This window comes from Akebia trifoliata, chromosome 14 (assembly GCF_017979445.1).
Source record: "Akebia trifoliata isolate Shusen 1 chromosome 14, ASM1797944v1, whole genome shotgun sequence".
In the NCBI taxonomy this organism is placed as follows: Eukaryota; Viridiplantae; Streptophyta; class Magnoliopsida; order Ranunculales; family Lardizabalaceae; genus Akebia; species Akebia trifoliata.
The window spans coordinates 31824129-31896217 of NC_141388.1; the positions used below are offsets into that span (position 1 = coordinate 31824129).

The 72089-nt window shown below is 34.0% G+C and overlaps 2 protein-coding genes across 2 annotated transcripts in view; both read left to right on the forward strand.

Annotated features, from left to right (window-relative positions):
- The first annotated feature begins 11952 nt into the window (after window positions 1-11952).
- LOC147386780 (uncharacterized) lies at window positions 11953-39550 on the forward strand. Its single transcript, XM_086424613.1, has 3 exons — window positions 11953-11968; window positions 38846-38925; window positions 39071-39550. The coding sequence occupies exons 1-3, from the start codon at window positions 11953-11955 to the stop codon at window positions 39548-39550; spliced, it is 576 nt and encodes a 191-aa protein (XP_086280739.1).
- A 30077-nt stretch (window positions 39551-69627) lies between these two features.
- The window catches only part of LOC147386781 (linoleate 13S-lipoxygenase 2-1, chloroplastic-like), a 14095-nt gene continuing 11633 nt past the window's right edge, over window positions 69628-72089 (forward strand). Inside the window, exon 1 of the mRNA XM_086423410.1 lies at window positions 69628-70068. Within this exon, the coding sequence (XP_086279536.1) occupies window positions 69714-70068 (355 nt within the window). The 5' untranslated portion in view covers window positions 69628-69713. The remainder of the gene's footprint in view (window positions 70069-72089) is intronic.

The window sequence follows — 72089 nt, forward strand, 5'->3', positions numbered from 1 at the left end:
CACGTGGATTGATCATAGGACAGGCGGAAAAGCACAGTCAATGGGAAAGAGGTAATTAAGTCATTTCACCTTCATTTTCCTTATAAATAAGACATGGGGTTGACATCTCAAGAAGGTTTTCATTTTCTCTCTCAAGGAGGTTTTTCCTGTGTCTGTATTTGTGTGAGTGTGAGTGTGTATATGATTCTCATGTATTGTAGATCTTGTACAAACTTCAAGAATAGTGGAATGGATCTTCGAAGCCCGAGGATGTAGTATGTATTTGGATAAATCACGTGAACAAATCTTGTGTATTATCTTCTTTTGATTGTTCATGTACATAAAAATCAATATAAGACCATATCCATGTAATTTGAGGGGTATTTTGCCTCTACATTTGAAGTAGTATAAGTATCTTATGTTTGACCTATTTTATGGACATGGTTTATAATTGTGCCAGGATTCAAAAATAAATAAAAATTAATGAGTCAAAGATTGCAAAATTTCAAGATTTTCATAGGAAATCATTTGATTGATTCTTTGGGGATATTTGATTTGGCCACATACATAATGAAGTCTTGATTTGGTAAATAGAACTCCCAGCCATAAGATGATGATGATGAAGAGACCTGTTCCTAGCATTTTGACCTAAGTTTATTAGTTGACTTTAGATTAGTCAATATATTGTAGTAGCTAGAGATTAATTTTGGATTCGGAAATAACTGATGCCTAACACCTTCTAGATTCAATAAGCAGACCTCTTTTATTGTAAACAAACTCAAATCCAGTCCAATGTTATTTATTTTACTCAGAGAACAAATATACAATCGGACCTGTCACCTATGCTAAATGAGCAATCTTAATATGTAATAAACTCAAAGAGACGAATGTTGAATTAAATCTATAAGGGGGAGGGACTCGAATTCATGGGAAAATATGCAATCGGAATTGGATCTCCTGATTGTTGTTTCTTTTGAGATTTCATGTATGTGATTTTCTCTTTGCTTGTGGCGTTGATGTCATTGTTGGATACGCGAGCATAACCTAATTAATTTGCTAATATTTATTCTCTTGCGCTGTAGGGTGTAGGAAAGAGAAGCTTCTTCTTTTTCTCGGACCAACACGAGATAAAGGATGTAGTTTAATTGTTTGAGAAGGACTAGGGGAGCAATATATGTACTGAATGAGCTGGACGCTGGACTCGGTAGAGCGCAATATCTCAGCTTGTAGGGCAAGCATACACGACGACCTTAGCCCTCTTTGTTTTTATGATTTAGAGGGGTGTTCTTGAGAAATGGATGGCCACTAACTCTCAAATTTAAAATGCATTGATCAATTGTGAAAAAAAAATATTTTAATATTTAGAGTTTTAAAATATTGTTTTTTGAATTCATGTGGCACTTGATTGTATTTTTGGAGAGCTGCTATTGGCACCATAACTTTTACTTATTACTTTCCAATTAAAAACAAAGAAAATAATTGGATGGTTGAGAATAAGTAAAAGTTGGGGGTGCCAAGAGATGCTCTATCTTTTTCTTTTTTTTTTTGGATTTAGGATTTTATAAGAGCCTAGTCATAATTGTAAACAACTACTAAAATTGTTTAAACGTGTTGCAATGTTGAGATTATGATTTCAGCCAAACCTTTATAATGTTTGAAGAGTGTGTTCTAATCTTTAATTGGGGTGTGATAAATACTAAATGAAATTGTTGTGTAATAAATAAAAGTTGGAGTGCCAATAGCAGCTCTCTATTTTTTTCCTTTTTTGGCACCATATTTTAAAGATTTTAGAAAAAAATCTTTGACTAGGAAAAAAATTTCAACCTAATCTAAAGTTCTATACCATGAGCCTAAAGGGCTTAGTTATCATTTGGGCTGATATTCCAAGTGTCCCAAATGAGACCCATGGGCCAAGCTGTATATATGGACTGAGGTAACTTTTTCCAAACAAATGTCCTAGCTAGGGCTGCAACTAGCGAGATCTGTCAACCCAAGCTCAACTCAACCTAACCATCAGGCCTAAACTCACTAACCCAAACTCAACCCAACTTTGATCTTCTAAAATCAGGTTGGGCTCAGGTTAGTATTTTTTGTGAATAAACTAATGACTTTTTATAGATGGATTAGTAGTTGTTGTATGAAATTTTATGTTTGTTATATGTTGTTTTTTCATTAAAAAATATTACTTACAATTTATAGAATATTGGCAATCCATAGAATCAAACTGACTTTAATTTGGTTTGGGTTGGTTTGGTTCCAATGGAATTTGGTTTGGTTCTGGTTCTTATTTAATGGAACCAACCTATGTCAGTTCGATTCCAATTTGACCTCAAACCGAATAAAACAAAACCAAGAGTTGCATCGTTACTTTGTCCTCCCTAAAGAATTCTCTAAAATTTATGCCTAATGACCAACTTATTCCTAAATTATTAGAGATTCTTTCAAGAGAAATGACTAAAGAAGTCAAAAATCTATCATCTACTTACATGCCATTTGGATTGGTTAATTTACATTTGACTCAAGGTCAAGGTCTTAGGACAATTCTAATCTTCATCAAGAATTCTATAGAACTTTTAGATGTTTACCAACATACCCATTGATGATCAAGATTGGTGAGATCCAAATAGAGGATAAAGACCATCAAGTCTAAGGAGAAGAAAGGTAATTTGAATTTTTTCTAAATGTTTTGTTGAAAATATTGGGAACCCTAGGCTTTAGGTCCAGTTTATCCCAAGTGTCTCCCAAAATCCTATAAATAGGACCCTCATCTAACGAAAAAATAAGAAGAGCTCAAGTAATCCAAAATTCTACCCAAACTCTCCCAAACCTTTCTATTATCTCGAAACCTCTCTAAAAATTCTTAGAAGAACAATCAAGAAGAAGAAGAAAGAAGACCAAGGTGGGGCTAAAACCCTCCAACCTCCTTTAAATCTTTCTCTTCTCACTCTCTCATTCCTCTTTTTCAAGCACCTTCTTACTTAGCTTACTTGCTTAGTTCTTAATGTAATTTTTTAAATTTCTAGTTTAGAGGCTTGGGGAGAGAGAGTAATCCTTCTTAGAAGTAATCTCTCCTAATAAGTCCTTAATAAGCTCCTTGAGAGTATTATATTGGGTTTTATTTTCTTTCTTTATTTCCATGCAATTTAAATTCATAGTGTAGATGTTTTACTTTCGTTACTTTACTTGTACTTTAAGTCTCCTAGTCTTTCTTATTTTACCTTCTGTGATGACAATTGAATTAGAGAGTTAACCCTCTTTGGAAGTAATCTTCTCTTGATAAATCCATCATATGCATACACTTTGCACACACTCATTTTTAAAATGACTATAAGCAAGAGTATAGGTCCATATGGACCCATATTCAACCTTTAGAGCCAACAAAAATAGTTCAAAAATGGATAAAATCTCATGCGTGTAGTTTTGATTCCAATATGGCATGGTTCAAATCATGAACTTCGTCAAAGGATCAAACCAATAAACAAAGTTTCCCTAGGAAGCACAACCCTCAAAAAGAGCCTTGAGATCAAAGGAGGTGAAATCCATGGATTCCCACTAAAATCCTAGGTTTATAAAAATTTCTAGTAAACAACATTTTTGTTTTAGTTTGCTCATTAGTTTAATTTCTTAGTTTTCTAAAACTAAATTATAGTTCTTTTGCCTCTTACTTTTTCCTACAATTTCCCTTACTTTCAAAATTAAAAAAAAAAGTTTCTAATCTTCAACTATGATCATTTATTTGTAACCATCTTAGGATAGAAGAGACAAAGTGCCTAACACCTTCTTTGTCCCTAAACTGAACTTTCGTACCTTAGATTTCTAAGAAGACCATTTCCCCTTATCTTTTGGATGTGTAAATCACTGCAAGCTAACAAAACAAAATTTTAGAAAATCTTTTATAGGATACTTTAATTGAATGGTGGCGACTTCTAAACCCATGTAGATGAGTTCAAAGCATCTCAAAAGGTTTTGAAGCTCGCGTATTTACATAGATGACTGTAAGATTTTTCATGCCTTGTTCAGTACGAATGGCTTCAAAGCCCCAAGTCTGGCTTCAATGTTTGTTTCCACCAGAAAGCCAGAGACATCATCAGATTTGACTTGATCAAGGCTATTAGGAGCTTCTTCCGAAGTGGCAATTTGCTACATGAAACAAATGCCACTATTGTATACTTAATTCCTAAAATTGATTTACCTAAAACTCTATATGATTTTAGACATATTTCATGTTTTAATTTGTTATATAAGATTATTTTTAAAATTCTTACCAACAGGATCAACCAAGTGACACATAAGCTGGTTGGCCTGAACCAATCTGTTTTTATAAAAGGGAGGAACATGGTTGACAACATCCTCTTCGCCTGCTGGTTAGGAATTACCATAGAAAGAAGACGATTGTTAGGGGTATTGTTAAGATGGATTTAAAGAGAGTCTATGATACTATTGAGTAATTCGTGGGTTCTTTACAAGCCTATGAGGAAAAGCAAAAAAGGAAAAAAAAAAAAAAAGCAAAAGGAGACTATGGAGCAACTACTGCAACTCAACTTGAAGGAAGAAAATTTTGGAAATAATAGAAATCAAAGAGGAAGAGGACATGGCCAAGGACGTGGACGTGGATGAGGAAGAGAAGGAAGGGGCGGCTTCATCAACAACTTCATCAATTCCAACAACTCTAACAACTTCTACAATGAATAAAGAAATTGAAATTCACAAGCAACAAGAGGGCACGGAAGAGGCAACTCATGGTTAAGGAACGACAAATCTCACATCAAATGCTATAATTGTAAAAAGTTCGATCACTATGCCTCCGAGTGTAGGTCACCAAGTAAGGTCAAAGAGAAAGTCAATTTCGTCGAAGATAAAAGAGGAGAAGAAGGTACGTTGCTGCTAGCTTACAAAGACAAAGATGAAGGCTAAGAAAATAGATGGTATCTTGACACCAGCGCTAGCAATCACATGTGTGGACAAAGAAGAATGTTCGTGGAGCTCAATGAAGCAGTAAGAGGGAATGTCTCATTTGGAGATGAATCAAAAATAATCGTGGAAGGCAAAGGTAAAATTCTCATACGCTTAAAAAATGGAGGCCATCAATTCATCTCAAATGTCTATTTTGTGCCCAACATGAAGAATAATATTTTGAGTTTGGGTCAGTTGCTAGAGAAAGGGTATGATATTTACTTAAAAGAAAATAACCTTTTCTAAAGAGACAATAAAAGTAATTTGATTGCCAAGGTGCCCATGTCAAAGAATAGAATGTTCCTCTTTAATATTCAATATGATGTTCCAATGTGTTCAAAGGCGTGCTATAATGACTCATCATGGCTATAGCATCTACGGTTTGGACACCTCAATTTTGGAAGGCTCAAATTTTGGGAGAAGAAGGAAATGGTGAGAGGTCTACCATGCATCAACCAACCCGCTCAACTTTGTGAAGGATGTTTGCTTGGGAAGCAATCCCGAAAAAGCTTTCTGAAGGAGTCATCATCAAAAGCCACAAAGCCACTCGAGCTCGTACACACCGATGTTTGTGGACCAATTAAACCAAACTCTTTTGGTAAGAGCAAATACTTTCTCCATTTCATTGATGATTTTTCAAGGAAAACGTGGGCTTATTTCCTAAAAGAGAAGTCAGAAGTATTTGAGAATTTCAAGAAGTTCAAAGCCCATGCTGAAAAGGGAAGCGATCTTGCTATTAATGCCATGAGATCTGACAGAAGAGGAGAATCCACATGAATCCACATCAAACGAGTTCCAAAAGTACTGCGAAGATCATGGAATTCATCGTCCCTTAATGGTGCCGAGATCCCCCAACAAAATGGAGTGGCAGAGAGGAAGAATCGAACCATACTCAACATGACTCGCAGCATGCTCAAGAGCAAAAGAATGCCCAAGGAGTTTTGGGCCGAAGTGGTGGTTTGTGCAGTCTACTTGGCAAATTGCTCTCCAACAAAATGTGTGTATGAAAAGACACCACAAGAAGCATGAAGTGGAAGAAAGCCCGGAATCTCTCACCTCAAAGTCTTTGGAAGCGTTGCTTATGTTCATGTGCCTGATGAAAAGAGAACCAAGCTCGACGACAAGAGTGAAAAGTACATATTCATCGGTTATGACTCACGATCCAAAGGCTGCAAGTTGTACAACTTAATTACCGACAAGATTCTCATTAATCGTGATGTAGAATTCGATGAAGAAGATTCTTGGGATTGGAACACACAAGAAGATAAGTATGATTTTCTTCCTTACTTTGAAGAAGAAAAAGAAATTGAGCAACCAAAGATGGAAGAGACAAAACAAGAACCTCGAGAGCCAACTACTCCACTAATCTCACCAACTAGAAACCTGCATGAAGATTCGTCATCAAGTGAAAGTTCGAATGAAAAAACACTACGCTTAAGAAGCTTACAAGAACTTTATGAGGTAACCGAAAATCAAAATAATCACTCTTTTGTGTCTCTTTGGTGATTGTGAACCTTTAAGCTACCAAGAAGTGGCAGAAAATAAGAAATGGAGAGATGTCATGGATGAAGAAATCAATTCAATCACAAAAAACAACACATGGGCACTAGCTACACTTCCACAAGGACACAAGGTGATCGGAGTAGAATGGGTATACAAGACGAAGAATGCTAAAGGAGACATGAAGAGATACAAAGCAAGATTGGTGGCTAAAGGCTATAGTCAACGAGAAGGCATTGACTATGATGAGGTTTTTGCTCCAGTTGCTCGTCTTGAAACTGTTAGATTAATAATTTCTTTGGCAGCCCAAAATAGATGGAAGATCTACCAAATGGATGTAAAGTCCACTTTCTTAAATGGTTTCCTTGAAGAAGAAGTCTACATCGAGCAACCATTGGGCTATGAAGTAAAAAGGCATGAAGATAAATTTTTGAGGTTGAAGAGGGTTTTATATGGCCTAAAGCAAGTGCCGAGAGCTTGAAATACTTGAATTGACAAGTACTTTCAAGATAAGAATTTCACCAAGTGTCCATATGAGCATACACTCTATATCAAAGTTAAAAATGGAGATATTTTGATTGTATGCTTGTATGTGGATGACTTGATCTTCACAGGTAGCAACCCGAGTATGTTTGAGGAGTTTAAGAAAGAAATAGCGAAAGAATTCAAAATGACAGACCTTGTACTCATGTCTTACTACCTCGACATTGAAGTAAAGCAAAATGACAAAGGCATCTTCATTACTCAAGAAGGCTATGCTAAAGAAGTGCTTAAGAAGTTCAAGATAAATGACTCTAATCTAGTTGGCATGCCGATGGAATGTGGAATCAAGTTGTCAAAGCATGATGAAGGAGAAAAGGTAGACCCAACTCTCTACAAAAGCCTTGTTGGAAGTTTGCACTACCTAACTTGTACTAAGTCGGATGTTCTCTATGTCGTTGGAATCGTTAGTCGTTATTTGGAAACTCCAACAACAATCCATTTCAAGACTGCAAAGAGAATACTTCGGTACATCAAAGGTACAACCAACTATGATTTGTTTTATTCATCTTCTAACAATTATGAAATAGTTGGATATAGTAATAGCTATTGGAGTGGAGACTTGGATGATAGAAATAGCATCACCGGATTTGTGTTCTTTATGGGAAACACTAATTTCACTTGGATGTCAAAGAAGCAACCAATCTTCATACTATCAACTTGTGAAGCCGAATATGTTGCTGTAACATCATGTGTTTGTCATGCTATCTGGCTAAGAAACTTGTTAAAAGAATTAAAATTGCCATAAGGAAAGCCTATCAAGATTCGTGTTGACAGCAAATCAGCACTCGCACTAGCAAAGAATCCCGTCTTTCATGAAAGAAGCAAACACATTGATACTCGTTATCATTATATACGAGAATGCATTAAAAGAAAAGAAGTAAGGTTGGAGTTCGTGAAGTCTCAAGACAAAGTAGCAGACATCTTTACCAAGCGACTCAAGAGATAAGTTTTTACCAAGTTACAAAGCATTCTTGGAGTCACAAATCAAGTTTAAGGGGGGGTGTTGAAATAATAAACTTGATTTATTATAGGTTGTCTCTAGAATTTTCTTGTATTTGCTAGAGTTTCTAGAATCTTCATTTATTTATTAGAATCTCTTGAAATACTCTTGTATTTTCTAGAACACTCATTTATTAATTGGTATATAGGAGTTATCTAGAATAATCTAAATCACTTAATGATGTCAACTTTGTAAATTAATTAGGATTCTAAGCAGTCCTAGGGAACCCACAAACCCATTAAGTTAGTTAAAGATTTCATTTCCAATCATCTTTTTTTTTTACTGACAGAAAAGACACTCTCTAACATGGTAGTATGCACAAATCCATTATTATTTTTTTCTTGTATCTTAAGGAAAAAATAATGGTTCTTCGCTCACTTTCACATCAGTGTCTTTTTGTTTTACTCGATTTAGAAGGACTCTTTCCATTGAGTCATTCTAAACTAATTGTGCTCAACACCGCTAACATGTCGGTCTCCCTAGAACCAAGGGCAAAGTAAGGATTTTTGGTCGTTGGGGGCTAAATGCAAACGACAATCCATAATCTTGGTTTCCTTTTATACCAATGTCGGGCTCATCACTACAAACAATAATTGGGTTATAGTCCCCTTAATAAGTGACCATTGTAGGATAAATAATGTTTAACCTATCCAACCTCATCTTTAATTCAATATTTTCAAATTGTTATATTCAGATGACAAGTGTTTGCTCCAGATTGTACTAAATTTTTCATAATATCCCTCTATTTTCACTTTCTTGACATACCCCTTAACCTCAATCTTCACTTACCAACTTAATTTGTCAGTCAAACCCATAATTCAGTAACATAATGTGGCGATAAGACCTACATCATAGTAAGGCAGTCGGATCCATAACTCACAAAATCCAAGTTTTATGAAATTATCCTCATTTGGAAAGTCTACCTAGAACACTTAGTGAATGATTGAAGTTATGATCTTTGAAGAAGATCTTGCTTCTCAAAGAAAGATACATCACTCTTAAAGAAGTCCTCACTTCTCAAATCAAAGTAAACGTTACACTGAGTCCCTGCGACTATAAAATGGAAGAGCCACAGCTCTAAAATCGATGTGATGCCAAGTCACCATGACTATAAACTTGAAGATCTATAGTTCTAAAGTCGACGTGGTGCCAAGTTACTGGATTATGAAAACAAAAACCTTCGTTCTTCAAGAAACTCTCACTTCTCCTCAAAGAGCCCGTGCTCTCCAAGAAGTTCCCTATTCTCCTCAAAGACCTCACACTCTCCAAGAAGTTTCATTTCTCCTCAAGGAACCTTCGTTCTCTAAGAAGCTCCCATTTTTCCTTAAAGAGCCCTCGCTCTCCAAGAAGCCCCTACTTTGTAATAAGAGCTTGGTTTTTTTGGGTTGAACCAAGTAATCACATACATTAATTTTGAAAATGAAAAAAAAAATCAGAAGGGCTCACTCAACACTTAAGGTTTACTAATGGCAATATTGAGTTCTTCAAGTCCTTATGTCCACGAGAACTTTTTGACGGTCTGATGTTCCAATCACGTCTTCAAGTTTTTTAGCTCTTTGTGCTTCACTCATTCCTTCAACATCAGCTCCTTGCTCCAATAGATGTGTCAATGTGTGCAAGGGTTGAGAGAATGTGAACAAGGGATCAAATGAGAGGTTTAGGAAGGTAGAAGGCAGATTCATCTAAGTTAGACTCATGTGAGTAGATAAGGTTTTCTAAGTGTGGAAAAGGAAGAGCTAAACGTCTCTAGGATTTGATACAAGCCACAAATGAACTCAATAGATGAGTTTTATAGACATTTGGGAGGAGGGGAGTTTGAAAGCTACTGGTGGCACAAGGAAACAACAAAGGGCACCAGAGGCTCAACGATAAAAATTATGATCGTTAGGGGGTTCTGTCGACAACGCCGTAAGCCACCATGGTGTTTAACCGGCGGTGTTGGGATCCCATGGGTGGCATCGATAAAAACTAGGTAGTTTGCTATCAACGGCCCTGGTGAATGTCATTTCAGGTCCAGTCACAATTTCGAAAATGCCATTTTGGCTATTTCGAGCTCCCGAAAACTCCGATGAACAAATCATTTGGGGATTTGTAGATTGTACCAACATAAGATCCCCAAAAACATATCAAGGGGTAAATCATGGCCTAAGGGTGGTAAAATAATCAAAATACCCTTTTAGTTATTTCACGTTAGTGTGAGTTCTTAAAAAGTCCAATGATTAAACAATTTAGGGATTTAGTAAATCTTACCTATATATGATCCCCAAAAACCATCAAGGTTAGGAGATGGTAAGGGTGGTAAAGCTACTAAAATTCCCTTTATGACCATTATACCTCCCGATAAGCCCTTTTTGGCTCCTAGAAGTTTTGATGAATGAACAGGTCAAGAAACAAGTTTTTATAACCAATATGGATCGACTAACAATCACATAAGTGTTGGGAAATGGATCAGTGGTCTCATTACCTTTTAGATTTTGTGCACACACATTATGAGTATTTTGTCGATATGCTTGAGGTTGAGCGATTTTAACGGAGTCTTCATATGTTTTGAATTATAAACCAGTCCGACATACAACTTAAGTATCGAGATTGACAAAATATGGAACTAACAATCTCCCATCTTGTCAATTACGAGATAAAACTTAATCTAAATCAAATAGATTGGAAAACATTCCTAGAATAACCAACACACTTACACCCAATAGAATCTTACAAAAAATGTTTAAATATAAAAGCCTAAGATTCTAACTACTTCGCTCCCCCTTAGTTATTGTTCCCTTTGCTCCTCCTAAAAGGTTTACCTATAGGATCTAATTGGGACAATACACACAGGTAGAAACTATATTCTCCTATTTTTTGTCTGTATTTGACAAATGACGCAATCAACCCAATGTCGATATAATATTGTAAACACCCCATTTTTACGTCTGCCTAATTCGATAATTTCTCACCCGACTATTATGAATTCTTAATGATGAGTACAAAGAACTCGATGACTTACGAGCACTGTACCTGATTTCTCCCGTTTTTAGTCATTCCATCTCCTTTACTCGTTATGACTCGACATAAAACCTTACACATGTTTAGGATCGCCACATCTTACATTCGATTTAGCAAGTACGCACGCTTAGGTTCATTAAACATTTTGATAACTTAGAGATCTCACGATGCTAGGAAAATCTGACCTCAAGACTTAGAAATAATCACATTAAGACTGAAAGCAATTTCATGCAAAAATTAGTGAAAATCTACAAAAATCAACAAAATGACGAAAATACCCCTCATGAATCTTGAACCTCCGAAAAATCTTGAAAGTACCTCCGTTAAATTCAGAATATGATTTTCAGTCTAATGGGATCCAAATCAACGAAAATAGAAAAATTTATGAAAAATCACAAAAATGACTGAAACACCCCTCAATGTCCAACTTTGACTATTAGGAAAACGTGATAAAAAATAAATCATCAACAAATTTATGTTCATCATAAATCTAAAGAAATTTCCACATGAAAAGATGAAAAAATAAATTGAAATTTTTAACCTTAATTAAACAACCAAAGTAAAAAAATTAAACAACCAAAATTGAAAATTTTAACTTCAATTAATCAACCAATCAAAATAAATAAAAATCCAATCGACAAAAATTGAAATTAAAATCCAACTAACCAATCAAATTAAAGTTAAAAATCAATCAACCAATTCAAATTCAAATTAAAGATTAATCAATCAATGCAAATTAAAATTCTGCTAAAACCCAAGTAAAATTCAATCAATCAATTGAAATGCAAAATCAAATTTCATCAAAATCCAATTAAAAATTCAAATTAAGAGTTGATCAACAAATAAATCAAATTAAAGTAAAATCAACCAATAAAAATTTTAAATTAAAATTTAAACGAGCCATAAAATTTGAATTAAAATCAAAACAATCATTTAAAAATCGAAAAGATAAAAATTGACCAATCATGAGTTCATCGATGGAGGACCATCAAGGTAAGTAGAGTGGGATCACCACCCCTGTATTCTCTTAATAGAAACGTGCGAGAGAGGAGAAGAAAAAGGAAAGAAAAAAAAAACATGGAAGAAAAAGATAAAAAATAAAAATAAAAAACCTCTTAAAGAGGGCGTCCCCTTATTGAAAGAAATAAAAAAGAAAAGAAGATGAAAATAGAAAGAAAATTCTATAAAGACAACTATATGCCCTCTCTCTCTTCTCTACTATCTACATCTTCTCTCCCATGTTCTCTCTACACTCTCTCCATCTCCCCATGTTTTAGAGGACAAACCAGTTCTCCCTCAAACAGACTCCCCTTCTCTCCACCTCTCAGACATTTCTCTCTTCTATGTCTCCTCGATAATTTCACTTTCCATTCTAGCTGCCATTAATGTCCTACTCCTTCTCTGATTTTCTTTTCTAGATAGCAGAGGCAAGAAGAAGTAAAAAAGAAAAGAAAAATAAAAAGAAGAAGGGAACAGCAGCAACACCTATCTTCGTCATTCTTTTGAACGCCCAAACAACCCCCAGCCATCTCTTTTCACTCTTCTTTTGAATACCCAGCAACAGTCCCCTAGCTATCTCTTTTCTCTCTTCTTTTCAACACCCATAACAGTCTCCAACCATATCTTTTCTCTTTTCTTTTCAACACTCAACAACAGCACCCCCAACAATCTCTTTTTCCTCTTCTTTTGAACACCCAGCAACAGTTTGAACTAGTAGCCTCGTCACATACTCCACATTCTTCTTCTTCATTCTTCTTATAACACCCTTATATACATTAACGTTCCAGTCGTATCATCACTCTCCTCCATCAATAACCTACCAGCAGCACCTTCATCACCGTTTCTTCTCTATTAAAGTCTCCAACAACAATATAGTGATTTCTTTCTACTTTATTTTGCTACCTCTCTCAAGCTATGGTCGAATCGAGCCTGAATGAACGCACATCAACCACCATGCATTCATAGAGGTAAATCAAATTTTATTTTATGTTCATCCTCTTATTTTTTTAATTTTTACTTTTTTTTTCTTTCCTCAATCATCATATAGTTTATGACAAAATGATATTTTTTTTCTTTTCTTTCATTCATTTTTTATACTAATAGGATTTGAAAGCTCATTTTTTATTTTATTTTCTCTTGTTTTGTTCAAGATCATCATGTTTACATCGAGTTTTTAAGGTTGCTTGAAATTTTGATCCAAATCACTTTAGTTACTTTTGTATTTGTAATAAAATCTATTTGATTCGATGAATTTTGGTATGCAATGCGTTGAATGATTCATGCTGTGCGATGAGATGTTTGTTAAATTGATAAATATTCAAAATGTTTCTTTTGAAAATTCAGAAATTGGTATATATCTCTCTTGTTGATTTTGAAATTTCGTTTATGTGCATAATTTATCGATTTAAAGATTTCATAATCATAACTTGATAATTTGAAAATTTATAAATTGCATGTGTTTTGGAACTTTCTCATCATATTTGTAATTTTTTATTTCGAGGAATTTCATAATTTTCTATTTTGGAAAATCCATGTTCATAAATTTCTGTTTTGGAAAGTTCATGGTCAAAAGTTTCTATTTTGGAAAATTCATATTTAAAACTTTCTAATATGAAAATTTCATAATTTTCTATTTTAGGAAAACACAAATTCATACATTTCTAGTTTAGAAATTTCACATTTTAGTACTTTTTTAATTTAGAAGTTTTACATTTTTTTTTAATTTAGAAATTTCATGTTCATGTAAATTAGTGATTTTTCTAATCCGAAAGTTTTGTATTTTTGAATATTTTCTATTTTAGAAAATTCATATTTTGCAAATTTCTAATTTGGGAGCTCATCTTATACTTGTAATTTTCTATTTTGAAAATTTATTTCCAATTTTGGAATTCATCATATATTTATAAATTTCTAATTTAGAAAATTTCAAATTGTTACTTTAGAAACTTCACAAGTTGCCAATTTAGCATTTTTCACATTTATGATTTTCAAATTTGGAAAATTTTCAAAAATTTCCATTGTTATTGATTTAGAAAATATTTGCTTATGTGAATTTTTAATTGACTTTAGATCATGAGATATAATTATGATTTTTTCAAAAAAATTTCCTTTTTGTGTGAAATTCGAGGAATAATTTAAATAATTGAAGAATTTTAGCCATAAGATTCATTTAGCAAATCCAACATAAATTGATGATGATTGTACTATATTTTGACTATAGTTTTTGCGTATTGACCATAAGATAGTTTTGGATCGTATAGAGACCGATCAACTGGATTGGACGGGTTCGGTGACTAGCACTTTGAAAACCTGTAATCTAATCCCTTACCTATTTCTCTTATTCGTAGACTGATTCAGATCCATTTTGAAGTTAATTTTGGTTCCTAGACCTAAATAAGGTGGCGACTCCCATTCTCAAAAAATCCGCAATTTACTAATTGGACCCTTCTTCACTATTTAGTGAAATTAGGGTTGAAGCGATTTCAAATATATACTAATAAGCATAGGGGATTGAATAAGCATGCAAGCAATAAATATAACTATCAGTGCAAAATACATGACAGAAGAAAAATAGAGACATGCCAAAAATAATATAACTATAAAACATAGGCATGACACGATAAACGACACATAAATATATTACTCGATGGATCATGGTCGTATGCCAATAAACACTCGAACGCATACGTGACAATTGTAAAAGATTTTTTTATAGAGAACAACTGTATAAAAAATAAATTACCCAAAATGATTTTATTTTAAAGTTAGGGCATAACATGATAACAAGCTAGTAAAGGTATACAAATAAGACCATAGTAGTTGTAGCATGTTAAACATGTAAGAAGTTATAAAATATACCAATATGAATACTCACACGAGACAGTTTAAAAATATTTTTAAGAATACAAACTATCTTGAGCTACAAAAGTTGAGCCATGTTTATGTGATTCGACAAACTGAGCTTTAAAAGCGGAGGAGCTGATTTTTTAGAGACAATGTTCTAAAAAAACAACACTCTTATAGAGAGGCAAAATCCTCAAATTTTACTATAACAAGAAGAATGAGTCTCATTACTTAAAATTTGCCAATTTTTGGTCAAATTCAGTGGACCAACAGAGTTTCGAGGTGCATACAAGCATCTTGTCAATTAGTGTCCAGGAGCAAAGGGGCTTCAAATTCCTCAAATTTACCAATAGAACCATCTACAGAGGTTTTCACTCAAGTTGTACCAAATTGGTGTGAAAACCAAAAGTCAAGAATTGTCCAACGTGTGTATATTTACTTAGACAATTGTTAACCGGAAGCACTGTTCCATCATCCACAAGTGGACTCATTTTAAGAATAGTATAAGGATACAAGTATCCAAATTTACCAATAAATAACATATTCTTGAAATAAGATGGATTTCTAGATGAAGTGACCACACAAACTCTAACAACGTGAAAATATTTGAAAAGAAAATTCATGAAAATGAAGTCTAAACCTCATATATTGTTATGAAGAACATGGTTAAAGAGGGAAAAACTCTATTTTACTAATTACGATCAACTTGTGAGTTTTCGGACCCAAGAGTGAACGTCACCAATTGCCGTGAATTTTATACACCAGTGTGAGGATCTCTAATGATTTGACTAGGGGGTGATTTTTAACTACTGGTGGGTTTTCCGACATGAGAGACGGGGATGAAAACAATGAAGGGATGGGAAATACTTCCTCCTCAATGTCATCAAATCAATAAAACATATGTTATTTTTTGGTTGATCATCAGCCATGACATTTATAGACTTTTGAATGGAGTAGGTTCTTTGATTGATGATTAGGTAAGGGCAACTATAAATATACCAATTTAGAGTATCGCCACCATTTCTCAAGTAAACATTTCCCGGATTTCCATGGTCTCTAAAGAGTAACATTTGCTGTTGAAGACCTTAAAAAATTAAACACTGGGAGATAAGTTGTTTTATAGTTCAAAGGTGGTTCATCAGTCCTATTCTAAGATATACACAAGAATAAGGTATCAGTCAATGTCAACAACCATGGCTCAAAAATCATAATATGAAGCATAACGAGCTATTTTATACAGAACATAGTTGATCCTCTAAGAAACTCCATAATGCTAAGGGATCTTCAGAGTTGAGAATTTATGTCAGATCCTGTGATTATCACAGAATTCGATGAATTGACTATTCTCAAACTTTCCACCATGGTCACTTTAGATCCCTCCAATGATAGACTCTATTTATGTTTGAAGCTGCTTAAAAATATTCTTGAATTCATCAAATGTATCTAATTTTTCCTTCAAGAAAGCAACCTAACATAATCTAAAGTGATCATCAATCATTATTCGAAAATATTTCTTACCTCTTAGGATTTGAATTGTGGAATCCACAAGTTCCATGTGAAATAATTTGAGGTAGCTAGAGTGTTTGTCTTTTTGTGGGTGCTTCGAACTAGTTTACCAATCTGGAATTTCTCACGAATCTCTCTAGATTTATTGTCCAATTTAGGCAACCCTCTGACTAATACTTTTTGAAACATGTCGAGACAGGTTTTTGTAGTGAACATGGTCAAGATGTTGATGTCCCAACTAGACCTCATCAAATTGAGCCACATTACTCACACACGAAAGGTGGTTTTTCCAATGTCTTCTATAATATAATAGTTATCGGATGTGCGGAGACCTCTCATAATCAATTTCCCCTTAATATCTGAGATCTCACACACCTTACGGTTGAACTCATCATTTTTCCTTTGTTGCACATTTAAGATATGTTAAGGATGTTATATTTCAAACCATCCACACAGAAGGTAATTTCAACCTTGGCAACCCCGATCCATCAATCGTGCTACACCCAACAATCCTAAAGATATTACCATCACCAAAGGTGATAGAGCCTCCATTAAACTTTGAAGAAATCCCTATCCAAGTACCATTATATAAAATTTCTCACCTTAGGGAAGATGTTAATCACGAAGCACTTGTTCTCCTTAGATTTAATTTTTCAATTTAATATGGATTTTTGGGATGGAGGATTGTGATTAGGAGGAGAAGGGATTTTCCTATTGGGTTCAATTTTCTCCTTCACATGTGAGTTTTTAGTGAGGGGGCTACTATTCTTAGGTGATCTTGAAGGTGATATCATCTTTGAATTCTTTTCTACAACTTGATTACTTCCACTTGATTTGCAAGACTCCCAAGTTTTTAGATTTAGGAGAGTAACCTAATTAAATAAATCCCTCACATTACTATCCATTATCTGAGGTGAAGAATTCCTGACTTCCTTGGATATGGAGAGCCTATCTTTCTTCACAGATGGTTCAACTTTCTATAAAAGAGCCTATCCTATCCCATGCAACTTTTTCTCTACCACTAAAAATTTATCAATAAAGATTAGGGTGATTTTAAAGTAAATGATTTTGTGTTTGACAAATTCAAATTTAATATGGCCAATTTCTTCATAGAAGTTGTAGATGATTACTTTCTTGGAGTGCTTCTTTGTGTAAGAAAAGTCTCTAGAAATGGTGATCTTCTTGGAATCCTTCTTGAGATCTGAAGTGTCTCTAGAAGTAATTGCATTCTTGGAGTTCGATGAGTCTCTAAAATAAACACTATGGGAATGGGAGGTGATATAGAATTATACTTATCATAGCTCAAACTTCCCTTATCCTCAAATGATTTTCATATACCAAAGATTTTTTTAAGTTTCTCACTACTCTAAGTATAGTTACACTCAAGTCTAGCATTATATGACTCTAACTCGAAGATGTTCAAATTTTAGAATTCTACTGTCATCTTACAGATGTACCAATTCAGTATTTTGATGAGATATAGTTGAGTTTTCCGTAACTTAGTTGAGTTCTCAAATGTTGAGATTTAGTGATCAACTTACTTCTCTCTCTATCCAACAACTCTTGTGTGCTAAACCACTATGAAGAAATGATTCAAGTTTAACTTTAAATTTTTCTAACTCAATCTCTAAGGAGCGTTTTACTATTACCGCTTGCTCTTGGAGATCAATTAATCTCTCATTTTTTGTCTTTTTCTAGATCATATTTCTTAGTGAGTGCAACATGATTCACAGACACTAATTGAAAGCAGATTGGAACTCCAAGACATCTTGTATGCCTTCCTTGTTCTGATCATCAGAAAACGAGGCTACTTAAAGAGAAGATTGATTAACCAACATCTTTTCATCCTCAACTTCATCCACATCAAGGATAGAGATCGTAGTGGACGCCATATGGATCTTGAAGGTGTTACAATCTTCAAAATTTGAAGAAACTTGTTTCTTACTGTATAACTCATTTGAGTCATCCCACGTGACTTTTACAGCTAGTTTTTCCCTTTCACCTAAATTTTTGAAAATCAGTTGTTCTAGGTTTCGAGGGATAAGCTGTGGAAAATAATCAATACCTCCATAGATAGAGCTTTCAGTATCATTATTTGACACATAAGGAGGTTTACAAATGAATCATCTTTTGTCATCAGGACTACTCATTTTACTGAAGCTATGTGATCCTCTCTTCTTACAAACAAAATTTATCCCCTTCAAAGTCATGTCTTCAACATCTAGGTCACTCTCACTATTTTCCTTAAGAAGTTTACTATGACTTTGGGAAGAGGAATGAGATGACATATGATTTAACTATTTAGAGTTTGACTTAGAAGAAGAAAATCAAAACCATCGTCTACCCCTTTTAGGGAAGACCTTCGAGATGGAGCTCAACCATGGTGAGCAATCCAATGAGTTCTTAAATACTTATGGTATGAACATCTCGGTACTCTTTTATCAAGGTTACTTGTAAAGTGAATCTCTTAAGTATGGATCTAAGGATTTTTATACATATCCTACCTTGTGGGACAAGCTCACCTAGACAATACATGGAATGAAAAATGTCATAAAGTTTTGTAAAGAATTCTCGGACACTTTAATTTTCTTCCATTCTAATAATTAGAAATTGAATCTTGAGAAGTTCAAGTTTTGATTTGTTAACTATGTTTGTGCCTTCATGTGTATTTCTAGGATTTGCCAAGCTTGTTTAGCCAACAAAAAAGTGAAAAGTCTTTAAAGTTCATTTTCGATCATAACCGAGTAAATGATATTAAGTGATATGTGATTATTGCTATTGTCTATCTTTTGATGTTTGGTACAATCATTAGATGACTTTGGAGAAGTGGAGACACCTTCTTTTTCAATGGTCTCCATAAGTAGTTCCCATCCATTCTCAACCATGTCCCAAATGTCACGGCTCAAGAAGTTAATGTATCCCATCATCTTAGTTTTCTAAAATACATATTTTGAGCCATCAAACATTGGGGGTTGGATGGAGGACCACTCAGACTTAGACATGATTCAAAGTCTTGAGATCTACTCTAGGATGTAAAGCCTATCAAGAATAACCCGCTCTGATACCAATTGAAAATTCTGGGCTTCGTAACATATTTAATCTTAAAGAGAGGGGGTGAATAGGATAAATTAAAAAAAAATTCGATTATCCAATTTTTTTTACTGTGTTCTAAGTCATTCACCTAACCTCAATTTTGCACTTATGTCTCTAATTTACATTTAATAAAAATACACTTGAAATAAAAACATTCATTTTGTCATGCCATTCAATGGCCCATTCATATAAGATTTACCTAATCGACATTTATGGCATCTCATGACATTCAAAGCATTCAAGTATAAATTGTGGAATTATGAAACATGCACGTCGCATAAGACTTATAATGGTTCAATAATATGCCTACATCCATTCTCAAGGCTTATCTCTATTTTGCAATGCAATTGAAATTTACTTGGAATCTAAACATTCATAGAATGTTATACATAGCATAATATTCATTAATGACATGCATTCATCTAAGTATAAATTAATAGAGGTATTTTCATAAATACGAGACAACCAATTTATAGTGGTTCAGCAATGCGCCTACATCCACTCCCGAAGTTCTTACCTAGGAACTTGGTGTTCACTGAGTAATGAGGTTTATGGTTCACCTCGAATCATACATAAAATTTTTACACGTAGGCTAAATTCTAAAACCTTAAGATCAAGAGAAACATATCCTTTCGAAATTTTGTGTTTTATTCATCGGAAATCCACAACATTTACTCTTGTTAAGAATCATCGGTTCTAACAAGAGCTTGATTTTTGTGGGCTGAACCAAGTAACTACATACAATGATTTTGAAAATGAAAAACAAAATCACAAGGATATACTCAACAACTACGGTTTGCCAATGGCGATCTTAAGCTTTTCAAGTACTTGTGTCCACAAGAGCTTTTCGACGGTCCGATGATCTAATCACGTCTTCAAGTTCTTTAGCTCTTCATACTTCACTTATTTTTTTAACATCAACCCCTTGCTCTAATAGATGTGTCAATGTGTGCAAGGGTTGAGGGAATGTGAAGAAAGGATAAAATAAGAGGTTTAGGCAGGTAGAAAGGAGATTCACCTAAGATAGATTCTCATGTGAGTACAAAAGGCTCTAAGTGTGGAGAGGGGAGAGCTAAACGTCTCTAAGGTTAGCTCCAACCAACAAATGAACTCAAGAAATGAATTTTATAGACATTTAGGGAGTTTTTCAAAAGTTACCGATGGCACTGGGAAAACAACGAGGCACACTAGAGGCTCAACGGTAAAAAATATAACTATTAGAAGCTCAACTAAGCAGCTTGCTACTGGTAGCCCTGGTAAGTGTCATTTAGGGTACAATCAAAATTATGAAAATGCCATTTTGGATATTTCGAGCTATCAGAAGCTTAGATGAACACTCACCAAGGGATGGGTCATGGCCTAAAGGGTGGTAAAATTATCAAAATACCCTTTTAGCCATTTCAGGCCAATATATCTCTCGGGAACTCCGATGATTAAACGAGTTGGGGATTTAGTAGATGTTGCCTATATAAGATCTACAAACACTCACCAACGTTGGGAGATGGTTTGAGGATGGTAAAATTATCAAAATATCCTTTGTGGCCATTATGCCTCCTCACAATCCATTTTTGGCTGCTAGAAGTTTTTATAAATGAATGGGTCGAAGCATAAGTTTTCTTAGCCAGTATGGGTCGACCTAAGAATCATTTAGGTATTGAGGAATGATTTAGGTGTTCTAATTACCTTTTAGGTTTTGTGCACACATATTATGAGCATTTTATCGATGTGCTTGAGGTTGAGTGGCTTCACCGGAGTCTTCACCTGTCTTCAATTGTAAATGATCCAACACACAACTTATGTCTCGGGATTAACAAAATATGGAACTAATAATGACATGACAAGTTCAGGTAGAGTAAATCAAAACATCTCAAGATACACGATTGCACTTCCCCATAAAAAAGCATATCCCGAGGGAACCATTTATCCAGAGATGTACAGATCTATGGTTCCCAAACTTGTCCTCATCATGAAGTTATTTGAGTATGCCACCTAGCAAGTCATATTATCATGACTCTTCTAAAATATATTTCTTATGTAAAACACGGCTAGAATAAATAACTTTACAATTTTTGAAAGTTTACTTGACTCAAAAATAAAGCCAAGCCATCCAAATCTCATTGATATATCTTCAATGGATCATAATCCATGTACACATATATCTACTCATATATCTACAACGTGTTTTGTCTTATCTAGGCTAAAAGTTTTGGATTGAGCTGATTTTTTGTGAGGATGATCTCTATGATGAGGAGAAAATCCTCACCAAAAATTCGCTCAATCCATAACTTTTAACCTCATCAAAAGTGATTTACAAAAATTGGAAGGTCCACTATTCTTCAACTCATAATTATGCGGTTAGAAGTTTTAGAATTAGCTGATTTTTAATAAGGATGATCTCCTCATCATAGAGATCATTCGCACCAAGAATCAGCTCAATCCAAAAACTTTAGCCTACATAGGACAAAACACATTGTAGATATAAGTGTACACGGATCCTTGAGACTCATCTTCAATATCTCACACCAAATAATTTCGGAAAACTATACAGCTTTTTAGTAATTGAATATGATTTTCTAACTAGAAAGACTTCACTCAATCAATACTCAGCTGATGTGTTATGGACACAAATCATAGATCTAATTCCTTGGGATACACAAATGCGAATCCCCATAAATGATGTCCATTTGTGTGTACCACGGAAACAGTGGTTGTGTGTCTGTAACACGGCAGTCGAGTATTTTTGACAGAGTGAAGACTGTCTAGTTCGATATCAACACTGTCGATAATTTCACCCATGGGAACAAAGATATTGGGATCATGCTGGAGTGACATTGTTTCATACATTGGTGTGCATAGAACCACAAATGCTTCTCACTCGTAATATAATACAAAAGAGTTTTCCTCCCCTCTTAATTCTCAAATCAGAAGCTCATATTTCAATCTCGATCATATTATTTATCTTACAGACACAAGAATTATCCATCGGTTCGTCTGACATATATTTGATAAAAAGTACTCCCTAAGATTGTATGAAATGGGTGGGGAATTTGGGTGATCATTTGATTGATTTATAATTTTAGAAGAAAAAGTTGAAACCTCCATCTTTGGAATTGGTGGATGGGGAGTTGGAGGAACTCGATCAATAGCTAGTTCCCATCCAACACTCTTTACTTCATCAGCCCTTCACATGCCTTGTACACAAAACCCGCTTTATCTCACTCTCGCATCATCACACTCTTCTCAAGGAGAAGCTAAAAACTTAAAATTATAAGGGAGAGAGACGTGAGTTAATGGGGAAGTATGAAATGGGAATTGGGGCTTTCGATGAATTTGGTTTCTTTTGAGATTTCATGGATGAAATTTTCTCTTTCTTTGTTGAATTGGTATCGTTGCTGGAGACGCGAGCAGAGGAGGAGCCAAAGCAATTGAAGATGGAGAACCCCATGAATTTGCTTATGATTTTTTCTTCTTTGTTGGTTTGAAGGGTGGAGGAAAGAAAAGATTCTTCTTGTCAGACCAAGAAGTAATTAATGGAAGTTAATTGGAGTCGATGAGATCTGAATTGGAGAGAGCGAGCAATGTTTGTCTAATATATAGATAGTATTTACTTGGAGAAGAAGGAATGAGGGCAATGTTTTCAACGCGTAGGACTTGAGGAGAGAAAAGATACATCTTAGCTTTGGACGAGGAGAGAAAACTTTATTGACCAAACTTACATGAGAAGCCGCCAGCTTCCTTCAAATTACTTTGTTAACTTTTTAACTATTATTTTATCATTTAATTTAATACATGAAATAATGGAAAGATTTATTTGTTGATAATATAATGAAAAAATCCATTCTAAAAAAATATGGACTTTTTAATACTTAGCTTGTTAAATATTAGTCTAAAAAGGATTTTTGAGGTGAAAATGCCACAATTACCCTTTTAATAATTTTGGAGGTTTAAAGAAAAATGTTTATTTGATAATATTTGAGGTACTATAATGTTTTAAAATTAATGACATGTCCCTTGATTATGATCATCTCTAGTTCAATTAAAAAAATAATCCTTATTTTCTCCTCCCAAAATTAGTTATATTTAATTCACATAGATGATGAAAATAACTACAATGATGATGATGGAGAATAGTATGGTCATCATCATCAAACTGATTTGGTTTATGAATTTCATATCTATTAAAATATATAAATAATTAAAACATTCAACTCAAATGAATCAAATAAGATTATATTGAATTTATAAATGACTTTTAATATATAAAAATATTTTTTATATCTTTCCCATAGATATTAATAACCAAATAACTTAGTCAAGTTTTTATTTGACTCGGTATATTTTTAGACCAAATCACTTTGTAAAGTTGTTAAGATGATATTTCAAGTATTTTCCTTGAAAAAAATCTTTAAAAGATCCTTAATAGACTAATATTTTATTAAGTGGGACTTGAATTGTTTGCATTCTTTTTTACTAAGGAACTATTCGGTACATATTTTCAATAAACAGTCCTTCACAATCATTGTCTCTTTTATCAATTCTTGCCCACTTCTCCCGAAACTTTCTCTAACCGAATAATTCTTGAACCTAGACTTTGTCACCATATTCAAGGAAAATTGATGGTTCTTTGTCGTTTGCATACAACTTGAACCTAGACTTTGTCACCATATTTAAGGAAAATTGATGGTTCTTTGTCGTTTGCATACAACTTGAACCTGGACTTTGTCACCATATTCAAGGAAAATTGATGGTTCTTTGTCGTTTGCATACAAAAAGCTACTTTGAGTCATTGTAGCATTACCTTTTAGATTGATACGTGCCCCTTGATCTCAGTCTTTTCGTATAAACTAATGGATAGCCCCATTGCTCGAGATTGATTTCATATGGACTTGGGGCTACTTGAATATCATGATAGGTTTGATGTTATGTGATAATGGGGTTGTCATGTGGTAATGTTGCATTATTGATATTGTAAATTATAAAAGTTGTTCAAAAAGTACCCATTTTAACATAGAAAAGTAAAAACAGAAAATTATATACATAGGGAAGCAATCGAAGGCCCTTTTCAAAATACGGGTTAGAAGTTTCAGAATGGGGTGATTTTTTTTTTGTTTTTTTTGTTTTTTGTGAGGATGATCTCTATGATGAAGAGATCATCATCATCAAAAATCAGCTCATTCAGAAACTTCTAACCTTAATAAGTTAGAATTGTGGACCATCCACTATTGTAAACCACTTTTAATAAGTTAGAAGTTTTGGAATAAGCTGATTTTTTGTGAGGATGATCTCCCTATCATAGAGATCATATTCACAAAAAATCAGCCTACTCTGAATCTTTTAACCCATACATTCAAAAAATGTTTGGCACAATGTTTGGTTTTCATTAGTGCCTCTAAATGCCACCCATGCATATAGGAGAGCGTTCGGCTGACAATCTTAGGATGACAAAAACCCTAATAAAATTTTTGTTCTATGGGGCTTAAAAGTTTAGGTAAAAAATCGATTGTTTACAATTCTAAAATAATTTTGATATGGTTAGAAATTCTAAATTGACCTGATTTTTTGTGAGGATCTTCTCACCATAGAGATAATCCTCACAAAAAATCAGCTCAATCCGAAATGTTTAAGCCATAAAGGACACAAATTTTGTCTACATTTTATCATCCTAAGATTGTTAGCCAAATGCCCCCCATGAAGGCAACTGCGACCCAACCCATCATCTCATTTACCCTTAATAGAAAAGAGGAAATATCATGTTGCGTCAGGGCTTGGAATCCACGGCGTGCGCCTTTGCCTCCCTCTTGTAGATGATGCATGAGAATTTTGACGGCATCTTTGTTGTGGGTTCCAACCAAGCCTTTCACGATAGAAAGTAACGACTAACCAAGGCAACGGTCCACCGACAGGACGATGTACTTATCATGTCCAGTGATACATACGAACCTGACGGCGTGCTAATTTATTTCGGACAATACCAACCCCTCGTTTTGATCCTTTAATTTGTAACCCCCATTGGAGGCTACGCCATCTTTGATGCTTATAAGCATTTAAGGCAACACGACTCAGGATTTGACTCTTACAACGATCGGTTCGGTCGAACCTTTCATTAAAAAGGGTTTAGGTGACAACGGTTTAAGAAAGATCAGGGTGTGGTGTGCTGTCAATTCCCCCCTCTTTGTTTCTCTTAATCTTGGTCGTAGCTCCTACTCCAAAAGCTTTGGGTACAACATCATTGAGAAGAGTTTCAACGATTGCTTCTTTGATTGAGGCCATATAGTCTTTTACACTATGTGAGAAAAGGCATGTCTTCTCATGTCCACCACCCTCTCCTCGTGCACCCACGCTAGGGAAAATCTCAATGCTTAGACCACGCCATCTCAGCCTATTGTTATTGGCCCTGGTTTAAGGACATGTCAACCTTGACAACCATACACATGTACTAGATAAGATCAAGAAGACCTCAATCCAGTCCAACTACTGTGATCAAACCAAAAGCTTAATATTGGTCATCAACCGCATTATTGAATATTTAGTTGCTCAACTCCAAACTTGTAAAAATGACGGTGTCTCTTCTGGATCTAAGCGACGACACCGAGTTATGGGGTTTCAGGTGATGGCACCAAACACTTACTAACACACCCAGTGTTTCAGTAGTTATAGCTCCTTCAAGTTTGGGATGACGACACCAATAAGTTGGCTCATCGTTTAACACATAAGGAAGATGGCGTCACTTCTTGATCTAGGCAACATTGCCAAATTTTGGAGGTTTGACCGACGATGCCAAATCCTTACTAACCTACTTAGTCATTCAGATCTATTTCTTTTCAAGTGTAGGCAACATACCCATGGTACAAGGTGATGACGACACAGTTACCCCGTTTGATGATGACGTTATTTTGGGGTTTTGATTGATGAAGACAAACTCCAATTTCTTTCCCTTATCACATTATGAATCTCACTTTGAAGTCCTACTCTGGCCAATACAACATACTAAGAGGTTGCAAAAAGACAAATTATACTCATTTGTCATTGTGTCTACAAATAATAAAGAAAAATGCTTCAACTAGCAAAATTTTATCTACAAATGCCCCGAGATCACACGTACTTTGAATGGTCTAGTAACAATACAACACCATCACCATTTCTCATCGTCCACACAACACATCATCACGATGCCCATGCCATCCTTAAGGCTCTCATGACGTCCTCGCAACACCCATGCCATCCTCATGGTGTTCCATTATCCTCTTGACGTCTACATCATCATCACGACTCCAACGTCATGCTTATGACTCTCACATCATCCTCACAACTCCAACGTCATACTTATAGTTCTCACACCATCCTCGTGACTCTGATGATGTGCTTATGACTCTCGTGTGATCTTCATGGTTCCAACACCATTTCCGTGATGCTCAAACCATCATCATGGTGCTGCACCATCCTTGTGATGCCAATATTGTCTTTGCGACACTCAGGTTGTCCTAAAATCGTGATATTTCATGACATTCACGCCATCGTAATGCTAATGTTGTCATCATAATATCCAAACCATCATCTTTTCCCTCATGGGACTTATGCCATCTTTAAAGTATTCATTGTGTCTATGGACGATGATACCTTTGAATGTTCTCCCTGATCGATCATAATTTAGTCTAAGAATTGTCCGTCGCATTGCTCATCACAACCTTTGCACTGTGTAGGGGGCTAAATGTAGATGATGCAAAATAAATGGGGTCCATATGCGTGTCACGTGGATTGATCATAGGACAGGCGGAAAAGCACAGTCAATGGGAAAGAGGTAATTAAGTCATTTCACCTTCATTTTCCTTATAAATAAGACATGGGGTTGACATCTCAAGAAGGTTTTCATTTTCTCTCTCAAGGAGGTTTTTCCTGTGTCTGTGTTTGTGTGAGTGTGAGTGTGTATATGATTCTCATGTATTATAGATCTTGTACAAACTTCAAGAATAGTGGAATGGATCTTCGATGTATTTGGATAAATCACGTGAACAAATCTTGTGTATTATCTTCTTTTGATTGTTCATGTACATAAAAATCAATATAAGACCATATCCATGTAATTTGAGGGGTATTTTGCCTCTACATTTGAAGTAGTATAAGTATCTTATGTTTGACCTATTTTATGGACATGGTTTATAATTGTGCCAGGATTCAAAAATAAATAAAAATTAATGAGTCAAAGATTGCAAAATTTCAAGATTTTCATAGGAAATCATTTGATTGATTCTTTGGGGATATTTGATTTGGCCACATACATAATGAAGTCTTGATTTGGTAAATAGAACTCCCAGCCATAAGATGATGATGATGAAGAGACCTGTTCCTAGCATTTTGACCTAAGTTTATTAGTTGACTTTAGATTAGTCAATATATTGTAGTAGCTAGAGATTAATTTTGGATTCGGAAATAACTGATGCCTAACACCTTCTAGATTCAATAAGCAGACCTCTTTTATTGTAAACAAACTCAAATCCAGTCCAATGTTATTTATTTTACTCAGAGAACAAATATACAATCGGACCTGTCACCTATGCTAAATGAGCAATCTTAATATGTAATAAACTCAAAGAGACGAATGTTGAATTAAATCTATAAGGGGGAGGGACTCGAATTCATGGGAAAATATGCAATCGGAATTGGATCTCCTGATTGTTGTTTCTTTTGAGATTTCATGTATGTGATTTTCTCTTTGCTTGTGGCGTTGATGTCATTGTTGGATACGCGAGCAGAACCTAATTAATTTGCTAATATTTATTCTCTTGCGCTGTAGGGTGTAGGAAAGAGAAGCTTCGTCTTTTTCTCGGACCAACACGAGATAAAGGATGTAGTTTAATTGTTTGAGAAGAAGTACTAGGGGAGCAATATATGTACTGAATGAGCTGGACGCAGGACTCGGTAGAGCGCAATATCTCAGCTTGTGGGGCAAGCATACACGACGACCTTAGCCCTCTATGTTTTTATGATTTAGAGGGGTGTTCTTGAGAAATGGATGGCCACTAACTCTCAAATTTAAAATGCATTGATCAATTGTGAAAAAAAATTATTTTAATATTTAGAGTTTTAAAATATTGTTTTTTGAATTCATCTGGCACTTGATTGTATTTTTGGAGAGCTGCTATTGGCACCATAACTTTTACTTATTACTTTCCAATTAAAAACAAAGAAAATAATTGGATGGTTGAGAATAAGTAAAAGTTGGGGGTGCCAAGAGATGCTCTATCTTTTTCTTCTTTTTTTTTTGGATTTAGGATTTTATAAGAGCCTAGTCATAATTGTAAACAACTACTAAAATTGTTTAAACGTGTTGCAATGTTGAGATTATGATTTCAGCCAAACCTTTATAATGTTTGAAGAGTGTGTTCTAATCTTTAATTGGGGTGTGATAAATACTAAATGAAATTGTTGTGTAATAAATAAAAGTTGGAGTGCCAATAGCAGCTCTCTATTTTTGCCTTTTTTGGCACCATATTTTAAAGATTTTAGAAAAAAACATTGGGTTGATTAATAAATTTTAAATTTGGGAGTTCTTTAACTCGGTAATTTTTGAAACCTTTGACTAGGAAAAAAATTTAAACCTAATCTAAAGTTCTATACCATGAACCTAAAGGGCTTAGTTATCATTTGGGCTGATATTCCAAGTGTCCCAAATGAGACCCATGGGCCAAGCTGTATATATGGACTGAGGTAACTTTTTCCAAACAAATGTCCTAGCTAGGGCTGCAACTAGCGAGATCTGTCAACCCAAGCTCAACTCAACCTAACCATCAGGCCTAAACTCACTAACCCAAACTCAACCCAACTTTGATCTTCTAAAATCAGGTTGGGCTCAGGTTAATCCGAGTTAGCTAGTTTTGGGTGGTTTGGTTGGGATGGACTCATTGAATGACCCTAATTTTCTATTTTAAAAAAGAAATACAATATCAAAAACAAAATCACTAGCAAATAAAATAGTATACAACCTTCAAATCCATTGAGAGAGAATATTTATACAAACCATACTGAACCAAAGCCCACATTGATAATATCCAACTGTCCATGTGCCATAATAATAATATGGAATAAAAAACTAAATAGAAAATCTATAACTCATATAAAAATATTTATATTTTAGTAGATAGCATCGGATTCGGATTGAGTTGCATTGCCTTAACCCTCAATTGTCGTGTATCTGCTTGCACATGTCTCATAATTGCTCGCTAATTGTGCATGTATTGCTCACTAATAGAACATGTGTTACGTAGTTACTCAGCATTAAGTAAGGTTCGTAATGTGGTCGAGATCATTGATTGGCTTCTTTGTAAACGGAATCCTTGGAGTCGAAAGAGATGTTATTTAAGTTTTAGTGAGGCTCGAAGAGAAGGATAATTTTTTCATGTTTTCTTGTCTAAGAGTTTTATTCATAGTGGCCATTCAACTTGGCAGTTCACTTTCAATTAGTAATCGTATTGAAGGTGGATTGGCCATCCACCCTCAATGAGGACTTACCTGAGGGTTAGCAGTCCGATTTGAGGTGGTTGGTTCATTGGTCATGAGTTTTTGAATTTCGATATATGGTAACCTAAGTTTACTTTTCAGAAAAAAAGAAAATACAAATAAAAAGCTTTACAATAAGGGTGTCAATTGATTATGGCAGCGTGGCAAAATAATTTTCAGCCTGTCAAATCCAGGTTACGTTGGGTCTTAATGGTGATCAGCCTGGCTTGGCCTGGCCCAGCCTGCTACTAAAACACATTGTATAATTGCTGTTAATTAACTCTCTTCTGTAACTACTATAGGTTAAATAAGACAATAATTTTAAATTCGATGAAATAATCTTCATAAACAAAACAAAATTTACAATTAGAAAAGCACACCTTTTCAAATTAAAAGCATTGAACTTTTTCATTTTATTGGCCCGAGCCCGTTTGGGCTGGGCTATAACTTAGTCGAATTTGGCCCGATAAGGATGTAGGGCTGATTTAGCAAGAGCCCGTCTCTTTGGGCATGGGTTAGGACTCAACCAAACCGAGCTCGAACCGGCCATAGACAGACCTAATCTACGATGCAAGAGGTTGGAATCCAACCAAACATAGATCGGTATGTCTCAATATAGGGGTGCACATGGTTCGGTTTGGTTCGAGTTGGGGATAAAATCAGAATCGAACCAAACATGATCGATTCTAGAAATTTGGAAGTGGAATCAAACCAATCACACTATAGAACTGAACCAACCCAAACCGACCTTGATTTGGTTTGGTTTGGATTGGGGATAAAATCAGAATCTAATCAAACATAATCGGTTCTACAAATTTAGAATTGGAACTGAACCAACCCAAACCAACCAAAGTTCAGTTCGATTCAATTTGATTCTCGGTTTTCCTTATTTGCATTGGGACTTTGATCTTCACCCACAAATTCATCGATTTGGTCTGTCATTTAGAAAGTTTAACTTCGTATGCCTTTTCTCAACTACCTTCTCTTTATAAGGAAATCTTGAGTAAATTTCCACTTTGTTCTTTTCAGGTTGATTCATCTGATTTAGTAAGTTAACTAGACGATTCTTAAGGTTGACTCAAAAAGTTATTTTTATCAAAGTTTTATGGTCAATTCACCTTCAAATCCAATTAAGTTGAGTTGACTCGTTCGAGTTTTGAGTTGACCCAAATAATTTTAAAACTAACTAAAAAATGAGGGTGGGTTATTAATCATGCAGTCACGAGTCAAGTTAAATTAGGTAATTTGGTAGGAGTTATGTCATCGAGGTGACGTTACTACAAACAACAAAGGCGACAACTCTTTCAGTGTGTACTACTTATTAGGGGTGCATATTGGATTGGGTAAATTCGAGAACCGAACCAATCCAAAGCCTTTTAGATTGGATTGGTTCGGATTGAGCATGGTTTGGTTCAGGTACGGATTGTATATAAAAAAATCCGATTGATTTGGTTCAGTTTCGGATTAGGGGAATAATAGAACCAAACCAATCCAAGAACCGAACTAATCTGAAGTATCTATTATAATACATAATATATATATATGTTACGAAGAGGTAACTTATCAAAGTCTGCAACTTTATCTCCTTTATTTTTTTCTAACAAAAATTCATTAAAAATGTACACAAATCTCTCTCTCAACTCTCAAATGAATCAACCCATTTATGGGAAAACTTTTTCAAAGAGTGTGATTCCTTGGGTTTTTACAAGAACCTTTATGCCGTGTTTGTTAGATGAAATATACTATACGAACCTAGGCTTGGATTCGTTAATCTACCATTTATGGATTAGTTTCCTCACTAATCCATCCAAGATACTAATTAAATTTTTTTTTCTCATTGAACTTCTTCTAATTTTCAATTTATACAGATTTCAGTAAGAATTTAATCATATATTCATTTTCATTTTTAAAATAGGCATTATTTATTATTTGACCCAAAAAGTTCCTCTTTTGAAAAAAAAAAATACTAATTTTTTTATTTTGAAAGTATGAGAACCGAGAACCGATCCGAACCAAGGTTGGTTTGGATTGGTTCGATTTTATAGGGTAATTGGATTGGTTCGGTTACAAATTTGTAAAATTAATTATGTTTGGTTTGATTCCAATTTTGCCAAAATCCGAACCAATCCGAACCATGTGCACCCCTACTACTTATTAAGAAGAGTCGTGTTAGATGACATTGCAATTGACAACGTTTCACACATTGGTGCCCATATGATCATAGATCATTTCCATACGTACCACGATGTATAAATAATGTCAGTTTTAATGTCTCTTCAGCACGAGTCTCTATTAAGAACCCGTGTTGAATTCTACTGTAAGGGCCGTGTTTGTCTTATCTTGGCGGATTTCTTTACGTCTTATCTGACAGGTACAATGTATCAACCATGACACAATTGGAAATATGAATTAGTATAAAAATAATGTATTATGTTGAATTCAGAACATACTCCCTTTTGACTGTATTGTCCCCAATCCCATCCCTCATTCAAATTTTGTCCTCCCCCCACCTCCAAAGATACCCTTATTTTCAATTTTTAACCAAAAAATAATCTTAATTTTTCTTAATAAAATTAATCAACTTTAAGAACTTCAAACTCTAAAGAAATTTAATTTTAATCTGTTTAATTTCATATTCAATCTATCCTTTTTAGCATTGCCTCAATCTCTCGCATAAAACCTTAGAATTTTCTACCAAAATTCAAGTCATCTTTTATTACAAAAGCCTATCTTTTTCTTTAGATTTAAAGGTTAATACCTTAAACTTAAGGTTGAAAATTAGGTTGAATTTTTTTTTACATTTTTCTCTCTAAAATGTTTTAGATTTCAAGTTGAAAATGAGGCTAATGAGATCGTTTTGCATTTTTCTATTACAAAAGAACGAGGTCATCAAGATGGCATGTATGCATTTTGGTGAATATTTATTATACACTGTGTTTTTAAGCATACAATATTCCCCACTTGGCTTAGGTCTTCTCTCACAGAAGAATGAAAAATCACCTAAATGGCATTTTCTTCAACCTCTAACCAAAAACACTTAAATTTTCTCTCCAAAATAGGTGATTTTCAAGTTATTCAACGTTACCATTAACTATGGTTTGCCGCTTAGAAGAAAATCCTGGCTCCTCCCCTAACCTCAACCCACTAGAGTTAATGATATAGATTAATTTTAAATAAATAATAAATTGTTTTTACCAGATTTAAGAATTTGAAAATGAGACCATCACTACCACTTATGCTTTATTTCTACATCTTATCAATAATAACAAGATGCTGGAAGTGGAGCTTTCAAACCCCATGTTCAACATGTTGAATCAGTCAATCAATCATAGAGATGGACAATGTCAACCAGAATTTTTCTATAAACAAGTTTGTAAAGAAATCCGGATATGTAAAGAAGACAAACCAATAATAAAAAAAGAAGGAAACGAGTTTGTGATATCTTGTGGTGCATTCAATGCATCTTAAAGAGTTGGTGTCGACTATTCAAATGGTAAACTTTTTATTAGAGAGACGTATACTTATCTTTCTTCATTGGTTATTTGGAAAGAGAGTTAATTAACCACACTCTTTATATGATCTAGAAAGCTAGGTTAGTTTAAACGGTTTGGGGTTAGTAGTAATGACATGTAATAATATTTTACGTCACAAAAAACTCTTGTTTGACTATGTTAGTTTAACAACTTCTAAGCGCCCCACTTGAAAGGAAAGTCGGCTATAGCCAGTTATCCTATCCCACATCAAGCAACTAGCCATATAAATTTTCCCTTCTTGTGACGCGCTCAGAGCCCTTAGTAAGGTTGGGAGCCTAACTATGTTAATTAGGCTAGTCCTATTTTCATGAAACCAGACCATGAACCTTACTTAATTAGACAAGAAGGGTATCCTTTTTTAGCACATGGTTCCTATAGCAACACTATTTCATAGATCCAACGGATGAGAGAGAGCTATCTTAGGAAAAAAAATTAACATCTCAGTTTCTTGTGATCATGACTTAAATCTGATTTTAATATATATACATATCAAAAATAGTTTTTTCTTCTAAATCCATGTCTTTGAAAATGAGCGGCTATTGAACACCCAATATTTTAAGTGTGGGATCTAATTGTATGGCGGATTTGGTGATTTCCCATCTATTGAATCTGGGCTATAGGGTGCTACAAGTATCGTGTACAACAGTGGATCCACTTCCACTTAAAAATCGGCTTTAATTGAACAAAAAAAATTTCTCACATAATCCCAAATTAACCAATCGTATCAATCCATTGTAATGTGTGTCCACATTTTAAAAAACTACGCTCATTAGTTTTTGTGGGATTAGTCTTCCAAAGTATAGCGAAATGATCTTGGATTAACTTTCTATGAACAAAAATCTCTAGTTAAGTTGGTTACTCTACCCCATACTCATTAACTTGCTATTTTGAGCTTAACTATGTTAGTTAGAGTTGTCCTAATCTTATTAAAATAAACAAATAAATAAATTTGCATAGGTTAGTCAAATACTCAAATTAAATGTCTTACTAGGCATGCAACTTGGAAGAAAAATCGAGCATGGCCAATTAAGATAGATGTAAAGTACTTTAGATAATTCTTCTAACATCCCTCCAAGTCTATAAATTGGGATGGAGTTCTCATATGTAATCAAGTTTCAAGAGTGAGTAAAGCTTTAAAGTTATTCACAAATGTGTATGAAGAATTCTCTTGAGAGTGTGTGTGGGCCTAAGTGATTTGGGGTGACTCCTAAAACACTTGGGAATGGTTGACTTGAGCTAAATCATGACGATTAGCTTGAGTACCACATGGATGCTATATAACAACGGGCTAGGTTAATGATAGTTGGTAACAAAGTGGGGGAGATGATAAAGTACAGTCTGTGGTGGACCTAAACGAGTTCAAGTACGTGGTTAAGTGTGGTACCATGTTGTTAGAGGTCAACAACGCACTACTGGTGGATGAGCTAAACATGGGAGATGTTATGACGCACCCAAATTCTAACCCGAATCCTCATGATTCGATAGTAGAATCCAATGCACTCAAATACATACTCCCAACATATGATATTATAATAAATAACATTAAGGTGATAATTTGTAATAAAGTCGTGCTGGAGTGACCTCAAGCTGGAACCTCATACCACACTTCTTGGCATGAAAATGGATAGGAACCATAGATGTTTTTCACTTGTGTCTGGATGAAAGCATTTTTGGTCCCCATACACTTTCACCTCAAGAAGTGTGATATGAGATTCTAACCTAAGGTCACTTCAACATTATTTGTTGCAATTTCACAATGGAAATGTAATAAAACTGAAATTAATAGTATGAAAGTATTCACAAAATAAATTGAAATGTCAATTAAAACTGAAAATCTGTCTTAAAACAACAAACTGACAACAGCTCACTTTAACATCAAATCTTACGTTCAACAAATAAAAAAGAAGTCATAAAATCTAAACTGAACTAATCTAGTAGAAATAATTTCAGTTCTCATCTAAAAGTTGACTTTGATCATCAATGTGACTAACAAGATGGTAGTCCTCTGTAATATCCTCTAACTGCTCCTCAACGAGGGAATGATCTGCAATTATAAATAACAACGTAAGTAACGAGTAAGTTATCCAGCACAAAATACCTATTCCAAACTTATAGTATTCTCATAGGAAAAAACATTCTAAATCATTGGAAACAGATGTAATTTGAAAAAAAAAAATGTAAATAACAACAAAATCAATGTAAGCATGTTAAAGTATAATTGAATTAAAAATAAACAGTTCTAAAAATATTTTCCAATGTAACAAATAAGCATATTAAGCATAATATATGTGAACAATGGTAATGTATCTATTAAAAGCATTGAGAATCATGATTGGATACCATCCCAGTCAAGATTCGAATTGTTCTAGACTTTACCAATGTGGAACCCTATCGTTAATTCCTGATTTTGTGGTCGCTCGCTGCAACTTACTATGATTTGTTGACCATTTATCCGGTTCAAGTTAACCGTTGACTATGACTATAAGGTGTAGGTCCTTTCACGAAGTAGCAATATGTTCAACTACTCTAGACAATTAATGATCATTGACTCGTCTACTTCATCTAAGTCGATTAGGCAAATATATGGTTATTTAAAACTTATCTATACTTACCACAGACTACCATTATATTACATAATTCACCAGTAAAGATAGAGAGAAAACTCCCGTATCTCAATTGTGATATTAATCCCTTATGGATCGCATACTATATAAGAGTTTAATATCGCAATTATTCATCCTAGGATAATGTGTCACTTCGGTTGTGATATGATAAATTATCCTTTAAGACTTTCACGGGCTCTTTAACGAATCCCAAAATAACTACATATATATAATTTTCTTTTTTATAAATAAAATGAAAAATAAATCATACAAATATCTGATTTCTTACCATACAATAGCTCAACCTGTAAAAATAAAATAGTACACACCACCTCACGATAACATAATTATAAATAAACATGCAACCATCGCCAAGATAGCAAAAAAATAAATTAACGTCCAAATATCAACTCGCCAACACACACATACAATGAGAGTCCATACTCTCGTTCATAAGACATCACACCTATTGTGTGATACCTTCGAATTTAAAAAGGTCCATAAGTTCATTTTCGAAGTTTTCGATGTTTGAAGTCAAAATTATAAAAAGCCTTGAATAATTTAAAAACGAAGTTTTAAACAACTTTAAACATCGAAAATCCCCTTATAGCGGTAATTAGAATAAAATAATTAAAATTAGTCAAAATTCAAAAAATATTTTTTGTAAAATTTTCATTGTTGGTGGCACCGATAGAAACTTTTGTAGCACGCAAAGTTTCTACCAGTTACGATTTTGAAATTCAAAAATCCATTTTTTCTTCAATCAAGATAAAATTAAAATTTTTGAAAACATGATTTATCTAAAAATCATCGCACAACAAGATCGGTCATGAATTTCATGAAAATAACAAAATTTTCCTTCATTTTAACAACATAGATTACATTTGGATTTAAAAATAAAAACTATGATGCATAAAAACTAAAATCATTAGAAAAAATCTAGAGATATCCTACTATTTTAAGTCGAGCAATTCTTGAAAAAGTAGAAATCTGACTTGGATCGACTTCCATCCTCGCCAAAGAGAAATCTATTTTTTGGAGGAACCCCACATGATATCTTCACGTTCTGTTCAATGTTTGCTTGCTTGAAGGAAATAACACCATAAGAAATAGAACTAAGAGTTTCCAAATAAGAGTATTATACATTCTAGTGATGAAAATCTCTGAATTTTTTGGAAAAAAAAAGGGATAAAATCATGATTTTTTTTTTCCAAAAATTGCCTAGTTTTTTAAAAGATTTCTGATTTTTTGTGATTTAATTGACGATTTTTTAAAAATTTCAAAGATTTTTTTTTATTTTTAGCATTTTTAACTATTATTTTATCATTAAATTTAATACATGAAATAATGGAAAGATCTATTTGTTGAAAATATAATGAAAAAACTCCATTCTAAAAAAATATGGACTTTTTAATACTTACCTTGTCAAATATTAGTCTAAAAAGGATTTTTGAGGTGAAAATGTCGTAATTACCATTTCAATGATTTTGGAAGTTTAAAGAAAAATGTTTATTTAATAATATTTGAGATGCTATAATGTTTTAAAATTAATGACATGTCCCTTAATTATGGTCATCTCCAATTCAATGGAAAAAAAAAAGATGTAAATGAAAAAAAAATCTGTGTTTTCTCTTCCCAAAACTAGTAATATTTAATCCACATAGATGATGATAATAACTACAACGATGATGATGGAGAATAGTATGGTCATCATCATCAAACTGATTTGGTTTATAAATATCAAAAAGGGTGGAGGGTTGGAAAGTGAACCCATTATCCTATGCGAGAAGGCTAGAATTAATTAAATCAGTGTTATCTAGTTTTCAAGTCTATTGGTTTGCCTCATTCAATATTCCGGTGAGTGTCTTGAAAAAAATAGAAAATACTATCAATAAATTTCTTTGGAGGGGTCCTTCTCTCTTAAGGTCTATCTATCCTATCAGTTGGGCAAATGTATGTAAACCATATGATAAAGGAGGTCTCGGCATTCGACGCCTAAGAGATATAAATAAAATTGTGATGACAAAGTTGTTCTGGAGAGTGGTGGAAAATAAGTCATTTGGGCAGATTGGATGAGGAAGAGATATGTGGGGGATTCGGATATTTGGGGATGTCAGCAAGCAAATAATGCTTCTTGTGTATGGAGAGACATTTTAAAGGAGAAAGAATTTGTTCGGAAGCATGTTAGATTTTTAATTGGCAATGGGGAAGACACTTTTATTTGGAGAGATCCTTGGCTACAAGAATGGAGCATAATATCCAGATTTGGCAATCGAATTATTAATCAATTCAATAGTCATTTAAATGCAATGACCGAATGCAATTAGTCATTGAGCATATTTCATCAACTCCAATTCCGAAAATGTTGATGAGGGATCGAGTTGTTTGGAGCTTGACCGCAAATGGTTAATTCACATCAAAATTAGCATATGAGATGTTAGTTGAAGGGCAAGGTTCAGTTGGTTGGAAGAAAATTATATGGAATAAGAATCCTATTCCAAGATTTTCCTTTATTGCTTGGTTAGTTGTACAAAAGAAACTTTCAACTGATGAAAATCTAAACAAGAAGGGGTTTAAATGGGTGTCACAGTGCTCCTTGTGTGGTAACCATCAAGAGACGAATGACCATCTATTTTTTAAATGTCCATATACGCAACGGATTTGGATCCAATGTTTAAAGGAGTTTGGCATAAATAGAGTTAGAGCAGAGTCAATAGAAGACAAATTGCAAATGATTAACAGTGTGCGGTTCCAATGTAATCATATTATGTATATGTTATACTTAGCATTTTGTGCAGTTATTTATTATTGCTGGAAGGAACGGAATCAACGTATATTTGCGGAAGTTAAGTCTGCAAAGAACATAGTGTTAAATCAGGTGGGAGAGGCATTGAAAAATGTTTTGATGGGGCAAAAATTGAAGTTGATTCGAGTAATATAACAGTGCAGATCATGAATAAATGGCGATGTAGCTACTCAATTGTCAAACCAGTGCTCAAACATTTTTTTGTGTAACTCTGAAGGAGAATAAGGTGAAGATAAACACAGATGGAGCAAGTTCTCAGCATGGGTCGGGATTTGGATTCATAGGCAGAAACAGCATTGGAGAATTTCTTTTTGTAGGGTGGAGTAACATAGATAATGCAGATATAGTTCAGATTGAGCTCCAAGTTATCTTAGAGGCTATGAGATATGCAAGGATGAAGGGAATTCAGCGAATTATAATCTATTCTGATTCCTTATATTTAGTCAAAAGCATTAAGCATGAAATTGAACCTTCATGGATGTACAATGAACTTACGTTGGAAATTTCAGAACAAATTGAATTTTTTGAGAAGCGTTCAATTGAATTTTATTGGAGAGAAACAAACCGGACAACGGATTACTTAGCAAAATTGGGGTGCTATTCGGATAATTATTTTGTTATGGAAGAGATGAGTAATGTTTCTCAAGATCTAGTGAGAATCATAGAGGAAGATTTAATTTGTATGTACACTCGTTAGCAGTGTTTTTCAAGGTGGGGTCCCTTTAACCCCAACTTGCTTATCAATAATATATATATATATATATATATATATATAGATATAAATAATTAAAACATAATTTTAAAACTCCCACATGAATGTTCATTGAATTGATTGAATTCAAAAATTAGTTAGTTGACTTAAATGAATCAAATAAAATTATATTGAATTTATAAATGACTTTTAATATATAAAAATATGTTTTTTTTCTATTTCAAATATATATTAATAACTGAATAAATTGGTCAAGTTTTTATTTGACTTGGTATATTTTTAGATCAAACCACTTTGTAAAGTTGTTAAGAGGGTACTTCAAGTATTTTCCTTGAAAAAATCTTCAAAAAATCCTTAATAGACTAGTATTTTATTAAGTGGGACTTGAATGGTCTGCACTCTTTACTAAGGGACTATTCGGTACATATTATCAATAAATAGTCCTTCACAGTCCTTGTTCCTTTGATCAATCCTTGTCCACTTTTCCTGAAGCTTTCTTTTACCAAATAATTCATGAACCCTGACTTTGTCACTATATTCAAGGCAAATCGATGGTTCTTTGTAGTTTGCATACAAAAAGCTATTTTGAGTCATTGTAGTGATACCTTTAAGATTGGTACATGCCCCTTGATCTCAGTCTTCTCATATAAACTATTGATAAGCCCCATTGCTTGAGACTGATTTCATATGGACTATGGGCAACTTGAATATGATGATAGGCCTGATGTTATGTGATAATGGGGTTGTCATGTGGTAATGTTGCATTATTGATATTGTAAACTATAAGTCCAAAAAGTACCCATTCTAGCATATAAAAGTAAAAGTAGAAAATTATATATACAGAGAAACGTTTGGAGGCCCTAAAGAGAGCAAAACATTTTTCAAAATAAGTGTTAGAAGTTTTGGAATGAGGTGATTTTTGTGAGGATGATCTCTTCACAAAAAATCAGCCCATTCCAAAACTTCTAACCCATGTTTACAAGTTGAAAAATCGTGGACCGTCCATTTTTTGTAAACTATTTTTGATGGGGTTAGAAGTTTTGGAATGGGCTGATTTTTGGTGATGATGATCTCCTCACCGTAAAGATCATCCTCACCAAAAATCAGCCCATTCCAAAACTTCTAACTCATGTTTTGAAAAATGTTTTGCCAAAAAGTTAGCCATTGAACAGGACCCATATATATATATAGGGTAGCGTTCAAGGGCAAACTTTTTAGCAAACTTTTTGACAAAACATTTTTCAAAACATGGGTTAGAGGTTTTGGAATGGGCTGATTTTTTGTGAGGATGATCTCTACGGTGAGTAGATCATCCTCACCAAAAATCAGCGCATTCCAAAACTTCTAACCCATGTTTACCAGTTGAAAAATTGTGGACCATCAATTTTTTGTAAACTATTTTTGATGGGGTTAGAAGTTTTGGAATGGGCTGATTTTTTGTGATGACGATCTCCTCACCATAGAGATCATCCTCACCAAAAATCAGCCCATTCCAAAACCTCTAACTCATGTTTTGAAAAATGTTTTGCCAAAAAGTTTGCTAAAAAGTTGGCCATTGAACGCCCCCCATATATATATATATATATATATATATATATATATATATATATATATATATATATATATATGAGTCCCGTTCACCACCCTACACTTTACCCTACGCTTTACCCTACGTGTTTTGTCCTACATGAGTTAGAATTTTTGGAATAGGCTGATTTTTTGTGAGGATGATCTCTATGGTGAGGAGATCATCCTCATTAAAAATCAGCTCATTCCAAAACTTCTAACCCCATCAAAAATAGTTTACAAAAAATGGACGGTCCACGAATTTTCAACTTGTAAATATGGGGCTAGAAATTTCGGAATGGGCTCATTTTTTGTGAGGAGGATCTTCTAACTGTAGAGATCATCCTTACCAAAAATCAGCCCATTTTAAAATTTCTAACCCATGTAGGACAAAACATGTTGGGTAAAGTGTAGGGTAAAGCGTAGGGTGTTGAACATTTTCCTATATATATATATATGGGTGCTGAACATTCCCTATATATATATATATATATATATATATATAGGGTCCCGTTCGGCACCCTAAGTTTTACCACACACTTTAACAAACGCGTTTTGTCTTACATGGGTTAGAAGTTTCGGAATGAGCTGATTTTTGGTGGGATTGACAGCTCAAAGGGGATTCCATTTTCTCTCACATGGGGGTTTTCCCTATGTCTGTGTATGTGTGTGTGTGTGTGTGTGTGCGTGCGTGTGTGTGATCCTCATGTATTGTAGATTTTGTACAAATTTCAAAAATAGTGGAATGGATCTTCGGAGCCTAAGGACGTACTATGTATTTGAACGAACTCTGTAAACAAATCTTGTGTATGATCCTCTTTCAATTGTGCGTGTACATAAAAAACTATATAAGACCTTATCCATGTAATTTGAGGGGTATTTTTCCTCTACATTTGCAGTAGTATAAGCATCTTATGTTTGACCTATTTTATGCACATGGTTTGTAATTGTGCCAGGATTAAAAAAAATATTTAATTAGCCAAAGATTGCAAAATTTCAAGATTTTCATAGGAAATCATTAGATTGATTCTTTGGGGATATTTGATTTAGCCACATACATAATGAAGTCTTGATTTTGTAAATAGAACTCCCGACCATAAGATGATGATGATGAAGAGACCTCTTCCTAGCAATATCACCTAAGTTTATTAGTTGACTTTAGAGTAGTCAATTTGTAGTAGCTAGAGATCAATTTTCAAGTCGGAAAGAATTGGTGCCTAACACCTTCCAGATTTCATAAGCAGACCCCTTTTATTGTAAACAAACTCAAATCCAGTCCAATGTTATTTAGTTTACTGAGAGAACAAATATACAATCGGACCTGTCACCTATGCTAAATGAAACAATCTTAATATGTATTTTACACAATACCCTTTAACAAACTCAAAGAGACGAATGTTGAATTAAATCTATAAGGGGGTGAGACACGAATTCCTGGGAAAATATGCAATCGGAATTGGGGCTTGATAGGTCCCGATCAAGCAGCAGAAACAACTCTGAGAAATACTCACTTTCTTTAGGTGAAAGATAAACCACAATTGTTTGTAAGAAAATTATTCTGCTTTATTCATTACTAATGTTCCAATAAATAGAGTAAATATTAATAAATCAGCATTAACTCTAGAAACTAATTTAGCTTAAACTCAAGGAAATGAGTTGTAACAACTTTGACTGAGCAGAAGTACAAAATAACAACAGAAAATAAAATAAAAGACTAGTTAGACTTGGTCTAACTCAAGCTAAAAGAAAACTTGGGATTCTTCTTAGGGACTCGATCAGATCGTCTCGGCCTATCAATACTCCCTCTGCCAATTGGATCCTTATCCTCAAGGTCCAGATAAGGAAATTGATTATGCAGCAGTGTTGTGTCCTCACATGTAGCATCTTCAATAGGTAATTGCTTCCACTTCAAGCTCTCTTCAATAATTTTTCGCCCTATTTAATCCAATGTGTATCTAGGATTTTTTTTTGGTTCTACGGAAGCTACACCTTCATCATTAATAGGTGGGAGCTCTAAGGTAACTTGTGGAGGACCACCAATATATTTCTTCAAGAGAGAGACATGAAAAACAGGGTGGATCTTTGCGCCTACTGGTAATTATAATTGGTAAGCAACATTGCCGATTTTCTTCTCGATTAGATAAGGCCCGTAGAACTTGCTGGCAAGTTTCTAATGAACTCGTTTGAAGGCGGTTTGTTGGCGATAAGGATGTAGCTTTAGGAGGACCATATCACCTACTTGAAACTCCACATTTCGCCTCTTTTTGTCTAGTGTTTGTTTCATTCTATTAATTGCCATGTCCAAATTCTTCTTCAAGTGCTGAAGCAATTCATCCCGATATAAGAGGCTTTGATCGACTTCGTTAACTCGAGATAACCCATCAAAATAAATTGGGATGGAAGAAGGAAGCTGACCATACAAGGCTTGGAAATGTGTCATCCCCATGGAACTGTGGTATGTGATGTTATACCATAATTCTGCCCATGGTAAATAATTATACCATTTTCGTGGCCATTGATGGACGAAACAACGGAGGTATTGTTCAACACAGCGGTTCACAACTTCGGTTTGTCCGTTGGTCTGCAAGTGGTAAGCAGACCTCAATTTCAACTTGGTTCCTGACATGGTGAAGGACTCTTGCCAGAATTTGCTGATAAAGACGGGGTCACGGTCACTAATGATTGATTTCGGCATGCCATGGAGTTTGATGACGTGCTCTACAAAATGTGCAGCTACAATCTTTGTAGAAAACGGATGAGCTAAAGCAACAAAATGAGCATACTTACTGAGTCTTTCTACGACTACCAAAAGACTATCTTTGCCATGGGAGGATGGAAGGCCTTCAATGAAATCCAAACTGATATCATCCCACACTTGACAAGGTATGGGAAGTGGTTGAAGTAATCCTGCTGGGGCTAGAGTTTCAATTTTGGTTTTTCGACAAACTTCACATTGCACAATATATTCTTGGACAAACCGATACATGGATGGCCAATAAAATTATTGAGCTAACCTTTTGAATGTCCTCAATACTCCAGAATGCCCTGCCATTTTGTTGTCATGAAATTCTTTCAGCAGCTGGTTGCGGATAGTTTGTGGAACAACTACTCTTTTTTTGTATAAACATAGATCATTTTGCATTGAGTATGGACCAGTAGGATCCGTAGTTGATTGGTGGCTCACTTGTTGCATATACGGATCATCTTGTGCTACCTTTTGCATATCATCCCAAAGAGTAACTTGTGAGACAAATAAAGGATTAAGGCGAGGGCTGCCAGGACGGCGAGAAAGGGCATCAGCTGCTGAATTTTCACGTCCTGGCCGGTAAAGAATTTTGTAGTCATAACCCAAAAGCTTTGCTACCCACTTTTGTTGCTCGGGAGTTGCCACACGTTGATCCAAAAAGTATTTGAGACTCTTGTGATTAGTTTGAATGAAAAATTTCCTGCCCAAAAGATAAGGCTGCCAGGTCCGAATTGCTTCCACAATCGTGAGCATTTCCTTGGCATAGACGGACCATGCTCGTTTACTAATTCCCAAAGTGCAACTCATAAACGCAATTGGCCGGCCCTACTGAGTAAGGACTGCGCTGATCACGTCACCTGAAACATCAGTTTCAATAATGAAAGAGTCATTAAAATTTGGTATTGCTAAAGTCGGAGTAGTTGTTATGGCTTGCTTGAGCAACTTGAATGCATCTGTTGCTTCTTTAGTCCACTGAAAGCTTCCCTTTTTTAGGAGATTGGTAAGGGGGCAAGCCAAAATTCCATAGTCCTGAACAAATTTTCGGTAATAACCTGTCAAGCTTAAAAATCGGCGTAATTCAATAATATTAGTAGGTTGTCGCCAAGCTACCATGGCTTCAATTTTTTTGTTGTCTACCTTTACCCCTTGATGCGTCACAATATGACCCAAATATTCCAGTTCCTGTTTGCCAAAATCACACTTGCTTGCTTTGATAAAAAGCTGATGTTGTCTTAGGATATCTAATGTTGTTCTGACATGTTCGATATGTAAATCCCAGGTGGGACTATAAACAAGAATATCATCAAAAAATACTAGTATGAATTTGCGAATATGAGGTTGGAATATTGAATTTATAATGGCTTAGAAGGTAGAAGGGGCATTGCATAAACCAAAAGGCATAACTAGATACTCAAAATGACCATTATCGGTTCTAAAGGCAATTTTTGGAATATCAGGAGCATGTACCCCTACCTGATGATATCTAGCTCGCAAGTCTAGTTTGGTGAAATAGGCTGCCCTATACAACTCATCTAGCATATCATCTACCGTAGGGATGGGAAATCAATTTTTGATGGTGGCTGCGTTTAGTGCTTGGTAATCCGTACAAAATCGCCAAGTGTCATCTTTCTTCTTCACCAACAAAACAAGAGATGAGAATGGACTGGTGCTGGGTCGAATGACTCCCATGTTAAGCATCTCTTGGACCTATTTTTCGATATCTGCTTTTTGAAAATATGCATATCTATAAGGTCGAACATTGATGGGTTGAATACCTTCTTTGAAGGGAATGTGATGGTCGATTTCTCTTAAGAGTGGTAGTGTGGTTGGCTCCTTAAACACGTCTGTATAGTCCTTCGATGTTTGCTGCATGTTAGGACTGATTGCTACCCAAGTGGACTTCTCGACAGCTTGTAGGTAGATGGAAAACAACATTTGGCCTCGGCGCATCTCTTTCGCAACCAACGCCAATGATGTTGCTTGAATGGTTTGGTTAATTCCTTGTAGTCTTCATGCTTGATTATCCCATCGGAAGCCCATGGTTAATTGTTTCCAATTGCAGACCACGGAGCCTAGCATCTCCAACCATTGGATGCCTAACACCATATCAAGTCCTGCTAGGGGTAGAGAATAAAGGGTGAATGAAAAAGTAATGCCTTGTAAATTCACTTGTACCTTCTCAAAGCGACCCTGGTAGATTAGTCGTTCTCCATTTGCTATGCATACAACAAATGAGTTCGTTGGTACCACTGGAAGTCGAAGCAATTTGGCTACTTTCTCACTCAGGAAATTGTGTGTGGATCCATTATCAATCAACACCATCACGTGTTGAGACCCGATGGTAGCTGCTACTCGCATGGTTCGTGGAGATGTCCAGCCTGTTAGTGCATGTATTGAGATCTCTGGTTCGACTTGATCTCCCAGATTAACTTCTATCTGCAACTTTTCGTCCTTCACCTCGTATTCTTTGGTTTGGTTGCTAGTTTGGCACTCAAGAAGGAGTAGTTGAGGTCTTTGGCACTTGTGTCCTGAGGTAAATCTGTCATTGCAGTTGAAACAAAGTCCTTGTGCTCTCCGTTTCTGCATTTCATCCCAACTCAACCTTTTGGGTGTCGTTGTTGGGGTAGAACGATTCATGGGAATAATGGTAGTAGGTGCACGGTTCGGCAGTGGAGCTCGTGTGAACCTCTTCGTTCTTGCGATCTGTTCATCCCTCATTCTTGCTAAACTGATGGCATCCTTCAATGTTTTGGGCTTGAACATTCAAATTCCATCGGCAATCTCAGGTTTCAATCCTCCCATGAAAGTGCCAACGTGAGCCTTCTGTGTCCAACCATGAACTCGATTACCTAGCCTCTCAAACTCTTTTTGGTAATCACGAAGGGATCCAACCTGTCAAATTCTGGATAGAGCTTCATCAAAAGCTTCACACTCCGTTGGTCCAAAACGAGCCCACAATTCCTCTTCAAAGAACTCCCAGGTCACCAAGCGGCCTTCCTCTTCGATGCAACCATTACCACCATTGATTAGCTTCTCCTTCAAGGTGGAAAGATGCTAGAGTTACCTTCTGATTGTCCCTTGTGCCTTGAAATTCAAAGAATTGAGCTATTCTGCTAAGCCATTCAGTCGGATCTTCTCCAGAATATTTTGGAAATTCTAACTTCGCCATCTTGGAAGAAAAATATGTCTACCGCCGTCGTTCTCCTCTCGATGCGAACGAAAAAAGCCTTCTCGCCCATTGTTGTTGTTGTTAGAGGCTTCTCTGGTTGAAAGAAAAGCTTTCGATAACTTGTTGATTGTGTCCTCTAATTGTTGCATTCCCTCTTGAACTCCACCGAGCCCAGCCTCCAAAGCTTCGATCCGCTCATTATTGGACGCCATTGTAGCGTGGCTTTGATACCAATGATAGGTCCCGATCAAGCAGTAGAAACAACTCTGAGGAATACTCACTTTTGTTTGGGTGAAAGATAAACCACAATTGTTTGTAAGAAAATTATTCTGCTTTATTCATTGCTAATGTTCCAATAAATAGAGTAAAGCTTAACAAATCAGCATTAACTCTGGAAACTAATTTAGCCTAAACTCAAGGAAATGAGTTGTAACAACTTTGACTGAGCAGAAGTACAAAATAACAACAGAAAATAAAATAAAAGACTAGTTAAACTTGGTCTAACTCAAGCTAAAAGAAAACCTGGGATTCTTCTTAGGGACTCAATCAAATCGTCTCAGCCTATCAGGGCTCCTGATTGTTGTGTCTTTTGAGATTTCATGGATGGAAGTTTCTCTTTGCTTGCGGCATTTGACGTCATTGTTGGATACACAAGCAGACAAGGACCCAAAATAACTGAAGATGGAGAACCCAATTAATTTGTTATATTTATTCTCTTGCATTGGTTTATAGGGTGTATGAAAGAAAAGCTTTTTCTTCTTCTCCGACCAACAAGTGATAAAGGATGTAGTTTAATTGCTTGAGAGGAAGGAAAAAGTTGGACGTCCACTATGTGAAACTTGAAAAATTTTACAAGAAAATTCGACTGGCCAAAGCCCACAAATTTTAGACAGCAAATTTTGATGGTCTATGAGCGTTGAAATTTTTTATGATTCACAATTCGACGGCTTAGAGTCATCAAATATCTCCTATCCTCCATTAATTTAACAGTTTCGATACTTCGAAAAGAAATTTGACAATGAAAATTTTGGTGAGTTAGTCCGTCAAATTTTATGAAATTCAACAGCCTTAGGCCGTCAAATATAAGTTTTTTTCACATTATGGTCAGGGCTCAGTAGAGCATAATATCTCAGCTTGGAGAGCAAGTGCCTCCAGCAAGCCTACATGGACCCAAGTTGGCCCAGATATGACTTTAGCCCTTGGTTTAGAGGGGTGCTCTTTAGAAATTAACGGTCACTAACTCTCAAATTTAAAATACGTTGATCAATGGTTAAATAAACTATTTTAATTTTTAGAGTTTTAAAATATTGTGTTTTGAATTCATGTGGCACTTGATTGTATTTTTAGAGAGCTGTTATTGGCACCCAAACTTTTACTTATTACTTTTCAATTAAAAATAATAATAATAATAATAATAATAATAATAATAATAATAATAATAATAATCAGATGGTTGAGAATAAGTAAAAGTTGGGGTGCCAACAAATGCTCTATTTTTTTTTTTTTTTTATTTAGGATTTTATAAGAGCTTAATCATAATTGTAAATAACTACTAAAATTGTTTGAACGATGTTGAAATGTTTTGTAATGTTGAGATTATAATTTCAGCCAAACCTTTGTAATGTTTGAAGAGTGTGTTCTAATCTTTAATTGGGGTGTGACAAATACTTAATGAAATTGTTGTGTAATAAATAAAAATTGGGGTGCCGATAGCAGCTCTCTATTTTCTCCTTTTTGGGGCCACATCTACGTGCAATGTCCATTCGACCCAATTGGCTATGTGTGCATGCACCATATTTTAAAAAATTTAGAAAAAAAACATTGGTTTGATTAATGAATTTTAAATTTGGGAGTTCATTAACTCGGTAATGTTCGAAACCCTCGATTAGGAAAAAAATTTAAACCTAATCTAAAGTTCTAAACCCTGAACCTAAAGGGCTTAGTTGTCATTTGGGCCAACATTGTATTCCAAGTGGCCAAATTGAGAATCATGGGCCAGGCTCTATATATGGACTGAAGTAACCTTTTCCATACAAATGACCTAGCTAGGGGTGGCAACTAGCGGAACCGTCAACCCAAGCTCAACTCAACCTGACCATTGGGCGTAAGCTCACTAATCCAAACTCAACCCGACTTTGATCTCCTAAAATCAGGTTGGGCTCAGGTTAATCTGAGTTAGGTAGTTTTGGATGGTTTGGTAGGATTTGGCTGATTGAATGACCCTAATTTTCTTGTTTTTTATAAAGAAATACAACATCAAAAACAAAATCATTAGAAAATAAAATAGTATACAACCTTCAAATCCATCGAGATAGAATATTTATAGAAAATCTATAACTCATATAAAAATATTTATATTTTAGTAGATAGCATCGGGTTTGGATTGAGTTTCCTTGCCCTAACCCTCAATTATCATGTATCCCCTTGCACGTGGCTCATAATTGCTCACTAATTGTGCACGTATCACTCACTAATAGAACATGTGCCACGTAGTTACTCAGCATGAAGTGGGGTTCGTAATGTGGCCGAGATCGTTAGTGGTTTCTTTGTAAACTGAATCCTTGGAGTCGAAAGAGATGTTATTTAAGTTTTAGTGAGGCTCAAAGAGGAGGATAATTTTTCATGTTTTCATAATTCATCATGAAATTGTCGGGTGTTAACGATCCAGTCGTCCAGCCTTAAAATGGTTGTCTAAGAGTTTTCTTAATGGTGGCCACTCAACTTGGCAGTCCACTTTAGTAGTCGTATTGAAGGTGGATGACTTGCCTATCCACCCTCGATGAGGACTTACCTGATGGTTAGCGGTGCTATTTGAGGTGGTTGGTTCATTGGTTTTTGAATTTTGATATATGGTAACCTAAGTTTACTTTTCGGGAAAAAAAATACAAATAAAAAACTTTACAATAAGGGTGTCAATTGATCACGGCAGCATGGTTCAATAATTTTCAGCCTGTCAAATCCGGGTTAGGTTGGGTCTTTAATGGTGATCGAACCCGACCCAGCCTGCTACTAAAATCTTATAGATGTATGTATTATATATTTAGTTACATGAACATATTGAAGTAAAATTTAAATAAATGTAAAACACATTGTATAATTGCTATTAATTAGCTATCTTCTATAACTACTATAGGTTAAATAAGACAATAATTTTAAATTCGATTGAATAATAATCTTCATAAACAAAAAAAAATTTACAATTCGAAAAGCACACCTTTTCAAATTAAAGCATTGAATTCTATCATTTTATTAGCTCGAGCCCATTAGGGCCGGACTATAACTTAATTCAATTTGGCCCGATAAGGATGTAGGGCTGATTTAGCTTTAGTCATGAGTTAGACTCAACCAGACTGAGGCCGAACGGACCATAAACAGACCTAATCTGTGATGCAAGAGGTTAGAATGCAAAACGAGTCATGATAATCTGACTACCCCATGTGGCACACTCAATCAACTCTCCTGATGTGACAAGTTCAAGAATCATAGATCAATACATCTCAGTATAGGGGTGCACATAATTCAATTTGATTCGGGTTGGGGGAAAATCAGAATTGAACTAAACATGATCGGTTCTACAAATTTAGGATTAGAACCAAGCCAATCACACCATAGAACCAAACCGACCTTGGTTTGATTTGATTCTTGATTTTCCTTATTTGCATTGGGACTTTGATCTTCCCCCACAAATTCGATTTGGTCTGTCATTTACAAATGTTTAACTTTTTATGCCTTTTCTCAACTAAATTTCAACTGTCTTTTTCAGGTTGATTCATCTGATTTTGTAAGTTAACTCGATGTTTCGTAAAGTTGACTCAAAAAGTAATTTTCATCAAAGTTTTGTCCATTCACCTTGAAATCCAATTAGGCTGAATTGACTCGTCCGAGTTTCGAGTTGACCCAAAGAAGTTTAAAACTAACTAAAAAATGAGGGTGGGTTATTAATCATGATGCAGCAGTCACGAGCCAAGTTAAATTATTTAATTTGGTAGGAGTTATGTCATCGAGGTGACGTTTCTACAAACAACAACGGTGACATCTCTTTCAGTGTGTACTACATGTTAAGAAGAGTCGTGATAAATGACATCGAAATTGACATCGTTTCACACATTGATGCCCACATAACCAAAGATCCTTGTAATACGTATCACGATGAAATGCATCTATGGTTTCGTACATACATCCACGTCAGCAATATGTCAATTTTAATGCCCTTCCAGCACGAGTTCCTATTAAAAACCCGTTTTGAATACCGTAAGGGCCGTCTTTGTCTTATTTTTTTGGAGAAGATATCTTGGCGGAATCTCTGCATCCTAAGAGAAAGCAACACGTTATGCTGAATGTGTTAGATCTTATCTTATAGGTAGTATATATGTATCAACCATGACACAATTGGATGAGAAAATTAGTGAAATATGAATTAGTAAAAAAAAAATAATGTATTTTGTTGAATTCAGAACATACTTCCTTTTGACTGTATTGTCCCCAATCTCATCTATCATTCAAATTTTGTCCTCTCCTCTACCTCCAAAAGATACCCTTATTTTCAAATTTTAACCAAAAAATAATCTTATTTTTTCTTAATAAAATTAACCAACTTTAAGAACTTCAGCCTCTAAAGAAATTTAATTTTAATCTGTTTAATTTCATATTCAATTTATCCTTTTTTTAATATTGCCTCATTCTCTCCCATAAAACCTTAAAATTTTCTATCAAAATTCAAGTCATCTTTTATTTCAAAAGCTTATCTTTTTCTTTAGATTTAGAGGTTAATACGATAAATTTAAGATTAAAAACTAGAGTAAAGTTTTTTTATCCAAGAAGTTAATGATGACTGCTTTTGCAAAGAATTCAAAATGTTTTAAATTTCAGGTTGAAAATGAGGCTAATGAGATCATTTTGCATTTTTTTTATTGCAGAAGAACAGGATTATCGAGATGGCATGTATGCATTTTGGTGAATATTTATTATACGCTGTGTTTTTTAACTTCCGTATTCCTCACTTGGCTTGGTCTTCTCTCGCAACAGAATAAAAAATCACTCAAATGGTATTTTCTTCAACCTCTAACCAAAAGCACTTAAATTCTCTCTCCCAAAAAAGTGATTTTCAAGTTACTCAACCTTATGATTAATTATGGTTTGCCCCTTAAAAGAAATCCTGCCTCTGCCCCTGACTTCGTTCTGCTAGAGTTAATGATCTAGATTAATTTTAAATAAATAATAAATTGTTTTTACCAGATTTAAGAATTTGAAAATGAGACCATCACTACTACGTATGCTTTATTTCTACATCTTATCAATAATAACAAGTTTGTTAATCAATCATAGAGATAGGACGATGTCAACCAGAATTTTTCTATAAACAAGTTTTAAAGATATCCGGAATATATAAAGAAGATAACCAATACAAAAAAGAAAAGGAAACGAGTTAGTGATATCTTGTGGTGCATTCAATGCATCTTAAAGAGTTGGTGTCAACTATTCAAATAGCAAACTTTTTATTAGAAAGGCGTATACTTATCTTCCTTCATTGGTTATTTGCAAAGAGAGTTAATTAACCACACGCTTTATATGATTTAGAAAGCACGGTTAGCTTACAAGTTCGGGGTTTAGTACTAATGACATGTAATAATATTTTACGTCACGAAAAACTCTTGTTTGACTATGTTAGTTTAACAACTTCTAAGCACACCACTTGAAAGGAAAGTCGGCTATAGCCAATTATCCTATCCCACTTCGAGCAACTAAGAGAGTTAATTAACCACACGCTTTATATGATTTAGAAAGCACGGTTAGCTTACAAGTTTGGGGTTTAGTAGTAATGACATGTAATAATATTTTACGTCACGAAAAACTCTTGTTTGACTATGTTAGTTTAACAACTTCTAAGCACACCACTTGAAAGGAAAGTCGGCTATAGCATATTATCCTATCCCACTTCGAGCAACTGGCCATAGAAATTTTCCTTTCATGTGACGCGCTAAGAACCCTTAGTAAGGTTGGGAGCCTGACTATGTTAGTTAGGCTAGTCCTATTTTTCATGAAAACCTAGAGTCTAAGTATGTTGGTCACACCATGAACCTTACTTAGACAAGAAGGGTATCCTTTTTAGCACACATGGTTCTTGTAGCATCTTATTTCACAGATCCAATGGATGAGAGAGAGCTATTTTAGGAAAAAAAAAAAATTAACATCTCAACCTCTTGTGATCATGACTTAGATCTGATTTTAATATATATATATATATCAAAAAACAGCTTTTTCTTCGACATCCATGCTTTAAAAATGAGCGGCTATTAAACATCCAATATTTTAAGTATGAGATCTAATTGTATGGTTGATTTGGCGCTTTCCTATCTATTGAATCTAGGCTATAGGGTGCTACAAGTATCGTGTATTGGAGAGGATCCGCTTCCACTTAAAAATCAGCTTTAATCAAAGAAAAAAAAAAGTTCTCACATGATCCCGAATCAACCAATCACATCAAACCATTGTAATGTGTGTCCACAATTTAAAAAACTACCCTTATTAGTTTTTGTGTGATTGATCTTCCAAAGTATGGTGAAATAATCCTGGATTATAACTTTTCTATGAACAAAAAATCTCTAGTTCAAGTTGGTTACTCTACCATTAACTTGCTATTTTGAGCTTAACTATGTTAATTAGAGTTGTCCTAATCCTATTAAAAAAATTAAAAATAAATAAATAAATTTGCATAAGTTATCCAAACACTCAAATTAAATGTCTTATTAGGCATGCAACTTGGAAGAAAAATCGAGTATAGCCAATTATCGGAGATCAGGTACGTCAACTGCCACCCATAACTAGATTGTCTCATATTAGGGGACTCCACAAAGCTTATCGTATTACCAACCACAAAAAAGTGTGGTGCCATCTCATACGACGTCTTTTGGGATACTTTTTGTGTTTGCATGGTTGTTTCCAAGAATTTTTGGTGGAACTATACAAAAGAAGCTGTCAAATCAAGTATATATCATGCGGGCTGCGCAAGGCTAGGTCTTCAAACTTTATCTTTACTATTATAATGAAGAATGTGGAGTGGAGAAGTCGTTCGACACCAAATTTGACGAGTTGGCCTGATCTTACTAAGGATTTCACCCTTACTTAAGGACCTTTATGTCAAGGATTTACCGCAAAATCAGGATTTTTCCCATTTTTAAATATTATAGTAAAATTAGAGAATTTTAGAAAGATTAAAGAATTCTAAAAAAATGTAAAATAGTCTAGAAGAATCTAGAAATTTATATTAGTGTTCTATGTTATACATAATAGAAACTTCCAGACTGTGTTTAGATGCTTCTTTGGAGAGTTTCAAATTTAGGAAGTGTAGAGATTTTTGGAAGATTGTAGAGATTAGGATAGATGTAAAGTATTTTAGATAATTCTTCTAACATCCTTCCAAGTCTATAAATAAGGAAAGAGTCCTCATATGTAATCAAGTTTCAAGAGTGAATAAAGCTTTAAATTTATTCACAAATACGTATGAAGAATTCTCTTGAGAGTGTGTGTGGGCCTAAGTGATTTGGGGTGACTCCTAGGACAGTTGTGAAAGGCTAACTTGAGCTACATCATGACAATTAGCTTGAGGGCCACATGGGCCCCATATAACAAGGGGTTAGGTTAGTGATAGTGGGTATCAAAGTGAAACTCAACTCCAAGGGGAGATGACGAAGTACGGTTTATGGTGAATATAATTGAATGAGTTCAAGTACGTGGTTAGTATAGTACCATTTCGTTAGAGGTCGACAATGCACTATTAGTGGATGAGCTAAATAGGGGAGATATTGTGGCACCCCCAAATTCTAACACGAATCCCCATGATTCCATATTAGAATCTAATGCACTCAAATACAAACTTCCAACAAATGATAATATAATAAATAATATTTAAGTGATAATTTGTAATAAAGTCATGTTGGAGTGACCTCAAGCTAGAACCTCATATCACACTTCTTGATGTGAAAATGGATAGGAACTATAGATGTTTTTCACTCGTATCTTAATGAAAGAATTTTTGGTCCCCATACACTTTCACCTCAAAAAGTGCGATATGAGGATCTAGCTTAAGGTCACTTCAGCATTATTCTTTGCAATATCACAATGGAAATATAATAAAACTGAAAATAATAGTATGGAAGTATTCACAAAATAAACTAAAATGTAAACTAAAACTGAAAATCTATCGTGAGACAACAAACTAGAAACAGATCACTTTAACATCAAAATCCTATGCTCAACAAATAAAACAGAAGTCCTAAATCTAAATTTAACTAATTTAGTAGAAATAATTCTAGTTCTCGTCTGGAAGTTGACGCTGATCATCAATGTGACTAACAAAACGATACTTCTCTGTAGTATCCTCTAACTACTCCTCAACAGGGGAAGGATCTACAATTGTAAATGACAGGGTAAATAACGGGAAAGTTATCTAACCAAAAAAACTTATTCCAAACTTATAGTATTTTCATAAGAAAAAATATTCTAAATCATTTGAAACAGATGCAAGATTTTTAAAAAAAATGTAGATAACAGCAAAAACAACGTAAACATGTTAAGTATAATTGAATTAAAAGTAAACAATTCTAAAATATTTCCCAACATAACAGATAAGCATGTTAAGCATAATATATGTGAACAATGGTAATGTGTTTGTTAAAAGTGTTGAGAATCATGATTGGATACCATCCCAGTCATGATTCGAATAATTTCAAATTTTATCGATGCGGAACCCAATCATTAGTTCATGATTTTATGGTCGATCGCTGCAACTTATCACAATATTATGATCATTTATCTGATTCAGGTTGAAAGTTAACTATAACCATAAGGTACAGGTCCTTTCACTAAGAGTCAATACATTCAATTACTCTAGACAATTAATGATTATTGACTTGTCATCCTCATTTAAGCTTATTAGGCAAATATATGGTTCTCTAAGACTTCTCTATACTTACCACAGACTACCGTTACATTCCATAGTTCACCAATAAAGATAAAGAGAAAACTCCTGGATCTCAGTTTTGATATTAATCCCTTATGCATCGCATACTACATAAGAATTTAATATTGTGACTGTTCATCCTAGGATAAAGTGTCACTTCAGACTTAATATGATAAATTATCCCTTAAGGCTTTCTCAGGCTCGTTAACAAATCCCAAAATAACTACATATATATAATTTTCTTTTTTGAAAATGAAATGAAAAATAAAGCATACAAATAAAGTCTCTTTTGTTATTCGGATTCCACCTATTTCCATTTCTAAGATATTTGTTCTTGAAAAAATTTATCCATAATTCTTTTTCTATCGTTAGTCTCAAACAAATTTTTATCATAACCATTTTGTGTACATTTGAGATTAATTTAATTCCCAAGTTATCCTCAATTGTAATGCTTTCTTTTTTCCTTCTTGATTACTCCAACATAACCTTGGCAAAAAATATTGCAAAGCCACAAAAACCAATTTAGGGATAGGAAAGGATATAAATTAAATAAAATGGAATTGATGAGAGCCCATGAGAAAGTAACATTAATTGATCCCCCTCAAAAAAGAGTTTGGACTCCCAACCTTTTAATTTTCTTGAGATTTTAGAAGTTAAACCACTGCAAATCTCGTTCATGACCTTCCCATAAAAGAGATGTGTTAGAACCCATGTGACATTTTGGTCTTATTGACCTAGGTCTATTGACCTCTATGGTTTTAATTTCTAAATTACACATGGATTCTATAATATAATAAATATCAATTTTAAATGGAAACTTAATATCATTAGAATTATATTCTTTAAGGAATTACTAGGAGACCTTAATAGATAGGAAACCTACCAAAAGAATTAATCTAGGCCCTCAACCTTCATCTATAAAAGGAATTGGCTAACCCTATATTAGAGTTGTTGAAAGGACACGAAACATTGAGATAAAGGAAGTGATATCCATCGATCACAAAAACTCAATCAGTCTAAAAGGAAGAATGTGAGTCTAAAAGAAAAGACTAATCCGATTGAGATTTCGTAAAGTATGAGGAAGGAGATTAAAGGAAAAAATCTTCAAAAGCATTGGATTAAAGGTTTAACGATGGCACAAGACAAGTAACAATAACTTGAACTAGATTTTTTATTCATAAATGACTGTTTAAGATATGTGTTTGATTGATTCTATTGGGACAAAATAATAGTCATGTTGAGATTTGAATGTATAAAATAATTAATAAGATGAATTTAAGGAGAGATTCTTTAAGAAGCTCTAGAATGGAATTAACCAAATTTGTCCTTCTTTGATCAACATGGCTTACCCAAAGAAGATATTTTTCTTAACACCAACATGTTGGCCTGATGCTTGCTCATAAAAACCCAATAATTTTTCAGAGCTATCAAAGATTTTCTTGAAGCCTTAGTAAAGTAATTAGATCTTCGAAAAATAAGATATGACTAGATGCCAAATCGTTTCCTGACATCGAAAATTTCTTCATATTACTTACTGGGAAGTTTACGCCCACACTTAGTACTTCCTCTACTAGAATAAATAGATTTGGAGATAGAGGGTCCCCTTGCTTAAGACCTCAAAAGCCATTGAAGAAGGCGTGGGATTGATTATTAACCATAACAAAATAAAAAATACTTTGAGGCAACCTCTAATCAGTTTCAGAAAGTCATTTGTAAACCCTAATTTCCTTACTAACTCCAATAAAAGTTATATTCAATTCTACCATGGGCCTTCTTCATATTTATGTTTAGAACGATGTTGTTCCCCTTAGCTTTCAACTTCAAATCATCTATGATTTCATAAGTCAAAACAATATTATCGTATATGTTTTCCCCTTAACAAAAATACCTTGTTTAGGGGAGATTATAGATGGGAGAATCTTAATCAATCTAGAAGCCAAAAGTTTAAATATAATTTTATATAAAAAATCACACAAACTTATAAGTCTAAAATCTAATGACTATTGTATGAATTATTTTTGGGATCTCTTCTTCCTTAAAAAAGTTTAAAATTACCGTATACAAATCTATCTTTATAATCTCCCAACACTTTTAGTAAAATAACCTTTAAAAAGTCATCTGGATGCTATGGCCATTCATTCCTTTGACAACTTGAAAGATTTCCTCCATCGAAAGCAAAATGCAAAGATGTATTCCTTCCAACTCTAACCTTTGTCGATAAGTGAACGAATATACTGTTTATGTTCCTATTTTGAATTTAAGAAATCCTAGAATTTTTTCTCCATAATGTTGGAAATTGAGCACAAAACTTGATTTCTTTGAAATATGCAAATAAAGAATTATAATTCTCGATCAAAATCAACTTGATTAAGAAGTGTAGAAACGCTTCATAAAGATAGTCAGAGACTCTTATTTGTGCAAAAAAATATATAACACTATCTTTGGTGTTCAACCTAGCTGGACTCGATCTCGTTCTTCTATGAGTTTGTACTACTCGATAGGAATTTTTACTTTGTCTCTTTACGATGTCTAAAAGAAAGAGGGAGAAAAAATTCTTGAAAAATAGAGTGAAAATTGATAAATATGAGAAAATTGAATGAGTTGTTAAAAAATTAATGGGATCAGGAGTTTATATAATAAAGAAGATGAACTCAAGAAAGTGTATTACAATAAATTGATACATGTCCCACAAAATCTTCTAACTAAAGTGCATTGTACATGTATTTATTAAATAAATGTCCCATAATACCTACCAACCTTACGTTTATCTCTAAATTCATTTATGTATGATTAATAAATGAACTTTGATCTATGAACCAACATAAATATCATAAATCTTGATCAATGCACCTAGGTCTATTAATTTGGATTTATAAATTTAAATTTGGACTAGATACAATAAATCTCTTTGATTGAACTCTACGCATTATACACCCCCTTTGGAAAAAAAATTAAAACTTAATTAATTATTAAATTTATTTATATTAATCTTAATCCAACAAACCCCCACTTGATTTAAAATAAAGAAATTTAGAAATGTCAAGATGGGCATCTTGAAAAGTCATGTGCATTAATGAAAGTATCTTTAGAACTTGAATTTTCACTTAGTGCAAACTAATCAAGGTTCATCCGAGAATGTAGTAGACATATGCCTTGAACTATCAAACTCAAAAGGACAAATCAAACTTTTTCGTATATACATTCCTTTCAGAGGTATTTATACACTAATGTTCTATACTTTTGAATCTGTGTCAAATCCCGATTTATTGTGCGCTCTAGAGATTGCTTGTATTATCATAGGATATGACTAATTTTCATACACAAAAATGTAAGTCATTAAGAGCGTCTCTTGTAGCACTCCGACCTAAATAGGTATATACACTCATTAAGAGAATTATTTGAATTCTCAACCTTACCACAACACAAAAGATCATTTGTAGGATTAATATCTACAAGAAATCACATTATTATATCATAGAAATGGATTTGCCTCATGTAATTAATAAAATGTAGTATATACAAAAAAAAAGTTAAAACATTTGCTTATTTTTCCCTTTGAATTTAAGAAAATTCATCAAATATGGTTATCACTATGGTTAATGTTATTACAAGCTATTCAATCCCATTCACCTTGATGTTGTTAAGACCAAGTCTCTTCCAAGACCTTTGGATAATAGGTCTGTCAAATTTTCTTTAGACTTCACATATTGAATAGCCACAATGGCATTACTAATAAAATTGCTTACATGATGCTTCAAATGTATCTTTCTAGACTTCCCATTATAATTCTCATTATATGCCTTTAGTATTGTAACTTGATTATCACAATAGATTGTGACTGTAGGCACTAGCTTGCTCCATATTGGTACTTCTACCAATATGTTCCAAAACTACTCAGCATCCTCTCCCGTAAATGAAAGTGCTATAAACTCTGATTCCATGGTAGAAAGTGGTATACATGTTTACTTCTTAGATTTTCATGAAATGACACCTCATCCTAAGATGTAAATCCAAGCAGTCACTAAGGTGGATTCATTTAAACATAAATTTCACGTCTCATCGTTGTATCCTTCGACCATAATTGGAAAACTCCCATAATGCAATCCATAGTGCATAATTTTTTTTTAGACTTCAAAACTCTATTTAGAGCGTCTCAATGTACTTGTGATGGATTACTCGTGTATCTGCTCAACTTTCCTATTACATAGATAGTATCAGGTCTTATTCAATACATGACATACATCAGACTATCGATCACTTAGGAGTACTCTACTTGAGTTACACTTCTACCTCCATTTTTTTTAAATTTAATACTGGAGTCATACAAGGTTAGAATTGGTCTACAATCAAATTGATTGATAGAGAGCAATCCCTTTAGAACTATGAATAATCTTGATTACCAAATAATGTCGACTTCACTCATGTCTTTTATTTCAAACTTGGAGGATAAAAATGCTTTAACATCCATGATGCTACCTAGATTTGTCTCAAAGATGAACATGTCATCTACATAGAAACAAATTATAACACCAGATTTCTCATTAAATTTGCTATAGATGCAAATATCTCCCTTATTAATATGAGTCATTAGCAAGAATGATCTTTCAAAAAATTTCATGCCATTGCTTTGGTGCTCGTTTTAATCCATATAATGACTTTAGCAGTTTGCATATTTTTTCCTCATGTCTTGGAAGTATACATCCTTCTGACTGATCTATGTAGATCTCTTCATCAAGATCTCCATTAAGGAATATCGTTTTGACGTCCATTTGATGAATAATCAAATTACTCACCGCAAGTAGAGTTATTATTATCCTGATGGTGATTATCCTCGTTATCGAAGCATAGGTATCAAACTAATCAAAACTTTTTTCTGCCTGTATTCCTTTGCGATAAGCCTTGCCTTGTATTTGTCAATTGTCCTATCTTACTTAAACTACTTCTTGAAGATTTATTTACATCTAATTGTTTTGCTTCCAAGTGGCAATTCAACCAATGTCTATGTATTATTGGATATGATGGAATGTATCTCATTAGCAATTACTTCTTTCTAGAAAATAAGATCTTCAGATGACATAGCTTCTACAAAAAAAAGGTAGGATCTTGCTTCATTGAACATACCACGAAATCTGGACCAAAATCCTTGAGACTTCTTGCCCTTCACTCTTCGAGGTTTAGATGATTTTGCATCTTCTAGTTTTTTCCTCTTCAAACTAAGTTGAATACGTTCCCCTATTAATTCTAATTTCTTCTTGAACGGATAGAGGATAGATGTGCTAAAAAAGTTAGCACTTATAATTTCGACAATTGAATTAGGAGTCGAAGACTCAAGATTGAGAAATCTATAAGATTTGCTAGTTATAAAATAACCAAAGAAGATTGCATCACTTCCTCTGGGTCCTACCTTCGAATTGTGCAAGTTAGGCAGTCTGGCATGAGCAAAACACCTCCAAACTCTCAAATACTTGAGATTTGGTTATTTTTCCTTCCAAATTTTATACAGTGAATTGTTGAGTTTTCTTTGAGGCACTCGATTGAGTATGTGACATGCGGTTAATAGACTTCTCCTCAAAAATTAATTGGAACTCCTAAGCTGAAGAACGTGGTGTTAACCATTTTTATTAGCGTTTCGTTCATTTTCTTAACTATCCCATTTTGTTGTGGTGTGGTATAAATGGATAATTCATAATGGATTCCATTTTCATCACAAATTTTGATAAATTTTGTGTCGAGGTAATTACTACCTCAATTAGACCGAAGAGTTTTGATCTTGACTTCATAGAAGTTTTTAACTGTCGATTTTTACACCTTAAACATCTCAAATGCTTCATCTTTGGAGCTTATGACGTAAATAAATGCATATCTCAAAGTATCATCTATGAAAGTGATAATATATATCTTCCCACCTCTAGTTTGGACATCTATCATTACACAGATATCACTATGTACGAGATATAGGACTTTGGATGTTCTCTCAATACTCTTGAGTGAGGTTCTCGTAATTTTGCATTTACTGCAAGTTAAACACTTTTTCTTGGTGGTTAAAACTATAATTTGATATTAAGCCTTGATTAGCCATATATTTTATCGTGTTATGATTTATATGGCCTAATCTATCATGCCAAAGATCATAAAACTCTAAAACATAAGCAGAAATAATCATTTATTTATAATATTAAGTTTGTACTTGATACAGCATAACCCTTATCAACAAACACACCATTCTTTATCTAGACAAACTTGTTTGACTCAAAGACCAACTTAAAACCATGCTTGCTTAGAGTAGTACCAGAGACAAGATTCTTCCTGATGTCAATGACATACAAGACTTTCTTGAGAGTCAATGACTTCCCAGATGAGGAAGAATTTCCCATAAATATACTCATCCTATCCCCCACTAGTTTGTAAGAGGTGAACATATGCTTATCACAACAAACGTAATGAGTCACATTGATATCAATGTACCGACCAACATCTCGTCCAATCATGACCATATTATCATCTACATCTTTGTTACTCTTATCTCTTCTCTATTTGGTGTTTTTGTCATCATACTTGTGATGACAGAATTTGATTATGTGTCCAAGCTTTCCGCAAGTAAAACATACTTGTAGTTGTTTGTCCTTACCTCGTTTCTTGTCCTTTCTTTCAATCTACTTCCTAGTTCATTACTATTTGAATATATTCTTCTTGAATGTCTTCGCAGATCTAGCTTCCATGATGTTAGCTGGGACTATGGATTCATCATGTTTCTTGTCTCTAAGGCGAGCTTCTTCCTCAATTCTCATGTGGTACATCAACTTCTCAAGTAATTGATATTTTTTTATGTACATCTACTTGGTACGATATTCTTTCCATAAGGGTGGTAATTTCAGACAATTGCCCTAACATGAAATTTTTCATCAAGGGCCATTCCAATAGTAACAATAGAATCCGCAATCTTTTGAATTTGAAGAAGAATAGGCTCTTCGTCTTCCATCTTAAAGTCTATGTAATTTGCAATAAGAAAATTCTTGGTGCTAGATTCTTTTGCCATATAAACAGTCTTCAGAGAATCCAATACTTCCTTGGTGCTCTTATTCTTCTTAGAAAATTGATTGTAGATTTGATCAGAGAGGGAATTCAAGGTATTGTAACAACATACATATTCATCATCTAACCATTTTTAAGCCTTAGAGTAACATGAGTCTTTTTTTCATTTATTCTTTTGGTAAATATGGTTGGACATGATTCAGATAGAACATTGACAACTTTAAATTGTTTGAGTAAAAATTGTATTTATTCCTCATAACAATTGAAATTTGAATCGTTAAAACACCACCAAAATGGTTATTGTGAACAGGAATCAGATCGAGTGAAGGCACAGTTGACAAAGAGGTAGACATATCTTCAAATTATTGGAAATTGAGCACAAAACTTGATTTCCTTAAAAGATGCAAATAAATAATTATAATTCTCGATCAAATGAACTTGGCTAAAAAGGGCATAAACGTTTCTTGAAGATAGTCGAAGTCTCCTGTTAGTGTAAGGGAACATGACAACACTAACTGCTACATTCAACCTAGCTTAGACTTGATCCCATTCTTCTACGAGTTTGCACTACTCGGTAGGAATTTCTACTTTCCCTCTTTAGGATGTCCAAAAGAAAGATAGAGAAAAAATCTTGAAAAATAGAATAAATATTGAGAAATATGAGAAAGTTGAGTGTATTATTGAAAATCTAATGGTGTTAAGAGTATATATAGTTATGAAAATGAACTTGGGAAAGTGTATCATAATAAATTAATACATGTCCCGTAAAATCTTTTAACTAAGGTGCATTGTACATGTATTTATTAAATACATGTCACATAATACCTTCCAACTTTAGATATATCTCTAAATTCATTCATCAAGAATTAATAAATGAACTTTGATCTATGAACTAATATAAATGTCATAAATCTTAATCAATGTACTTACATCCATTAATTTGGGTTTATAAATTTAAATTTTGACTAGAGATAATGAATCTCTTTGGTTCATCTCTACGTATTACATATCCACGTTGGAAAGAAAATTAAAACTTAATTAACTGTTAAATTTATTTATATAAATCACAATTCAACACATAAAGACTTGTCATTCCTAGCCCAAGTTGAGTACTCATTCTTCATTTTTTGGTTCCACCATTGGGTAACAAGAAGATTTTTGCATTCTTAAAGCTTTTCTTCTATCGATTTTGAGTATTAGATGCATGTTGCTAACTACTTGTTTATTCCAAACTTTGAGATCTTCCTAAATTTTTTTGAGTTTTGAGAAAATCAATAAAGAAGATAACCCTCAGTTGTATGAAGCCAAGCTTTTTTCTATAACTTTGGAGAGGAATTTTCTTTCTATCCAAATTTCAAGACACTTAAATTGTCTCGAGGCGGGTTAGGTTTCAGGAATTGGACATGAAGAGGACATTGGTCAAAAGAAATCTTGGGAGATGAGAAACCAATGGATCGAGCACCCAAAGAACAAATCCAAAAATTGGGAACCATTGTTCTATCCAATTTGCTCCAAATGCATCTTCTCCCTTGACTATTGTTATACCACATGTACCTATTATCGGAGAAGCCAACATCCACCAAACTTAAATCAGTTATGAAGTCACCTAATTCCTCCATTGAATATGAATTTGGGAAGATTCCACCTTCCTTCTCCATTAGGGTGTAAAATCCTTTATTAAAATCAAATTCATCTCTGGTTTAGAAGACTTATCAACTCAGCCCATAGCTCTCAAGACGCTCTTAAATTAAATTATCCAAGATGCTCGAAGAATGCAAATAGTAATAGAGAAGTTATCTACTTCAGCTTCGAATATAATAAATTGGGAAAAGAGATGCAACAATATGATTCTTGAGGGAACAACATGCCAAATGGAACCAAAATTAACTCCTTTCCCATTCGAAAAAGTATCCTTAGAAAATTTGTTACTTTCCTTGACATAGGTTATAACATAGCCATGAATAAAAGTTTTACAGAATGAATCAAATTCTTTAATCTAATATGGGTGGAGGAATTCATAATTCCTCTCAAATTCCATATAAGAGCTGATAGATTATTTGAGTTTCTTTGATTGGGTCCTTTTTTGGCCCATCTCTGATGACAATTGGTTTTACATTCCAATGTTTAATATTTTTGGCATCCATCACTTTAGTATGTTTCTCATTCTTGGTATTAATTACTTCCTCAAAGGACCTACTTCTTATACTCTAGAAGGTTGGTGATCTCCATTTCTTTCTCCAACTCCCACTTGGAACTTATATTTAACGTTTCTTCTAATAAAAGATAAAAATAAATTTGTTTGGCACAATCGACTTAACTTACACTAGTAGGTGGCAGGTGCAAATGCACATGAATTGAAAAAAATATGATTTTAAAAAAATATATAAGAAAATTTGTTCATCTATGGATTGATTGCAGAGTTGATTGTACAACGCGCGATCTATATAACATTAGGAAAAGATAAGTAGCTGAATATCACTGTTGAAGGTTTGAAATTTGAATACTAAACCCACAAAAAGATATGCAACATGGCACATTTTTGACCAAAACAGTAATTAAATGATTAGTTTACGCATCCCCACCTCAATCCACTACAGTCCACTCCACCGTATAATTATGTTAAACGTGCCTCAATACAGTACGACTGTGGATAGGTTCTGAATTTCATTTTCTTAAGAGTAGTTGAATGCACGCAGTTTATTTATTGGGATACGCAGGTAAAAAATGTGCCAATCCTTGCCCTTGCCACGTCTGCCCGCGTATGAAAGTCGTGTAATTTCACCTATATCCTTTTCGTAACGAATGAATAATGATAAACTGACCTCCCCCTCTACCCTACTCTACTCTATTCTCTCGCTCTCTCTTGATGTGGCATGTGCATCGAAATCATACATTTCCTCGAGATACAAACATGCACATCTCAATCTCGGGATACATAACAACGAATATTATGTTTCTCTACAGTTGTATATCCCGAGAAAAATCTATGGATCCATTCACATGCCTTATCAAGAGAGTAGAAGGGGAGTATGTCAGAGGGGAAGTCCGTAAATCACTGCTCACAAAAAAGCATTTCCATCCAAGTAAAGGAATTAAATTTTCAGAATATGTATTCTTAAGAAAAATATGATATGGGAAAATGAATTCCACTGTTTGATTGTGCCTAAGAATTACGTCTAAAAGATAGTTGCATTGTCTTAAGTTTTGGTGGATGTCTAATCAGGAGAAAGCATCGTTACAAGGGAGAAAAATCGTTTTCTATGAAGAGTGACTTTGGGCTCAAAAATGTCCAATCATGCACTTTAAGATTAAATTAAAAATATATATATCATTTTAAGGTCTATTTTTCACGTGCAATTGCCTATTATATATGGGTCTTATTAACATGTGCCCTAAGGGCACATCTTAACAAAATCCAATTATTATATATAAACAAGTTTGACATACAGGTCTAGACGTATGAATACAAGTTTAGAATATTGGCATCTTGCTTTGCATATTTTCGTGGCACATGTCACTCTTTCTTGTTTTGTATCTTGACTGACATAAAACTCACTAATCACATTTGTATCATGTGAGATCATGGTTTTTAAACTTGGTTTCGCGTCTCATCTCGTCTCTTGTCTTGTCCATGCTAGATACCGAGTCGCCTCAGACGAATTTTTCGATATGTTAGAGACATCTTGTTCTAAAAAATGAAAAATAAACATGGGATTTTATATCTTGTCCAAAAAATTAACTTGTCTATTCGTCTCAACCATGCCTGATACCGAAATAATTCAGGCGATGCGTCTCGGTCTCGGACTAGTTTTGAAATCATGTGTGAGACAGATACTTCATCAATGGAGTTTGCTCTACCAATCACTCCAAAACAAAGTTGGGTAATTTTTATTCTCTTATAATTACCCCAACTACTGAGAAACTAGAGATCATCTCTCTCTCTCTCTCTTTTTTTTTTTAAGCTCCCTCAAATTTTCTTTTCGAATTTTTTTTTTAAGAAAAATAGATCCTTTAGAAAATTGTATAATGCAATTGTATTTTCTTTGGAAAAAATATTTGAGTAGGGATTTGTTGTCAAGAAATGGGTTTGTAAAAGTCAGAAAAAGTACACCAAACTGTGTCTCCCGAAAGGTTAAAATCTTGAGATTAGGTTATCTGTCTCTCAACCACGTTTTTCTGCCTTGAGTCACCAATAGCTCACATACTCTTTCAGAACTAAAGGAAAGCAACATCACACCGTCATTTTTAAGGACCACGCAATATTATTGAGAAACGCATTAATAGCTCATGGGCCACTCGTTTAAATTTGTACTATTTCTTGCAAAACTTTATATTAGACGTTTGGAGGTTTCTTGAGATCAATCATTCAAATCCTCCATCTTGACAATTTGAATTCTTGATATCAAAACATCGAGATTGGATGATTGTAAGAAGGTCAATCTCGACAATGGGAATGTTGATCACAATGGGTCATGTTCAAACATCAAGATCAACGATTTATGATCACAATGATTGTAACAAAGGTCTATCTCGACAATTTGAATTACCGATCTCACTAATTGAAAGGGGCTTTAAGAGGCATTAAGAAAGAAGAGATTTACTGAATGGACCATTAGGTTACAATGGAAGAAATTATGGGGAATTTTGAGACTAGTTGCTCCCTCTGGTTGCATTAAATTATTTTCCCCAAAAGAAACATATGGGAAAATTCTTATAAGCATATTATTTAAGTTTGAACTAGTAATTATTTGGTGGGGTTCAAATCTGTGAATTTAGATAAATTCAAGAAAGTTTTCTAAAAATAAAAATAAAAAAAAATTAGGAAATTTTTTAAGAATATACAAATGATGTTTTAGGTTTCTTATCAAAATTAATTCGTGGCATAGTGATTTAATCGATTAATAAAACCTTTATTGAAGAATTTTATGAAATTTTGAAAATTTTTGTGACTATGAAAGACGATGAACACATGTTTTTTGGGGGGTTAATACGTACATGTTTTCCTAAGGATCTTTTGCGTATGAGAAGCCATAAGTAGTAAAAGTATCCCATTTGGTGAAGAGTCTATGAATCAGACTTCATTTTTTTTGTAATTATTTAATTTTTTTTCTTTTTACGAAAGGTGTTATAGACAAATATTTAGATAGTAGAAGGCGACATGTGCAAAGGCACATTGGCACATGTATTTGAAGGGATTATTTGTAATTTAAATTATTAATTAAATAAATTTTAAATATTATATTGTAAAAAATATATTTTTGTAATTTGAAAAACTAATGAACCTAATTATAAGGAGGATTGCAATTTTCTTAGTTTTTGACTAAAATGACCTTAAATATATTACAATAAAATAAAGTAGGTGCAATTGACCTAAATTTTGGTGTGGAATGACTTCTTCTTTGCCTTCTCTCTTAAGAATAGTAAAGATATATTGTAAGGTCACATTACATTCAATTAAAGGGCATAAAGGTAAATTTATAGATATTATAATAAAAAAATGGCTGATTCCGTAATTTTTTTGATAGATGAACGACTGTTTTCACCCTTCAAACTTGACCTACTAGTCAATTACTTTCGATGTAATTTCATAGAGTCATTCGATCTGAATGCTACACGAAAAAAAATAAGCCAAATGACAGATCGGGGAGACCTAGGATACAGAAGATCATAACATGTTTCAGAATATAGACTTGAAAACGGTAGGTTGGGAAACTCAGCCATGCTACATGTTACATCTACGTTGATGATTTTTATTCTTCTCCTTTTCATATTTAATGTGTAATAATATTTAAATCATGGTTTTCTTTTGAATGAACAACAAATAAATATGAAAATATTTTTAAAAAAATAGATAATAATTTATTTTTTTTAAATTAAACCAGATGGACATTTTTGAGTTGGGACCCAGACTTAACTTGGTTTCCTAGTTCAGGTAGGAAGATATTAATTTTAAAACGAGAAAAAGGTGTTTATTGGATTTTGAATGTTGAAGCCTGACAAGACAGAAATCCTTATTCGCCTACTAATTTAAAAATATAAATATTTTTAAATTAACTAATATTTTTAGACATAAAAATATTAAATATTTTAAAATATCTCTTGACAAATGATGAAATGTAAAAAGGACTACATTTTCTACAAGTCATGATGAATGCACGCGATTGAGTACGTGACTGACATGATAAAAACATAAATTATATATATATATATATATATATATATATATATATATCTTTTAATCTTTAAATTATTGATCTCATTAAAAATAGACTTATCTTTGCACGTTGAAAAGATGATACATCGATTGAAACACTGAGAAATGTCAGAGCTAAATTGGAGATACAAAACATGTGATCCCTACAAGTACTTGTCTTCTCTAATATAGATCACGAAATGTTGGATTTATTTTTATTTTCTATTTTAGTATATAATATACCTTTTTTCCTTAAAATTTTCATTAAACTTTTCCATCCAAATAAATAATTTACGTTTGGTCAATAATAAAATTTGATTATAACTCATAATTTTGCATATATTTACGACTTTTTGCCTTGATACTTTTCTCTATATAAGGAGAGGTTAGTCTAAGAAGATATCTCACAAAGACTTCCATTAAGGTAGAATTTCTCTAACAACCATTCCTTCATCTCTGGATACTATTACTACTGTTTTTGAGATGTTGAAACCTCAGGTGCACAGATCTGAGTTCACCCGAGCCCTCTTGAATTTTCAAAACTCCTACTTCTGCCATAATGGAAACACATCAATTATCTCAGTTCAACCAAAGAATATTACAACTTCGTTTAAGAAAACTAACGGCCGTTTGTATGTTAAAGCTGTTTCTCGTGAAGTAGAGGGGAAGGAGGCACCTGATATTGAAAAGTACCTTACCGTTAAAACTACAGTAACGGCCAAAATAAGGGAAGGTGGGATTCTATCCAACATCGGTTTACCTGCAGCGGTCGACGCCATTAACGATTTTATTGGTGAAACCTTCCTTCTGGAGCTCGTTAGCTCAGAGCTTGACCCTAGTAAGTAAATTTGAAATAGAAAAAAAAAATAAAAAATAAAAAAACACAATTTTATTTAGTTTTGTGGTGGTAATTAATTTATAGTTTTGAAGTTTGAACATGTTTCCTTACCTTTAAATAGGACCAACCATAGGTTCATTTCTGTTATTTTATTATTATTTTTTTTTTTTTACACATACTTGTTATAAAAAAAGGTTTAGGGTATGTTTGGAAAATGGATTTTCCAAGATTTAGAAGATACCCATAGTGTTTAAGGTAAATCTTGAAATAAACTCCGACGTTGGAATCGGTCGGTCATCGTATAGTGGCCTCAGCACATCGTTGGCTCGGCATCTAGGTCACAAACGAGTCGTCTGAGCAAAATTGTGGGGTCAAGTTGTGGCTCCATTTCGATTTCTCTTAAGTAGGAATTGTAACTTTTTAAGTTTTTAGAGATGGTGATATTCCAAGAGTTTCATTTTTCCATGCTTGGAAGCCGTCCCAGATTCTCGAGGAAGCTGAAAGTAGAATATGGGAGCCAATCCAACTATATCTGCATCTTCTACAGTGAGCCACATATGTATTTTAGATAGATTTTTGACTTATCTATATCTAATGCTGCATTATTTTATTTATTTTCAAGTGTCCCACTAAGTTGGAAGATAAAAACGATGCTTGTCTAATGTTAGAGATGGATAAGATGGGGGTCATTTCTAAGAGTCCAATCAGGAGGATATAATATGTAAGGGTGCATCTTGGTTTGGTTTGAAGTCAAACTAGAACCAAACAGACATAAGTCGATTCCACTAAATAAAAATCATAATGAAATCAAATTCTATTAGAACCAAACCAATCCAAATCGAATTAAAGTCAGTTCGATTCTACGGATTGCCAATAATTTATAAATTGTAAGTAATAACTTTTTATGAAAAAATAAATATATAATAAACATAAAATTTCACACAATAATCACTAATTTATCTATAAAAAATCTTTAATTTATTCACAAAAAATATTAATTTATATCCTAACTCTTAAAATAATGCATAATAATTATTATTTACATATATACAAAAGTATCAGGATCCGTGTACACATATCTGTTCATACATCTACAACGTGTTTTGTCCTATGTAGGCTAAAAGTTTCGGATTGAGTTGATTTTGGGTGAGGATGATCTCTATGACGAGGAGATCATCCTCACCAAAAATCAGCTCAATCCAAAACTTTTAACTTCATATTTATGAATTGAAGAATCTTGGACTGTCCATTTTTTGTAAATCACTTTTGATGAGGTTAAAAGTTTCGGATTGTACTGATTTTTTGTGAGGATGATCTCCTCATCATAGAGATCATCCTCACCAAAATCAGCTTAATCAAAAACTTTTAGCCACATAGGATAAAACACATTGTATATATATGTGTACACGGAACCGACTCTATACAAAATATTAATTTATATCCTAACTCCTAAAATTATATATATAGGGTAGCGTTCAATGGCAAACTTTTTAGCAAACTTTTTGGCAAAACATTTTTCAAAACATGAGTTAGAGGTTTTGGAATGGACTGATTTTTGGTGAGGATGATCTCTACGGTGAGGAGATCATCCTCACCAAAAATCAGCCCATTCCAAAACTTCTAACCCATGTTTACAAGCTGAAAAATCGTGGACCGTCCATTTTTTGTAAACTGTTTTTGATGGGGTTAGAAGTTTTGGAATGGGCTGATTTTTGGTGATGATGATCTCCTTACCATAGAAATCATCCTCACCAAAAATCAGCCCATTCCAAAACCTCTAACTCATGTTTTCAAAAATGTTTTGCAGCCCATTCCAAAACCTCTAACTCATGTTTTCAAAATGTTTTGCCAAAAAGTTGGCCATTGAACACCCCCCCCCCCCCAAATATATATTATATATATATATATATATGGGTCCCTATCCGTGGCCAACAATTTGGCAAACATTTTGGCAAACACTTTTTCAAAACATGGGTTAGAGGTCTTGGAATGGGCTGATTTTTGGTGAGGATGATCTCTAC

Coding starts and splice junctions, on each gene's coding strand:
- LOC147386780 (XM_086424613.1), top strand. Junction 38,926..39,070: donor AGAACATAGTGTTAAATCAG/GTGGGAGAGGCA, acceptor GTAACTCTGAAG/GAGAATAAGGTGAAGATAAA.